This window comes from Peromyscus eremicus, unplaced genomic scaffold (genome assembly GCF_949786415.1).
Source record: "Peromyscus eremicus unplaced genomic scaffold, PerEre_H2_v1 PerEre#2#unplaced_72, whole genome shotgun sequence".
NCBI lineage: Eukaryota > Metazoa > Chordata > Mammalia > Rodentia > Cricetidae > Peromyscus > Peromyscus eremicus.
In genome coordinates, this window is record NW_026734313.1 from 840,773 (window position 1) to 912,861 (window position 72,089).

General features: G+C 40.2%; 3 protein-coding genes and 2 pseudogenes across 3 annotated transcripts; all 5 read left to right on the forward strand.

Annotated features, from left to right (window-relative positions):
- Window positions 1-5,666: 5,666 nt before the first annotated feature.
- On the forward strand, window positions 5,667-6,614 carry LOC131901362 (vomeronasal type-1 receptor 4-like). The gene has a single exon (XM_059252540.1). The coding sequence runs from the start codon at window positions 5,697-5,699 to the stop codon at window positions 6,612-6,614; it is 918 nt and encodes a 305-aa protein (XP_059108523.1). The 5' UTR covers window positions 5,667-5,696.
- A 21,463-nt stretch (window positions 6,615-28,077) lies between these two features.
- LOC131901342 (vomeronasal type-1 receptor 4-like) lies at window positions 28,078-29,485 on the forward strand (annotated as a pseudogene).
- Window positions 29,486-36,078: 6,593 nt separating this feature from the next.
- LOC131901376 (vomeronasal type-1 receptor 4-like) lies at window positions 36,079-36,996 on the forward strand. Its single transcript, XM_059252560.1, has one exon. The coding sequence runs from the start codon at window positions 36,079-36,081 to the stop codon at window positions 36,994-36,996; it is 918 nt and encodes a 305-aa protein (XP_059108543.1).
- A 9,234-nt stretch (window positions 36,997-46,230) lies between these two features.
- LOC131901354 (vomeronasal type-1 receptor 4-like) lies at window positions 46,231-47,220 on the forward strand. The gene has a single exon (XM_059252534.1). It carries the CDS (start codon window positions 46,261-46,263, stop codon window positions 47,218-47,220), a length of 960 nt encoding a protein of 319 aa, XP_059108517.1. The 5' UTR covers window positions 46,231-46,260.
- Window positions 47,221-64,027: 16,807 nt separating this feature from the next.
- Window positions 64,028-65,159, forward strand: LOC131901343 (vomeronasal type-1 receptor 4-like; annotated as a pseudogene).
- The last annotated feature ends 6,930 nt before the right edge of the window (window positions 65,160-72,089 follow it).

Genomic DNA, 72,089 nt, shown 5'->3' on the forward strand with positions numbered 1-72,089 from the left:
ATACCACATAATCCTACAGGTCAAGCAGTTATAGAAAGATCAAACAGAACTCTAAAGGATATGCTAAATAAACAGAAAGGGGCAACAAAAACCCCCAGAAATAGACTGCATAATGCTCTATTAACTTTGAATTTTCTTAATGCCAATGAGAAAGGAACAACAGCTGCAGAGAGACATTGGATAATAGAAAAAACTACAGAATTAAATCAGCCTATATATTTTAAGGATATGCTGACCTCAGAATGGAAACCAGGGTATGTGTTACATTGGGGACGAGGTTTTGCTTTTGTTTCTACAGGAGAAGATAAGTTGTGGGTACCATCAAAATTGATAAAGGTTCGATTTGAACAAGAGAAACCTCTTAATTAGAGGAGGTGATAGCTCATCAACCAACATGAACATCCAATTTAAACTAACTTATACCAGTAACACATCTTTTCATTTAATCAGATAATAACTTGCCAAAAAGGAACATCCCCAAAATTAGTCTTGGGGAAAGGTTTTTGTTTTTGTCTTTTAGGAGAATGAAGGTTAAGGAATCTGAAGAACACTGGACAAATAAGACAACTGAAGAAAAGGGACAAATCATCTATCCCAGGAAGCAGAGTGAAATGGCGTATGGGTATATATTATCTAAAAAATTTTATGTCTTCCTAAATGTTTGTTTCTGCTTTTCTCTAAAGATTTAACACTATTGGTCTTCTAATAGTCCCAGTCCAATTAAAATTTAAAGCTGACTTTGGAGTTGGAGAATGGCTCTCTCCTTCTTTAAACTCAAACATGTTGTTAAAAGGAAAATGCAAACTCCCTGTATCATGCCAGAATAAAAGAGCCATCTTCTGCTATGAGACAGGAGAAAAGCCAAATTAATTAAGGGACTATTCTATTACTAATCTCAACTCTTTGATTCTATTCTGATTCTTTAAACTTTTCTTAAAGTACAAATTTTATATCAAAACTTACAAGATTAATATATATATATATAGATAGATAGATAGATAGATAGATAGATAGATAGATATACATTTTAAACTTTGCTAAGATATGAATGGTCATATAGAGTACTGATTAATTCTAAAAAAAAGGCTTCAATTAGCTGCATATATATGTCTTTGTGTTCGAGTCTCTTATCAGTTTTCTGCAGGAATTCACGGCCAGGCCTAACATCAACTGAAGTCTCCAGGAAGAAGTTGGGGCCCCACAACAACAACAATTCCATGCGGACAATAAAAACATCACTAAGCTGACAAACATCATCTACAGATCAGCTTTGAACTACAAGGTGCTCAGAGCAATTTTGAGATGACTAGCTGAGATGATCCAGTCTCAAAGACTACTTGAATAAGGACTTGAGATAAACCCTGAACTTTGGCATTATACACAGAATGGATAATGAAGGATATAGTTACCTTTCCTAGAATTTGACAATTAACCTAAAATTTTTCTTTCAGGATAAAGATAACTTCGCCCATACCCAGCAGGAAGCAATTTTAAGAATACGACGCCCACATTCCCAAAGAGGTGGTATGGGGTGGGTGGTTTTTTGGTCTTTTTAATGGGTTTTGGGTCTGGGATAATTTTCATTGTTTAGGGGGGTTGGTTACAAGTTGTTGTCAAGGGTTAGGAAAAAGACTAAGCAGATTAGATTTAAGGTTCTTACTTAAAAAAAAAGAGAGAAAGAAGAAGAAAAAGACAATTACTAGTTTTAAATACTTTACATTGGATTGGATTGTTTTATATTGTACACAAATTATATATATTGAAATTGATATTGTTAGAAAATGCTATATGTATATTTCTAATTGTACTTATATCGTTCATTTAACAATGCAATTTTCTGATCCTTGAATGTTATTATTACCATTAGGATATAAAGAAATGATAGTTAGTAGTTAGACATTACAATAGAACTTGTAGTCATATTAGATATGTTTTAAAAATTGAGCAGATATATTTTAGATAGGTCATCTTCAAACCCTTCAGAGATCTACAGAATATGGCATTTAAAATGTTTTAATAACTTAGAAAATTTTTCTTTTTTGTTATGACTATGAGACATGTCCTGGCAGTACCAATCTACTTCAGAGAAAATATGGGCATTGAAGAAACTGCGTATGGAGTTAGCTTTCATTGTGGCAAAAGTTAGCCACTGGACAACAAAGTATCCTCGAATCAACTGATGACAAAATGGACATACAGGACATGAAACAAAGGACTACTGATTCTTGCCTAAACAAGCGTGGTTATGGCTTTATCAAAAGGCATCTTCTGAGGCCAGGACAATATGGCACCATCCCTGACGTGGCCTTCGCAACTTGGAAAAGGTACAGTGCCCTTTTCTTCAAAGGCAGCTGAACAGGCAGTGGGCCGATGGCTTCTGATGTGCTATGGAACAGCAGATGAAACAGTTATTCTTGAAGAGTAACTAAGCTCATGCCTCTCAATAGTAGACTGGCATTTGATAGAGAGATGTGGAGAAGAACGGGATGCTGAGATGAAGCCATATGTACACAGCCAAGAAGAATGGAGAGCTGAACTAAAAAACCATCAACATTTTCCAGAATTTAAAATCCTGAATCATGACATGACATTAGTGGAATTCAGGTGTTTCTGGTGCATGGACTGCTCTCACCCAATGTGAGGTTGAACTGTTGACCTTGTGTACATCCTACTTCACAAATGAGTCTGTCAGATATGCTAAGCCTATATAGGCTGAAGATGATGCCCCAGCATTGCGGAGAAACCTCAGGTGACTGTCCAGGCAGTTGGCTGTTTCTGTCAACTCACAAATTTTTTGGAAGTTGCTTGCATGCACTTTCTGTTTTTATTTTTGTTAGTTAATATTATTTCCTTCTTGGGTCTCTGAGGGAGTTGAAGATTAGTTAGTTATAGTTGAAGGTTAGTTAGTTGAAGATTAATTAGGATAGAAAGTGAATTGGATACATTTTGGACTTAACAAAATAGGATAATGAAATTATCATCTCTGAATTTGTCAAATACAAATGGACTAGACATTGTTCAGACATTTATTATTTGTATATATTGTATATAGTTATTGTACTTTTGTATATAGTTTTTCTTTTGTTAGTTATAACCTTTTTCTTTTTTTTTCCTTTTTATTAAAATAGAAAAGGGGAAATGTGGTGGTATTTTACTTGTACTGATATGTGATTTTAATTGTATGTTAATAAATAAAGTTGCCTGGGGGTCAGAATTATAGAGCCATAGCAAGTGCATGGCGGTGGTGGCGCACGCCTTTAAGGACCTGGAGGGCGGTACATACAGGCAATGACAAGGCAGTCACGTGTTTAGTTTACAACCAATGAGAAGGCAGAACATCTAGACTATTTAAAGACATACACACAGGAAGTAGGTCTCTTTTTCGGAGAGCTGTCTTGGCTGAAGCAGGATAGCTGAAGCAGGAAGGGTAAGGCTCTTAGTTCTGACCTCTTGGCTTTCTTCTCTGAATCGGCTCTGTGTTTCTTATTTAATAAGACGGTTGGTTACATCTACAAAGTGTCTGTTTCACAGCTTAACACTTAGTTGAAAGTGACATTGAACTTGACATCCGTATATGGGATGGTTAATTTTAACTGATGGATGGAGACTGATTGTTCCTCTGGAAAACAATATATGAAGTAAGCTGCAGATTAAATAAGAGCTTTCAAAGACATGATTCAAAGACAGGAGTTTCCAAAGAATTTGTCTGGGCAAATGGTTTAACTGTGATCGTGTATCACCACATTTTGAGTGTGGCTGAGGGAAGATGATGATGGCTTATTTTCTCTCCAGTTTCTGCTTCCTCATTAAAATAGGAAAGATACACAAAAGTATGAATAAATGAAATACTTTGGTACCTGGGGATTTTTCCAGATGTATGTGTAAATTGAGTTCTTTTTATATTTTGGAAATCAGCCCTCTATGAGATGTAGGGTTGGAGATGATCTTTCCCTTTCTGAAGGCTGATGTTTTGTTCTACTGACAGTATCCTTTGCCTCACAGAAGCTTTTCAGTTTCATGGGGTCCCATTTATTAGTTGTTGATCTTAGTGTCTGCATTATTGGTGTTCTATTCAGGAAATGGTCTCTTGTGCCAATTGTTCAAGGTTGTTCCCCACTTTCTCTTCTATCAAGTTCAGTGTAGCTGGATTTATGTTGAGTTCTTTGATCCATGTGGACTTGAGTTTTGTACATGGTGATGGATATGGATCTATGTGTAATCTTCTACATGCAGACATTCAGTTAGATCAGCCCCATTTGTTGAAGATACTTCCTAATTTCCAGTGTATAATTTTTGCTTCCTTGTCAAAAATCAGGTGTCCATACATGTATTGTTTTATGCATGGGTTTTTGATTCCATTGATCAACGTTTCTTTTTTTATGTCAATAACATGTGGGCTTTATTACTATTGTTCATTAGTACAGCTTGAAATCTGGGATGGTGATACCTCTAGAAGTTCTTTTGTACATGATTCTTTTAGCTATCTGGGTTTTTTTGTTTTTCATATGTAGTTGAGTATTGTTCTTTCAAGGTCTGTAAAGGATTGTGTTTGGATTTTCATGGAGATTGCATTGAATTTTTACCTTATTTTAGGTAAGATGGCCATTTTTACTATGTTAATTTTACAAATCTATGAGCATGTTAGGTAATTCCATCTTCTGATATCTTCTTCAATATTCTTCTTCAAACACTTTATGTTCTTGTCATATAGGTCTTTCACTTGCTTGGTTAGAGTTACACCAAGATATTTTATATTCTTTGTGGTTATTTTGAAGGGTATTTTTTTTATTTCTTTCTCAACCCAGTTATCATTTGTATATATGAGGGCTATTGATTTTTTTGAGTTAGTCCTGTATGCAGTCACTTCACATAAGATGTTTATCTGCCGAAGGAGTTACCTCATAGAACTTTTGTGGTTGCTTATGTACATAAGGATATATATGTATAAATTGAGGTTCATATTTGTGATCAGAAAACTGGTTACTTTTTTGAAATATTTTGTATTCTATCACTTTGATGATCTGTATAAAATTTTTACAAAAGCTGATGGGTTCTTTTTTGGCCACTTACTTTACTTACATGATTTTGTGAATTACAAGTTTGAATTCTTGTCATTTTAAAGATATAGTAATTTTACTTTATGACTCTAGTGTTATAACTGCCTGTATGTCTGGCACCACATTTGTGCAGTGCCACAAAAACCATGAGAGGGCATTCAACTTGGGCAACTGATGTTATAGGTGATATGAAGGACCATGTGAGTGCTGGATTAGAACAAGAGTCATATGAAGAGCCATCTCTCCAACCTTGAAATTGTATTTCTTAACGCATTTTATCATTGAGGGAAGATGTTGCATTTGAAAGACAAAATAATGGGTTCCCCGGTTTACTGTTCATATGTTTATATGCCACAATGTGTGACAATGGGTGACGTGTGGACCAAGAATGATTGATACAGTTGTATCACCAATACACTTGTATCATGAGGTGAGGGAAAGTACATGAAGTACAAAATAATAGTCTGGGTTGTCTATGCAGTGTTCTCCAGGACAAGTTCCTATACTGTGATACCATAGTGTCTCCCTTCACAGAAGAAGTAAGACACAAATCATTCTAATGCTCAGACATTGAGAAGTGTTTTGAAGGCAGCAGTGTTCCTCCTGGTCATCATTCCAGCCTGCACAGAGGTTGTCTCCATGTCCTCTCAGAATAAAAGTCTGAAAGCCACTGAGGAATTGGCTCTGCAGACACTCCTGCTTTTTGAGATTGGGTGTGGGACACTGGCCAACATTCTTCTGTTTGTCCATAATTTCTCTCCCATCTTTACTGGCTCTCGACTGAGGCCCACACAGGTCATTGTCACCAACTTGGCTGTGGCCAATGTGTTCATTCTCCTTGTCACTGCATTTCCAGACAACGTGATGGTTTTTGTTCCAAAGAGTCCTCAAACTAACCTGCAATGCAAACTTGGGTACTTCATTCGCCTGGTGGCTCGAAGCACAAACATGTGCTCCACCTGTGTCCTGAGCATCGATCAGTTTGTCACTCTTGTTCCTGGTCACTGGGGTAGGCTTATGCCTCGAGGAAGAGCCCCTGATGTCCTGAGTTATTCTTGTTACAGTTGTTGGTGGTTCAGTGTCTTAAATAATGTCTACATTCCAATGAAAATCAGGGGTCCACAGAGCACAGGCAATGACACTCACAATCAAGGCAAGTGGGTCTGCTCCACATCTGGATTCAGTGCAGGCATTGTCATCATGCTTTTTGCCCATGATGCCACATTCATCAGCATCATGGCCTGGACCAGTGTCTCCATGGTGCTTCTCCTCCATAGACATCACCAGCGAACACAGCACAGCCTCGCTGCCAATCAGAACCACCGCGGCCATGCTGAGTCTAGAGCAGCCCACACCATCCTCATGCTGGTGGTCACATTTGTTGGCTTGTACCTCCTAAATTTTATTTGTGTTATCTTACACACTTTTTTAATGGACTATCGCATCTGGTTGAGGCACATAGATGAAGCTTTGATGGCGTGCTTCCCCACTATTTCTCCTTTCCTGTTGATCTTTAGGGATGCTAAGGATCTCTGTTCTGTGCTCTTCAACTGCTGAGAACCACAGTCAACATGACAAACATAGAAGACAGCTTTACTAACAACCATACACACTCTATTAAGTAAAAGTTGTTTGAAAATTCTTCCTCATAAACCAGACATGTTGACTTACTGAACTTATCCCACCACTGGGGAGACTGAGCCAGGAGGATTGCAATGTAGTCAATGGCATGTCAGGCTACAGAGTGAGATCCAGGCCAAATTGTGACAAGGAGACCCAGTCTCACAACTCTGTATCTGCACCCTGTTTTTCTCTGCTGAGTAGTACTCCATTGTGTATATGTACCATATTTTCTTTATCCATTCTTCAGTTGAGGGGTATCTAGGTTGTTTTCAAGTTCTGGATATTACTAATTGTGGCGGTATTATGTTCCCCCAAATATTGTGTACCCTAATAAACTTATCTGGGGTCACAGAATATAGAGGCCAGAAAATGGTGGTGCACACACCTTTAGTCCCAGCATTCCAGAAGCAGAAATCCCTCTGGATCTCTGTGAGTTCAAGGCCACATTGGAAACAGCCAGGCATGGTGACACATGCCTGTAATCCCAGAAAGCAAGCCTGTAATCCCAGGGAGTGATGGCAGAAAGCAGAAAGGTATAAAGGCGTGAAGATCAGAAACTAGAAGCTTTTAACTTGTTAAGCTTTTAGTTTTTGAGCAGCACAGTTCAGCTGAGATTCATTCTGGATGAGGACACAGAGGTTTCCAGTCTGAGGAAATAGGGTCAGCAGAGAAACTGGCAAGGTGAGATCTGCTTCTCTGATCTTCCAGCATGCACCCCAATACCTGGCTCAGGTTTGATTTTATTAATAAGACTTTTTAAGATTTCTGCTACAATCCTCTATACCAGAGATTCTTCCATCTCTTGAATTCTGTTGGTTATGCTTGCATCTGTGTTTCCTGTTCCTTGACTCAGATTTTCTATTTCCAGCATTTCCTCTGTTTGTGTCTTCTTCATTGTTTCTATTTCAGTTTTCTGGTCTTGAACTGTTTCCCTCACATGTTTAATTGCTTTTTCCTGGTTTTCTTGGCTTTCTTTAAGCGATTTATTGATTTCTTCCAATTTTTTAATTTGTCTTTTCCTCAATTTCTTTATCGATTTCTTCCAATTTTTGTTTGCCTTTTTCTCAACATCTTTATTGATTTCTTCCATTTTTTGTTTGCTGTTTCCTCCATTTCTTTAATGAAATGTTTCATTTTTTCTTGAAAGGCCTCTAGCATCTTCATGAAGCTGTTTTTATGGTCACATTCTTCTGCTTCTTTTACGTTTTGATGTTCAGGTCTTGCTGTTGCAGGAGGGCTAGGTTCTGGTGATTCCATATTACTTTTTGTTGTTATATGTATTTTTGCCTTAACTTCTGCCCACCTCTTCCTCTACTAGGTGCAAGAGGTGTCTGTGTCTGAGTGAGCTGCTATTGGTCCAGTCTGTGCTTGCTGTGTCTGTGTCTCAGGGGGCCCCTCTGGGTCTAATCATGGCTCTTGGTCTAATTAGAGTTGGTAGATTCTGTATCTCAGGAAGCTGCTCTTGGACCAACCCCAGCTACTTAATTCTGTGACTCACCAAGCTGCTCTTTGTCTTATTGGAGTTCTTCGTCCAATCAGATCTAACAGGTTCTGTGTCTCAGGAAAATTTCTTGGTCCAATGAGAGGTGGCAGATTCTATGTCTTAGAAAGCCACTCTTGGTCCAATGAGGACTGGTAGATTCCCTGTCTCAGGAAGTTACTCTTGGTCCAATGAGAGCCCTTGGTCCAATGAAAGCTGGCTCTTGCTCCAATGAGTGCTGGCAGTTTGGTTTCTGTGCCTCAGGAAGTTACTCTTGGTCCAATGAGAGCTGGTGGTTTGATTTCCATGCCTCAAAGTTACTGGGGTCATAGTAAGATGGGTATGGGGGCAGGGTGTAGAACTTATGGATTGCAGGGTACAATGGGGGGGTTGTAGGAGGGCTTCCTGCAGGAATTTTCCCTGCTGGCCAGCAACTGAGGCAAGTGTTGGGTGGGGGTTGCTGGGGACTGGCTGTGTCCCAGGGCCTGGGTCCTAGGGTAGGACTCTCTATGTGTGAGAAGAGTCATTCACCTCTTGGTCCAATGAGAGATGGCCTAAAAAAATTCTTTAGTTATTTTGCACACAATTTTCCACTTGCATGTATGCCTGCATGCAAGAAGAGAACACCAGATCTCATTATAGATAATTGTGAGCCACTGTGTGGTTACTGGGAATTGAAATTAGGACCTCTGAAAGAGCAGTCAGTGCTCTTAACCTCTAAGCCATCTCACCAGCCTCTATATTCTTATTCTTGTTCATTTTTCCTTATCAGTCAAATGTCTAAACATCTTTATATTTGTTGTTTGAACTGTTTATGGAAATGTTATCTCACATAGATGAGGCTAATAACCCATATGTATTGGCATGTGATTTTTAATTGGCAGACATGAACTTTACAGTGAAAATGGAGATGTGTGCTTCTCCTAGAGTCTAGACCCACATAAGGCCCCCAAGCAGTATTAACATGCTCTGCTCCTCTTTGTGTCTTTTGTGCACACATGATTATCTTAAATGCTGGCATGTGAATAGGGAAAACATTGTGCAATGATAGATTGCTACTCACATGTCCAGGTCAACATTCTTTGTCTCTCTCTAAAGAAATTTTGCTGGATGGACAAATATTCCTAAAGTAGCAGAAGCTTCATTAGTGCAATTCACTGCGTCAGATTTTATTTATCATCATCGAAATCAAAACTAAGCTCTTAGTTTCCTAACAGACTCATTTGTTTTTTTCCTGTTTCTTTTGCCTTTCTCCTGATGGTATACTCTGTTGCCTGATATGGGTACAGTTTATAATTTTTAATATTTTGGTTTTTAATTAATGGTGAATATTTGTTTAGGAAATGAAGGTGAGCCATAAAATACTCATCTTCTGGTTAGAATAACTGTGGAACACTTCACAGAACTTACAAGAATAATATAATAAATCTATCTCACCTCCAATACGCTATACACTGCTGTAGGATTCTCTCAGCAGCAGCAACCATGGACAGACAAGGAAGAGTACATCTCCATACCAAAGTCCAAATATGAAGGTAATATTCACGGTATGGTATTGACTCATCTGTTGGCTACACAGTAATTATATATAGGTGTTTGTATGTGTTGTGTGTGTGTGTGTGTGTGTGTGTGTGTGTGTGTGTGTGTGTGTGTAAATTTACTTTTGATGATGCATGAGGAAATTAGGAGATTTTCAGATGCATAGGGTCCAGCCTGTCATCCCAGGGCACGAAACTTCTGTCCAGAATACACGTATCCAGCACACACCTGGTTCCTTCTATAATCACTGGTCATCTACAAAGAGTCATCATTTGCAGCCTTCCACTTTACAGAGGATCTAAAGACTTTTGTGAGTGCACTGCCAGGAGCTCTGTGAGCTCACTGAGAAGTAGGCTCAGGAGATGGGGTTTGGTCTACTCAGTTGAGGCACAAACACTTGGTTTCCACAATCCTCTAACAACCCTTCCCTGAGTCAGGATGGGCTCTGATTCTGGGACAAGCTCCAATGTAAACAGCAAACAGGCCAAGGGGAAAGACGTCATGCACTTCATTACAACTGAGGGGAACACTGTTTCAAGGAGAGGGGGCTATTGTCAATCTCTAGTTATAATGATGTCTACAATAGAAACAGTTAATGTGCTGCTCATCCACCTACAGGATAGAGGGGACATATGTCTAAAACCCCTCAGCCATTGTCTCAAGATAACATTTTATCAGGGGTTTTCCTTGTTTTTCTGTTGGATGTTGTCAACTTCAGTTGCTTGATATTTTGCTTTGACCCATCTACTATTTATCATCAATGGAGACCACAAGCCTGTGTATGTGAGAGCATTTCCTGGACTGTACAATGCAGACAATATTGTTGAGTGACCTGTTTTATATGGTGTCTGCAGAGGAATATACAGAGCTTCATAACTGAACACTATGTATACTGGAGATACTAATTTATTGCTATTATGCTACACATGTATTTTCGAGCCAACTTTCTTTTTAATTTAATTTACTATTTTGCTCTGTTTTATAATAAGGTGAAAGGAAAAAAGGAAACAGGAAACAGGAAAACATATTGCTAAAAAGGTGTGAGAATGAAATACTTGTAGCACAAAAAAAATGTGTATTAAGATTAATACGGCTGGATTATTTTCCAGCATCATAAGAAAGTGTGGAAGCCTGACTATTGGTGAAACTATTAAGGCCACTCCACGTAGTTAAAAGGAGATTTATTTAATGGTGTAACTTATAAATTAGGGGATAGGTAGATCGCGGGGTCTGGGGAAGGTGTATCACAGTCCAGCGGTGTTCTCTGGAGCTCTGCTTGGCCCACCTCCACCATCCAGGGTATTGGAACAGAGAGAGTGCTGGCCGATCCAGAGCTCAGGTCTCCAGGCACCTCCCTTGGCCCTGCCTTGTAGGCGTGACAGTTGCCAAAGTCTCAATGGGGGTTGGAACTTCCAGATCAAAGCTGGAATGGATACCCACTACACCTGACAAAGTTATGAAGGTCTGAGTAAGATATAAATGGAAGTGAAAGGTGAGTTGTTGATATGTCATCTGAGATCATATCTTTGTAAGACCAAATTTCAATACATCGAATTAAAATGGGATTCTCTCCAAGTATTGATCTTTCCTTGGTAAGTTTTGCAAGTAGTACCTTAAGAAAACAAAATATTTGTCCATTCAGTATGTATTTAAATGTATTAGAGTTTATTAGGCTTCATTTTCCATTTCTGTCTAAATTTTACTCAGTGGGTATTAATACCATCCTAGGAGAGGTGACTGAGCAGTTAAGAGTGCTTGTTTGTTTTTCAGAAGACCCAGGGTCAGTTCACAGCACCTACATATGGCTGACAGACATCTGTGGTTCAATTTTCAGGGGATTCAAATCTCTCTTCTCTTCAGACCACTCAGGGTACGAGACATGTGTAGTGCACATTCATTTTTATTACAAACATTCATACATACAAAATAAAACTTAATTGTTTTCATTTGTTTCCTTTGATTGAAAGTGGACTCTGTTCTCATACAATATATTTTGATGACAGTTTTCCCTCCTTCTATTTAACCCAGTTCCTTCCTCAGGATGAACTCTTTCTGTCTCTCATAGAAAACAATGGTATTCTTAGAGATAACAACCAAATGTGACAAAACATAATATACTAGGAGAAAACAAAAAGTCATCATATTGTGACTGGACAAGGCATCCACACAGAAAGAAATGATACTCAAAAGCAGGCACAGGAATCAGAGCCCCACTCATTCCCACATGTAGTGGGTAGCCATTCCAGCTTTGATCTGGAAGTTCCAACCCCCATTGAGACTTTGGCAACTGTCACGCCTACAAGGCAGGGCCAAGGGAGGTGCGTGGAGACCCGAGATCTGGATGGCCAGCACCCTCTCAGTTCCTGGATCCTGGGCGGTGGAAATGGGCCAAGCAGAGCTCCAGAGAACACCTCTGGACTGTGATACACTTTCCCCAGACCCCGCGACCTACCTATCCCTTAATTTGTAAGTTACACCATTAAATAAATCTCCTTTAACTACGTGGAGTGGCCTTAATAATTTCACCAATACCCACACTCAGGAGTCCCACAGAAATACTAAGCTATAGGCAGTAATGTATATTCAGAGGATATGGGGCAGAGACCTGCAGGTACTGTGCTTGTTTCTTCAGTCTCTATGAGCTTATATGCACCTTGCTCAGTTAATTCAGTGTGACTTGATCTCCTGGTTTCCTCCATCCCCTCTGACTCTTACACTCTTTCTGCCTCCTATTCTATAGTCTTCCCTGAGTTCCAAGAGGAGGAATTTGATGGAGACATCCCATGTAGAGCTTTGCATTCCAAATGTTGTGAGTCTTGTGAATCCTCAAATCCCAACAGAGTGACACACCTCTTCCAATGAGGCCACACCTTTTCTACCTTCTCAAAGTGTTCCACTACCTTGGGAACAAGAATTCAAACATAAGAGTCTACAGGGGCCAATCTCATTCAAACCTCCAATATCTAAATCTAATCTTTCTACAACATGAAGAAATCATGAAGAATTCTCAGATGATGAGTTCAGCCACTGGGGTGAAAGGAAAATGATTGAGGAGGGTAATGTGTGGTGGTATTGTGTTCCCCGAAATATTATGCACCCTAATAAACTTATCTGGGGTCAGAGACAGAACAGCCACAATATTAAACATAGAGGATAGCAGTGGTAGCACACACCTTTAATCCCAGCACTTGGGAGGCAGAGCTAGGCAGAAATCCATGTGTTCAAGGATACAGCCAAGCATGGTGACTCACACCTTTAATCCCAAGAAAGTGAGCCTTTAATTCCAGGGAGTGATGGTAGAAGGCAGAAAGATATATAAGGCGTGAGGACCAGGAATAAGAAGCATTTGGCCTGGTTAAGCATTGCCTGTTTAAGCTTTCAGGCTTTGGAGCAACACAGTTCAGCTGAGATTCATTCTGGATGAGGACTCTGAGGCTTGCAGTCTGAGGAATCAGGACCAGCTGAGGAATTGGCAAGGTGAGATAGCTGTTGCTTGTTCTGCATCTGATCTACCAGCATTCACCCCAATAACTGGCCTCAAGTTTGATTTTATTAATTAGACTCTCTAAGATTCATGCTACAGTAATGGATGGTCTTGTGATCCCATCACACATACAAAGGCTTTGATGAGGATGCTGAAAAACTCTGATGTTGACTCTTATAGTTTCCTGCCTAGGGTATTGTGTACCCTAATAAAATTTGCCTGAAGATCAGAGAACAGAACAAGCTACTAGATTAAACATAGAAGCCAGGCAGTATTGGTGAAACTATTTAGGCCACTCCACGTAGTTAAAAGGAGATTTATTTAATGGCGTAACTTACAAATTAAGGGATAGGTAGTTCGCGGGGTCTGGGGAAGGTGTATCACAGTCCAGCTCTGGAGCTCTGCTTTGTCCACCTCCACCATCCAGGGTCCTGGAACCAAGAGAGCATTCGCCGATCCAGATCTCGGGTCCCCAGGCGCCTCCCTTGGCCCCGCCTTGTAGGCGTGACAGTTGCCAAAGTCTCAATGGGGGTTGGAACTTCCAGAACAAAGCTGGAATGGCTACCCACTACAAGGCAGTGATGACATACACCTTTAATCCCAGCACTTGAGAGTCACAGGCCTTTAATCCCAGCACTAGGAAGGAAGTGATATGCTGGGAGGAGAAAGGTATATAAGGCATGAGGAGATAGGAACTGAAGTTTTTTCATCTGAAAAGTCCCTTTTGGCTGAGGACTCAGAGACAGTCAGAGGATTCATGAAGTTGGTGAGGTGAGATGTGGCAGTAGCTTGTTCCTTTGTCTCTCTGATCTATCAGCATTTATCCCAACATCTGGCTCTGAGTTTTTATTATAAGAGCATTTTAGAATGAGAGCGACATGTATGTGGGTTTGTCTGTCTGTGTGTGTGTGTGTGTGTGTGTGTGTGTGTGTGTGTGCGTGTGTGCGCGTGCGCGCACGCACGCAAGCATGAAGACATATGTGAGTGGGTACCCATGTAGTGGTCATTGGACAACTTGATGAAAAATACCTTGTAGGCACTGTCTTTAGTGGCTCTGGGGGATGAGCCACTAAAGGTTTTTCTGATGGCAGGGTCTACAAAGAGAGAGGTGGGGCCCAGCTAAATAAACACTTGAAGGAATCATTTCCCCCCTTAAACCATATGAGTCAAACTGTCCAACTGAAGTCCTCAGGTTTCAAACCTTCAGGTTGTTCTGAGATTTTCCTGAGACATTCAATGGCTCCTCAGAGTCTTAAATGATATTTCATTCCAGTGAAAGTCACCTGTCCACAGCCCAACTAAATGACACTGACTCTCAAAGCAAGTATCTGCTCCTATCTAGTTTGATTGGAGACGTGGTCTTACATGGTTTGCCCATGACTCCACTTTGTCAGCATCAGTCTAGACCAGTGTTGCCATGGTGCTTCTCCTGCACAGAAACGACCAGAGAGTGTGGCACTTCACACCTTGAGTGAGAACCAATTCACACCTTATGTGAGAACCAAATCACACCCACTAAAACCATCCTGATGTGCGGTCACATTTGTAAGCGTTATCTTGCAGACTGTATTTGTAATTCTCTTCACATTTCTTAAGTGAACTCTCATCTCTGACAGGGAGGTTTTGTCTGCAAGTTTCCACCCATTTATCCCTTACTTTTGATCTTTAGGGATCAACAGGATCTTTGTTCTGTGTTCTTCAGCTCCTGAGAACCACAGTCCACGGGACAAACACACAAGACAGCTTCACTGTGATTATAAAATATTAGGTAATCATGGGTTGAAAATGCTTTTTCACTATGAAGGTATTTTGGCTCACTATGTAATCTCAGCACTAGGGAGGCTGAGGCAAGAGGATTGTCATAAAATCTATCGTGTAGCTCCAGGTCAAGCTGTCATAAGGAAGACTCAGTCTCACAGCTATTCTCCACAGATATTGAACACATTTTATCTCCATACAGATGTGGCAAATGGTTTATAGGTATTGTGACATAGTTGTCAGTTGGTAGACCTAAAATTTACTGCAGGAAAGTGAGGTAAATACTTGTTATAGAAAGATATCATAGAAATGTCATCATGTTTACCCCTTGCTATCTGCTAGGGGCCTTCAGGGCAGCAGGCTCTGGATGGCAGGGGCATGTGAGGGAGGCCAGGGTTGGGGTCTGCTGTCCAGTCTCCCCAACCAACACTTCCACAGTGCTGCCTTTCACAGTCTCCCAGATACTACAATACTTACTACAAAGCCTTAAAGACCCATTAAAATTCCTTTTTTCTATTATTCTACTAACTCTTCTCTTTTATTTCAGAATCAATAGGATGCCCATCAGGGAAGGTTAAAAATTCATAGGGAAATATCCTTCTCAGGAGAAGGTTTCATTTGAAAGCCGAGTCATTAAAAGTTGGTCTATTTGTCTGTTAGTGCATTCTGATATGTTCATAAGTGTCATTGAAATATGTTATGGAGACAAAGGTGGGTTAAATGTTTTATTTCTGTCACCCTTATTGCCTTTCAAGCACCACGGGGCTAACTACTTTTGGCAGGACCTCAAAAAAATACCTCTGAGACCTCTGGCCACTAGATTCAGGTTCACAAAAGTTAATATATCCTTTTGATATAGATATCATTAAGGATATTTTTTGCTGCTGTTCTGTCTTACTAAAAGTGTTTCTAGAGTTGGGGTCTTGCTCTCTCCTTCCCTAGATTCAAGCATGGTTTAAAGTCTCTCTCTGTCTTGTGTCAGACTGAGACTCCTGACATAAAGACTAAAAATGGGGTCTGGAGAGATGGCTCAGCAGTTAGGAGCACTAGCTGTTCTTCCCGAGTGCATGAGTTCAATTCCCAACACCGACATGGTGGCTCACAACCATCTGTAATGAGATCTGGTGCCCTCTTCTGGCCTGCAGGCATACATGGAGAAAACCATATAAATTAAATAAAAGACCACTTTATACATAATAAATAAATAAAATATATCTTAAAAAAAAGACCAAAAAAATGGAACCGTCAAGAAATTAAACTTGGTTTATGTAAATATTCTACACCTCCAACTTTAAAACTTCATTTTGGCCCCGGACTTCCCTTCTGAAGCACAGGTGAGTCCCCTAACTTGCCCCCGACCCCATCCCTGGGCACCAGCCACTCCGGGGAAGACCTGTCCAACTTGGCCCCACTTTCTGGCCACTGGGCAGGTTCCCTTCTAGCGCCACCGGGAAGGATCCCCTTCTCCAAGACCCCTGGCAGACCCTGCAGTCTCCACGCCCTGCCCCCACGCCCATCCACCTGAGCCCCAAGCCTCTTCCTGAGACTTAGAGGCCGGCCCCCAGCTCCCATCTTGCCCCGGACTTCCCGTCTGGAGGAGAGAGAGAGAGAGAGAGAGAGAGAGAGAGAGAGAGAGAGAGAAGAGAGCTCCCATCCTCCCCCGGACTTCCCTTCTGGACAAGAGCTCCCATCCTGCCCCGGACTTCCCTTCTGGACAAGAGCTCCCATCCTGCCCCGGACTTCCAATTTGGACAAGAGAGCTCCCATCTGGACAAGAGAGAGAGACTCCCTGAATCTGTCAGCTCTGTCTGAACCAAGTGTGCGGATAAGGCCAAGAACAAACCACAAGGAGATGGGCAGACGTCAAGGCAGAAACACATACAACAAAATGAATAGCAATACAGCATCACCAGGCCCTAGCCCTCCTCCAACACCTAGACCTGAACATCAGAAATTGGAAGAAGCAGAAGAAAATAGCCTTATGAATGTCATCATGAAGAAGCTAGAGGCTCATGTAGAGGAAAAGACAAAAAAATGTGAAGAACGTTGTAAACAACTAGAGGAAAGGGCAAACAAATTAGAAGAAATCAATAAAGTCCTGGAAGAGAACAATAAAATACTGAAAGAAAATCAAGAAAAATCAATGAAACAAATGAAGGAAACAGTCCAAGACCTGAAAAGGGAAATAGAAACAATGAAGAAGACACAAACAGAGGGAATGCTGGAAATAGAAAATCTGAGAAAACAATTGGGAACTTCAGATGCAAGTATAATCAACAGAATGCAAGAGATGGAAGAGAGGCTCTCTAGCGTTGAAGATACAATAGAAGAAATAGATTGATCAGTCAAAGAAAACACTAAAGCCAACAAAGTCATGAACCAAAATGTCCAAGAAATTTGGGACACCATGGAAAGACCAAACCTACGAATAATAGGGGTAGAAGAAGGAGAAGAATACCAACTCAAGGGCACAGAAAATATATTCAACAAGATCATAGAAGAAAACTTTCCCAACTTAAAGAAGGAAATGCCTATGAAGATACAGGAAGCCTATAGAACACCAAATAGACTAGACCCCCCAAAAAAGTTCCCTCGCCACATAATAATTAAACAATTAAACGTACAGAATAAAGAAAGAATATTAAGAGCAGCAAAGGAAAAAGTGCAAACCTATCAGAATAACACCCGATTTCTCAATGGAGCCTTTGAAAGCCAGAAGGACCTGGACAGATGTAATGCAGACACTAAGAGACCATGGATGTCAGCCTAGACTAATATACCCAGCAAAACTTTCAATCAACATAGATGGAGTGAACAAGACATTCCATGACAAAGCCAGATTTAAACAATATTTATCCACAAACCCAGCCCTACAGAAAGCACTAGAAGGAAAATTCCAACCTAAGGAAGTCAGATACACCCTCGAAAACGCAGGCAATAGATAAAGCCACAGCAGTAAACCCCAACGAAGAAATGTACACACACATCACCACCAGAGAAATAAAGGACTTAACTGATGTCATGACTCAAATGGACTTAATCAACATCTACAGAACATTCCATCCTAACAAAAAAGAATATACCTTCTTCTCAGCACCCCATGGAACCTTCTCTAAAATCGACCACATACTTGGTCACAAAACAAATCTAAACAGATACAAAACAATTGGAATAACCTCCTGTGTTCTATCAGACCACCATGGTCTAAAGTTGGATTTCAACAACAACAAAAACTACAGAAAACCTACAATCTCATGGAAACTGAACAATACCCACCTGAATCACCAATGGGTTAAGGAAGAAATAAAGAAAGAAATTAAAGACTTCCTAGAGATCAACGAAAATGAAGACACCACATATCCAAACCTATGGGACACTATGAAAGCAGTACTAAGAGGGAAATTCATAGCACTAAACGCCCACATAAATAAGCTGGAGAAATCTCACACTAGTGACTTAACAGCACACCTGAAAGTTCTAGAATAGGAAGAAGCAAAGTCTCCCAGGAAAAATAGATGCCAGGAAATTATCAAAGTGAGAGCTGAAATCAATAAAATAGAAACAAAGAGAACAATACAAAAAATTAATGAAACAAAGAGTTGGTTCTTTGAGAAAATCAACAAGATAGACAAGCCCTTATCCAAACTAACCAAAAGACAGAGAGAGAGCATCCAAATCAACAAAATCAGAAATGAAAAGGGGGACATAACAACAGACATTGAGGAAATCCAGAGAATCATCAGGTCATACTTCAAAAACCTCTATTCCACAAACTGGAAAACCTAAAAGAAATGGATAATTTTCTGGATAGGTACCGCATACCTAAATTAAATCAAGACCAGATAAACTATTTAAATAGTCCAATAACCCCTAACGAAATAGAAACAGTCATTAAAAGTCTCCCAACCAAAAAAAGCCCAGGACCAGATGGTTTCAGTGCAGAATTCTACCAGATCTTCAAAGAAGAGTTAATACCAATACTCTCTAAATTGTTCCATACAATAGAAACAGAAGGAACATTACCAAACTCCTTCTATGAGGCTACAATTACCCTGATTCCCAAACCAAACAAGGATACAACAAAGAAAGAGAACTACAGACCGATCTCCCTCATGAACATTGATGCAAAAATACTCAATAAAATACTGGCAAACAGACTCAAAGAACACATCAAAACAATTATCCACCATGATCAAGTAGGATCCATTCCAGGGATGCAAGGATGGTTCAACATACGAAAGTCTGTCAATGTGATACACCATATAAACAAACTCAAAGAAAAAAAACACATGATCATCTCACTAGATGCTGAAAAGGCATTTGACAAAATCCAACACCCCTTCATGATAAAGGTCTTGGAGCAATCAGGAATACAGGGAACATACCTAAACATAATAAAGGCAATTTACAGCAAGCCAACAGCCAACATCAAATTAAATGGAGAGAAACTCAAAGCAATTCCACTAAAATCAGGAACGAGGCAAGGCTGTCCGCTCTCCCCATACTTATTCAATATAGTACTTGAAGTTCTAGCCAGAGCAATAAGACAACATAAGGAGATTAAGGGGATACAAATTGGAAAGGAAGAAGTCAAGCTTTCCCTATTTGCAGATGACATGATAGTATACTTGAGCAACCCCAAAGATTCCACCAAGGAACTAATACAGCTTATAAACACCTTCAGCAACATAGCAGGATACAAGATCAACTCAAAAAAATCAGTAGCCCTCCTATATACAATGGACAAAAAAGCGGAGAAGGAAATCAGAGATACATCACCCTTTACTATAGCCACAAATGACATAAAATACCTTGGGGTAATACTAACCAAGCAAGTGAAGGACCTATATGACAAGAACTTTAAGTCCCTGAAAAAAGAAATTGAAGAAGATGTCAGAAAATGGAAAGATCTCCCATGCTCATGGATAGGCAGAACTAACATAGTAAAAATGGCAATCTTACCAAAAGCAATCTACAGATTCAATGCAATCCCCATCAAAATACCAACACAATTCTTCACAGACCTGGAAAGAATCATACTCAACTTCATATGGAAAAACAAAAAACCCAGGATAGCCAAAAGAATCCTGTACAATAAAACAACCTCTGGAGGCATCACGATCCCTGACTTCAAGCTGTACTATAGAGCTACAGTAATAAAAACAGCTTGGTACTGGCATAAAAACCGACATGTGGACCAATGGAATCGAATTGAAGACCCTGACATTAATCCGCACACCTATGAACAAATAATTTTTGACAAAGAAGCCAAAAGTGCACAATGGAAAAAAGAAAGCATCTTCAACAAATGGTGCTGGCAAAACTGGATATCAACATGTAGAAGGCTGCAAATAGATCCATATCTATCACCGTGCACAAAACTTAAGTCCAAGTGGATCAAGGACCTCAACATAAATCCAGCTACTCTGAACCTGCTAGAAGAGAAAGTAGGAAGTAGTCTTGAACGCATTGGCATAGGAGACCACTTTCTAAATAGAACACCGGTAGCACAGACACTGAGAGAAACAATCAATCAATGGGACCTCTTGAAACTGAGAAGCTTTTGTAGGGCAAAGGATACGGTCAACAAAGCAAAGCAACAGCCTACAGAATGGGAAAAGATCTTCACCAATCCCACATCTGACAGAGGACTGATATCCAGAATATATAAGGAACTCAAGAAATTAGACATCAAAATGCCCAACAGTCCAATTAAGAAATGGGCTATAGAACTAAACAGAGAATTCTCAACAGAGGAAACTCAAATGCCTGAAAGACATTTAAGGAATTGCTCAACATCCCTAATCATCGGGGAAATGCAAATCAAAAGAACTCTGAGATACCACCTTACGCCTGTCAGAATGGCTAAGATCAAAAACACTGAAGACACCTTATGCTGGAGAGGATGTGGAGCTAGGGGAACTCTTCTCCACTGCTGGTGGGAATGCAAGCTTGTACAACCACTTTGGAAATCAATATGGCGATTTCTTAGAAAATTGGGAATCCATCTCCCCCAAGATCCAGCTATACCACTCTTGGGCATATACCCAAGGAATGCTCAACCACACCACAAGAGCACTTGTTCAGCTATGTTCATATCAGCGTTGTTTGTAATAGCCAGAACATGGAAACAACCTAGATGCCCTTCAACTGAAGAATGGATAAACAAAATGTGGTACATATACACAATGGAATACTACTCAGCAGAGAAAAACAATGACATCATGAGGTTTGCAGACAAATGGATGGATCTAGTAAAAATCATCCTGAGTGAGGTATCCCAGACTCAGAAAGACAAACATGGTATGTACTCACTCATAACAGGATACTAGATGTGGAACAAGGATGACTGGACTGCTACTCACATCACCAGGCAGGCTACCTGGAAAACAGGACCCCAAGAAAGACACGGGGATCGCCCAATGACAGAGAAATGGAATGAGATCTACATGAACAGCCTGGACATGAGTGGGGGTAGTGAAGGGCGAGGGTCGAGGGAAAGAGAACTTAGGTGAGTGGGAGATCCCAGCTGGATCAACAACAGAGAGGGAGAACAAGGAATAGGAGACCATGGTAAATGAAGACCACATGAGAATAGGAAGAAACAAAGTGCTAGAGAGGCCCACAGAAATCCACAAAGATACCCCACAACAGACTGCTGGCAATGGTCGAGAGACAGTCGGAACTGACCTACTCTGGTGATGGGAAGGCCAAACACCCTAATTGTCGTGCTAGAAACCTCATCCAACTACTGAGGGATCTGGATGCAGAGATCCATGACTAGGCCCCAGGTGGATCTCTGGGAGTCCAATTAATGAGAATGAGGAGGGTTTATATGAGCGAGAATTGTTGAGACCAAGGTCGGATAAAGCACAGAGACAAATAGCCAAACAAACGGAAACACATGAAATATGAACCAATGGCTGAGGGGTCACCAACTGGATCAGGCCCTCTGAGTGGGTGAGACAGTTGATTGGCCTGATCTGTTTGGGAGGCATCCAGGCAGTGGCACCGGGTCCTGTGCTCACTGCATGAGTCGGCTGTTTGAAACCTGGGGCCTATGCAGGGTCCCTTGGCTCGGCCTGGGAGGAGGGGACTGGACCTACCTGGACTGAGTCCACCAGGTTGATCTCAGTCTGTGGGGAAGGCTTTGCCCTGGAGGAGATTGGAATGGGGGGCGGGCTGGGGGGAAGGTGAGGGGGGGAGGGGGGAGAACAAGGGAATCTGTGGCTGATATGTAGAACTGAATTGTATTGCAAAATAAAAATTAAAAAAAAATAAAAAAATAAAAATAAAATATATCTTTAAAAAAGACCAAAAAATGGAACCGTCAAGAAATTAAACTTGGTTTATGTAAATATTCCACACCTCCAACTTTAAAACTTCATTTTATTAGATTTGGTTAAAAATCTGTAAAAAGGGTATAAAGTTTAAACCTTAATTTTTAAAGATCTAAGCAAATGTCTTAGAGTCTAAGAAGGTATATTAAGACATATGAATTCAAGCTATAAAAGTCTGAAGATGTGAAAACTAAAATTGTGATAAAAGGGCAACTTAAGTATTTAAATATTTAAATATATAAATACAAGTTGTTAATTGCAAGTTATTAAGTTATATGAATACAAACTACAGAGGCCTAAAGACATCAATCCTGGATTGTGAGAATCTAAAAAAAATGCTGTTTATAAGGTACTTAGATGGATACAATGTATAAAGACATAAAAACGGCCTAAGGTAATTAAAAATATTTCTGATTTCTCTTGCTGTGCTATTATTGTACTAAGACTCTAAAGTCCAGAGTTTTTACATTGGTCATCCAAGTTCTGATAAGTTGGTAGAGCACTGACTATTTATTGTTTAGTCAAAAGCTCAAGATTTTCAGTTTCCTTTAAGCGTTCTCTAGATATAGATTTAAAAGTATTTCTCATTGGACTCAAGACTTCTCTGTCCAATCTATATTGGATTCTCTGGACATAGGAAAAAATGTTCATGCTTTTTCACCCAAAGCCATAGGCCCTGCTATGACGCAAAATTGTAAATCTCTTCCAGCTATTTTACTTTGGCCCACTCACTGCCTTTTCTACAGTGTGGATTTCAATACAATGGCAATGCTGAGCCATCGAAAACGTTTACCTCTGTTGGCAAACTAAAATTCATATAACCTTCAAGAAATCAGAGTCAGAAGACTTGGACTCACCTGTCAACACATCAAACAAAAAGGTTCTAAATGTAAGATTTTATCTTAAGCTTCTGAATTTTAATTTCTTACCAGCCTGTATCTCCACAGATTTCCATGTGGCTGACAATCACCATTCAAATACCACCTACAAATAACAAGCTACTAAACTCTGGACTCTGACAAGCTGTGTTCAGTTCAGCTGAGAGCAGCTATGGAAGGCATCCTTCCTGTCCCTATAACAGCTGCTAGGTTGAGACAATAGAAAACTCCCTGACATAAGAGACAAAGTAGCTACCTGTAATGTCAATTGACATACAAAAACTTAATTTATCAATAGGTTGATTCATTAATTAAAATAGTTCTTAAATGAGAGTGCCTGCCCAGAAAACAGGAAACTTCCTGGATTCTGGGAATTGTAGTTCTTCAAAATTATCCCTGTCCATAGACCAGGTAATATCCTGGAATTCTGGGAACTGTAGTTCTTAAAAGATAGTGCCTTCCCAGAGATCAGGTAATTTCTTGGAATTCTACAAGTACTACATCTTAAAAGGTAACACCTGTCTTGGAGACTGTAACTGTTCCCTGAGACAGAGCCCGACAGCGCCATATTGGACTAAGAGACAGAGCCTGCCAGCACCTGATTGGACTAAGAGGTGAGTCTTTATCCTCATACCTGAACACCGTAGCCCCCAGACTTTGGGCCCAGAGGCACAACCCTGCACCCCAACACCACCACCCATTGCAGTCCCAGTTTCAGGCCAGTCTACAGACAGGTCAGACTACCACCATCCCCCCACCAGACCCTGTAACCCAAAAGCCCCACTCCCCCAAATCCCACCCACCCTCCAAGACTGCAACTGTTCCCTGAGACAGAGCCTGCCAGCACCAGATTGGACTAAGAGGTGAGTCTCTATCCTCATACCTGATCATCCCAGCCCCTAGGTTTTCGGCCCAAGGGGCACAACCTTGCGCCCCTAAACCACCACCTATTGCAGTCCCAGTTTCAGGCCAGTCAGCTGGCAGACCTACTGCAGACAGGTCGGACTACCACCATCCCCCACTGTGAAGGCCTAGACTTAACTTTACAGGCTCAGGAATATGCCATGATAACTGGAACGGATACAGAGCAGTATCCTCCTGCAGACATCCTGTCTGCTGTTTATACAGGAAAGCCTAACAGGATCTAGATACTCCTGCATACAACCTGTCTGCTATTTATACAGGAAAGGAAAGCTTAACAAGATCCTGTCTGTGGTTTATGGCCCTTGGAGATATCTAGATAATCCTGCTGAGCAGTCCAGATAATCCTGTTCAGGGGGTTGTGGTTTCGCACTCAAAGTCTAGACCAATAGTTTCAAAAAATCACCTTGCCCTTTCTACCCAATCCCAAGTTGCCGATTCTCGGCTTGAAAGAAATTAAAGACTTCTTAGAGATCAATGAAAATAAATGTGCTGAAGTATGACCTGATGATTCTCTGGATTTCCTCATTGTCTGTTGTTATGTCTCCATTTTCATTTCTGATTTTGTTAATTTGGATTCTCTCTCTCTCTCTCTCTCTCTCTCTCTCTCTCTCTCTCTCTCTCTCTCTCTCTCTCGGGTTAATTAGGATAAGGTCTTATCTGTCTTGTTGATTTTCTCAAAGAACCAACTCTGTTTCATTGATCCTTTGTATTGTTCTCTTTGTTTCTATTTTATTGATTGCAGCCCTCAATTTGATTTTTTTCCTGGCCTCTGTTTCTCCTCGGTGAGTTTGCTTCTTCTTTTTCTAGAGCTTTCAGTTGTGCTGTTAAATCACTAGTGTGAGATTTCTCCAACTTCTTTATGTGGGCATTTAGAGCTATGAATTTTCCTCTTAGCACTCCTTTCATGGTGTCCCATAAGTTTGGATATGTTGTACATTCGTTTTCATTGAATTCTAGGAAATCCTTAATTTCTTTATTTCTTCCTTGACAAGTTGGTGATTCAATTTGGCATTATTTAGTTTCCATGAGATTGTAGGCTTCCTGTAATTTTTGTTGTTGTTGGAATCTAACTTTAAGCCATGGTGGTCCGATAAGATACAGGCGGTTATTTCAGTTTTTTGGTTTTTTTTTTTTTTAATCTGTTGACATTTTCTTTGTGACCATGCATGTGGTTGATTTTGGAGAAGGTTCCATAGGGTGCTGAAAAGAAGTTATACTCTTTTGTGTTAGGGTGGAATATTCTGTAGATATCTAGTAAGTCCTTTGTAGTCATAATGTCTTTAGTTCCCTTATTTCTCTGTTAAGTTTCTGTCTGGCACACCTGTCCATTGGTGAGAGTGGGGTGTTGAAATCTCCCACTACTAGTGTATGGAGTTTGATTGCTATTTAAGCTTTAGTAATGTTTCTTTTACAAATGTAGGTGCCCTTTTATTTGGGGCATAAATATTCAGAATTGAGACTTCATCTTGTCAGATTTTCGCTGTGATAAATATGTAATGTCCTTCCTGATCTGTTTCAATTGATTTTAGTTAGAAGTCTATTTTATTAGATATTAGGATAGCTACACCAGCTTGCTTCTTAAATCCATTCGATTGGAAAGTCTATTCCCAGCCTTTTGTTCTGAGGTAGTGTCTGCTTTGAAGTTGAGCTGTGTTTCTTGTATGCAGCAGATACAGGATGAATCTTGTTTTTGTATCCATTCTGTTAGCCTGTGTCTTTTTATAGGTGATTTGAGACCATTGATAATAATGGATATTAATGACCAGTGTTTGTTAATTCCAATTTCTTTTGGTGGTAGTGTTATATGTTTCCCTTCTTTGTCATTTGTTGGTGTGGGACTATCTACTGCCTGTGTTTTCATGGATGTATCTAACTTCCTTAGGTTGGATTTTTCCTTCAAGTGATTTCTGTAGGGCTGGATTTGTGGAGAGATATTGTTTAAATCTGGTTTTATCATGGAATACTTTGTTTACTCCGTCTATGTTGATAGAGGGTTTTGCTAGGTATAATAGTCTAGGTTGCATCCATGGTCTCTTAGTATCTGTATGACATCTGTCCAGGACCTTCTGGCTCTTAGAATCTCCATTGAGAAGTCAGGTTTATTCTTATGGGTCTGCCTTTATATGTTACTTAGCTTTTTCCTTTGCAGCTCTTAATATTTTTTTCTTTATTCTGTATGTTTAGTGGTTTGATTACTATGTGACAAGGGTACTTTTTTGGATCCAGTCTATTTGGTGTTCTGTAACCTTCTTGTATTTTTATAGGCATTTCTTTTTTTTTTTCAGGACACAAGGGTTTATTTTGGCCCTTCAAGTGCAGTCCATCATGGTGGAGAAGTGAAGGCAGCAGGAGTTTGAAGAGGCTGGTCACAATAATTCTTCAGTCAGGAAGAAGAGAGCAATGGATGCTTGTACTCTTTCTGTAGGTCAGAATCCCCTCCTAGAGAATGGTGTCACTCACAGTGGTCTTCCCATAACATTTAATTTAACCAAGATATAGGCATTTCTTTCTTTAGGTTGTGTAGCTAGAGTTTTCCTGCCTGGCCCACAGTCAGGGCAAATCTCTCTTACCTGCCAGTCCCACAGCCGCTCAGACCCAACCAAGTAAACACAGAGACACATATTGGTTACAAACTATATGGCATTGGCAGGCTTCTTGTTAACTGTTCTTATATCTTAAATTAACCCATTTCTATAAATCTATACGTTGCCACGTGGCTCGTGGCTTACCGGCATCTTCACATGCTGTTTGTCATCGTGGCGGCTGTCAGTGTCTCTGAGTCAGCCTTCCTCTTCCCAGCTTTATTCTCCTCTTTGTCCCGCCTATACATCCTGCCTAGCCACTGGCCAATCAGTGATTTATTTATTGACCAATCAGCAACACACTTGACATACAGACCATCCCACAGCAAGATTGGAAAAGTTTTCTTCTATAATTTTTTTGAATATATTTTCTGTGCCTTTGAGTTGATATTCTGCTTCTTCTATCCCTATTATTCTTAGGTTTGGTCCTTCATGGTGTCCCCAATTTCCTGGACATTTTGGGTCATGACTTTGTTGGCTATAGTGTTTTCTTTAACTGATGAATCTATTTCCTCTACTGTATCTTCAACACCAGAGATCCGCAATTTAATCTCTTGCGTTCTGTTGCTTATACTTGCATCTTTAGTTTCTGTTCATTTACTCAGATTTTCCACTTCCAGCATTCCCTCAGTTTGTGTCTTCTTTATTGTCTCCATTTCAGTTTTGAAATCTTGAGCTGTTTCCCTAACTTGTTTAATTGCTTTCTCTTGGTTTTCAAGGGGTTTACTGATTGCTTCCCATTTTTTTGTTCTTTCAAGGTCTGTGATGGATTGTGTTGGGATTTTAATGGCGATTGCATTTAATCTGTACATTGTTTTTGGTAGGATGGCCATTTTTATTATGTTAATCCTACCAATTCATGAGCATGTGAGATATTTCCATCTTCTGATATCTTCTCCAATTTCTTTCTTCAAACACTTGAAATTCTCCTCATACGGGTCTTTCACTTGCTTGGTTAGAACTGCAATAAGATATTTTATATCACTTGTGGCTGTTGTGAAGGGTTTTGTTTCCTTGCTTTTCTCTCAACCCATTTGTCATTTACATGTAGGAGGGCTACTGACTTTTGGAGTTAGTCTTGTATCCAGATAAGGTGTTTATCTGCCAGAGGAGTTCCCTTGTAGAACTTTTGAGGTTGCTTATGTATATAAGGATATACAAGTATAAATTGAGGTTCATATTTGTAATCAGAAAACTGGGTCATTTTTAAAAATATTTTCTCTTCTATCACTTTGATGATCTGTGTAAAATTTTGTCTAAAGCTGATTGGTTCTTGTTTTGCTACTTACTTTTCTTACATGATTTTACGAATTATAAATTTGTATTCTTATCCATTTAAGATATAGTAATTTTACTTAATGCTTATAGTGTTTTAACTGTATGTCTGGCACCTCATTTGTGCAGTGCCAGAAATGCCGTGAGAGGGCATTCATTTTAGAGAACTGATGTTACAGGTGGATGATAAGGACCATGTGGGTGCTGGATTTGAACATGAGTCTTCTGAACATCCGTCTCTCCCACCTTCAATTTGTATTTCTTAACACTTTTTATCATTGAGGGAAAATGTTGTATTCAAAAGATAAAAAAAATGTGTTCCAATGTTCAATATTCATATGTTTTTATGCCATACTGTGTTACAATGGGTGTCATGTTGACCAAGAATGATACAGTATCACTAATACACTTCCATCATGAGGTGAGGGAAAGTACATGAAGTACAAAATAATAGTCTGAGTTGTCTATGCAGTGTTATCCAGGACAAGCTCCTATACTGTGATACAACAGTGTCTTCCTTCATAGAGCGGTAAGACTCAAATCTTTCATTATGCTCAGACCATTGAGAAGTGTCTTGAAGATTGCAGTGTTCCTCCTGGACATCACACCAGCCTGCACAGAAGTCCTCTCAATGACCTCTCAGAGTAAAGCTCAAAAACCACTGATGAATTGGCTCTCCAGATGCTCTTGCTTTCCCAGGTCGGAATTGGGACTCTTGGCAACATTTTTCTGTTTGTCCATAATTTCTCTCCCATCTTTACTGGCTCTCGACTGAGGACCACACAGGTCATTATTACCAACTTGGCTTTGGCCAATGTATTCATTCTCCTTGTCACTGCATTTCCAAGCAACATTATGGTTTTTGTTTCCCGGAGTCCTCCAAGTAACCTGCGATGCAAGATTGTGTTCTTCATTCACCTGGTGGCTCGAAGCACAAACATGTGCTCCACCTGTGTCCTGAACATCCATCAGCTTGTCACTCTTGTTCCTGGTCACTGGGGTAGGCTGATGCTCGGAGGAAGAACCCCTGATGTCCTGAGTTATTCTTGTTACAGTTGTTGGTTGTTCTGTGTCTTAAATAATGTCTACATTCCAATGAAAGTCACTGATCCACAGAGCACAGGCAATGACACTAACAGTATAAGCGAGTGGGTCTGCTCCACATCTGGATTCAGTGTAGGCCTTGTCATCTTGCATTTTTCCCATGATGCCACATTCATCAGCATCATGGTCTGGACCAGTGTCTCCATGGTGCTTCTCCTCCATAGACATCAGCGAACACAGCACATCCTCGCTGCCAAATAGAACCACTGAGGCCATGCTGAGACTAGAGCAGCCCACACCATCTTCATGCTGGTGGTCACATTTGTTGGCTTGTACCTCCTAAATTTTATTTGTGTAATCTTTCACACTTTTTTAATGGACTCTCGCATCTGGTTGAGGCATGTAGGTGAAGCTTTGACTTCAGGCTTCCCCACTATTTCTCCCTTCCTGTTGATCTTTAGGGATCCTAAGGATCTTTATTCTGTGCTCTTCAACTGCTGAAAACCACAGTCAACATGACAAACATAGAAGACAGCTTTACTAGCAGCTGTACACACTCTATTAAGTAAAAGTTGTTTGAAAATTCTTCCTCATAAACCAGACATGTTGACTCACTGAACTTATCCCACCTCTGGGAATCTGACCCAGGAGGATTGCAATGTAACTAATGGCATGTCAGCCTGCAGAGTGAGATCCAGGCCAAATTGTGACAAGGAGACCCAGTCTCACAACTCTGTATCTGCACCCTAAGAAAGAAAGAAGATAAATAAACAAATGAGAGAAAGGAGAATGAAAAAGAACACCAGTCATTCTATAAATATTCACCCCAGCCTTAGGAAATCAATGAGCTCATATATTGTATTAGAGCACATGCAATCCATATTGCATCCTATATATCCATATCCTTTTTCTTTTTTAAGATATTTCTTTTTTTATTAAGATATTTTTTCTATTCATTCTACTTGTCAATCACAGATTCCTCTGTCCTTCCTCCTTCCACTCCCTAGCACTCTCCCCCAAACCCACTCCCGTTCCCCACTCCTCCAAGGCAAGGTCTCCCATGGGGAGTAAGCAGAGCTTGTCACAATCAGCCAAGGCAGGTCCAAGCCCCTCCTCTCTGTACCAAGGCTGTGCAAAGCATCTCACCATAGGCACTAGGCTCTAAAAAGCCAGCTCATGCACGAGGAACAGATCACGGTCCCACTGCCTTGGGCTCCACAAACAATTCAAGCTAAACAACTGTCTTGCATTCCAGAGGACCTAGTCTAGTACCATGGGGGCTCCTCAGCTGTTGGCCCACAGTTCATGCGTCTCCACTAGCTTGGCTAGTTGTCTCTGTACTTTTTCCAACCGTGGTCTCAATATTCTTGCTCATAGAATCCCTCTCTCTCTCTCTCTCTCTCTCTCTCTCTCTCTCTCTCTCTCTCTCTCTCTCTCTCTCGTCAATTGGACTCCTGGAGCTTTGCTTGGGACCCAGCTGTGAATCTCTGCATGTGCCTCCAACAGTCGCTGGATGAGGGTTCTGTGATGTCAGTTAGGGTATTCAGCCATTTGATCACCAGAGTAGGTTAGATCCAGCACCCTCTTAACCATATCCAGTAGTCTATTGTAGAGTCATCTTTGTGGATTCCTGAGGACCTCCCTAGCACTCTGCTTCTTCCTATTTCCATGGTATCTTCATTTATCATGGTATCGCTTTCCTTGTTCTCCCACTCTGTTCCAGATCCTGCAGGAACCTCCCACTCCCCTAAGCTCTCATTCCCCCTTTCCTTGCTCTCCATTACCTTCCTTACCTCCAGTTTGTTCATGTAGATCTCATCCTTTTCTCCATCACTGGGTCATCCTTGTGTCTTTTCTAAGTTCCTCCTTACAAGATAGTCTCTCTGGAGCTGTGAGTTGCAGTCTGGTTATTCTTTGCTTTACTTCTAGTTTACACTGATGAGTGACTACATACCATGTTTGTCTTTCTGAATCTGGATTACCTCACTCAGGATGATTTTTTTCTAGTTCCATCCTTTTGCCTGCAGAACTGTGCCCCAAAGAGGAAGGACCACCTCTAGGAAGGTGGGATCACCTTAAGGCATGCTAAAGAGAGTGTTAGAGAAATTATCCCTGTGCTGAAATATTCTACTTTTCCTTCCCAGATTCCCTCCCTCTAGCAAGGCTCTTGCTGGGCATACTATGGTGCTCTGAATTATTCTTTCTGTCTCTGCTCTAAGCATGTTTACCCCGCTGCTTGGCATTCTTTAGCCTATCACTAAAGCTCCACACCCCACCATGAGGCTGTCTGCCACTGTGTGAACAATTCCATGATGGTTTAACTCAAGGTCATGGCTCTTTTCAATTGCTCTCCTTTCAGAAACTTTTGAGATTTATAGATTGCCTGTTCTGGTATGTTTTTCTCTTGAACTCTAATAAAGTAATCTTTCAGCTTTCATTTGATGGATTCTTAAAGGCTTTTATTAATGAAATTAAGAACCCCAGGAATGAAATCCCAATTTCCTTTTTCTACTGTGGTGTCAATAAAGAGACACCTAAAATTCTGGTGATAATGGTGTACATACAGTCTCATATCTTTCCCTACCCCAAGGGGAACAATACAGGAAGAACTGAGGATAGAAAAAATAAACAAAGAATGACAGACAGTCATCACATAAATTCACAATTAGCATATTTGTCCAAGCCCTTCTGGCTTTTAGAGTCTCCACTGAGAAAAAGGGGTAAATCTGATAAGTCTCCCTTATATATTACTTGGTCTTTTTTTAAAAACCCATCCCCAACTTGATCTTTTTACCTTGCAGTTTTTAACATTCTTTCTTTGTTCTGAGCATTCAGTGTTTTGATGATCATGTACCAAGGGGACTCCCTTTTTCCGTCTAGTCCATTTGGTGTTTTGTATGCTCCCTGTATGTTGATATGCATGTCCTTCTTTAGGTTTGGGACATTTTCTTGATATGATACAGAAAATATTTTCTGTGCCTTTGACCTGTGTTTCTTCCTGCTTCCTCTATTCCTATTATTTTTACATCTGGTCTTTTTGTAGTGTCCAAGATTTCCTGCAAACCTACTTCTATCTAAGACAATAAAACCTATGGCCTTAGATTGGAGACTAAACGGTCATGTTATATAGGCCAATAATCTGGCCAAGGTATTATGCACCAAAAGGGAAGGAACACCTCTAGAAAGATGGGCTGACCTTAAGCCATGCTGAAAAGGGGGTTTTGAAAAAATTTCACTTTGATGAAATATTGTACTTTTCCTTCCCATATTCCCACACCCTACGACAACTGTTACAGAGCAGAACCATGCTGCTCTGAATTATCCTTCTTTCTTTCTCTGATCTAAGCATGATTGCCCCAATGGTTTTTATTCTTTGTATTTCCTAAAGCCCCACTCCCCACAATGGGGCTTTCTGCCACTGTGTGACTCATCTCTGTTCTGGCTTACCTCAAGTTCATGGCTCTTTTCGAACACTTGTTGGGCCACAGGTGGGAAAATACCAGACTGTTGATGACATGTTGATGGTCTTCCTGAAGGATTCATGCCAGTATGATTTTGCAAGTGTTAAACAGTACTGTACAATGAACCCCACTGGAAATACATTCAACAAATCCCTTGATCTGCACAGGAGTGCACCTCTCCATACCTGATGACAACACTAATTCAAAACATGAGAAAAGAAAAACATGAGAAACTTTTTCTAACTTCTGACAGCTATTCCTTAGCACCCAGCAAAGTTATAAACATTATCATTATAATTAACAGCAGAAGGTAATAATTGTGATTTTTCTTGAGGACCAATGTTTTTTTTCCTTCATTGGAGGTATCCCAAAGTCTCCATGCAAACACTGTCACTGACACCACAGATAACAAAGTAATGTACTCTCTGAGGGTTGTTAGTCTAGATAAACAGTCCTTTTATGAGCACTGGTAATCTGCATTCATTCCATCATCTGCAGAATGCTCCACTGAGTTATTGGAGAGGTAAGCATTTCCTTGGATCTGTCTCAGGGAAGAGAAGATCTTCAAATGGAGAAGAAGTCAGAGCTGTGTTTCTTCAGTAAAGACTTAGGAGCTGTTTTTCATCCCTGCAACCATCTCCAAAATTGCTGAGGCTGGACAGGTGGGATTCTTGTAACTGTAGATGTCTGCTTAACATTCTCTTCTCCCTACTGCAACTCTTCTGAAGTCAACATTAATGGTTAGGAGAGTTGATTTTTGTCTCTTCTTTACCTAATGATGTCAATGATTTCTTCTTCCCAAGGAAATGTCTGTTTCACATCTCAGCACTTATTTGAAAATGACATTTAATGTGACAATTATATATAGGATGGCTGATTTTTAGCTGATGGATGAAGACTGACTGTTCCTCTGGAAAACAGTGTATGAAGTATGTTGCAGACTAAACAAGAGCTTTCAAGACATGTTTCAAATACATGAGTTTCAAAAGAATCTGTCCGTACAAATGGTTTAACTGTGATGGTGTATCAATATATTTTGAGTATGGCTAAGGGAAGGTGGTGTTGACTCACCAGCATCTCCAGCATCTCCAGCTTCTGCTTTCTCCTAAAAGTTAATATACAGAAAATTATGAATAAATGAAATGCTTTGGTCCCTGGAGATTTTTCCATATAAATGTGGAAATTTAGTTCTTTATATTTTATAAATCGGCCCTTTGTCAGATGTGGGGTTGGTAAAGATCTTTTTCTGTTCTGTAGAATGCTGTTTTGCTCTATTGACAGTGTCCTTTGCCTTACAGAAGCTTTTCAGTTTCGTGAGGTTCCATTTATTAATTGTAGATCTTGGTGTCTGATTTATTGATGCTATATCCAGGAATTAGTCTCCTGTCAATGCATTCAAGGCTATTTCATATTTTCTTTTCTATCAGATTCAGTGTAACTTGATTTTTGTTAAGATCTTTGATCCACTATCCCTGGTGCATGAGCTAGCTATCTGGAGCCCATTACCTATGGTGGGATGCCTTGCTCAGCCTTGATGCAGTGGGGGAGGGTCTTTGTCCTGTTTCAAGTGAATGTACCAGGCTTTTGGGAGAGTGGATGGAGGGTGGGTTGTGGGGTATCCCTGGAGGGAGCAGGAAGAGAGATAAGAGGGGAATCTGTGGATAGAATGTAAAATAAATAAAAAAATTTCTTAAATTAAAAAAACACATCTTTTACTTGAACTTGATTTTTGTATAGGATAATAGATATGAATCTATATGTAACCTTTTTCATACTCACATCCATTTACATGAGCACCATTTGTTGAAGATGCTTTCTTTTTTCCACTGCATAATTTTGGCTTCTTTATCAAAAAATCAGGTGTCCAAAGGTGCATGTATTTACATGATGAGTCTTTGATTTCATTTATTGAACTTTTTATTTTTATGTCAATATCATGTGATTTTTACTGCTATATTCCTGTAATAGAGCTTGAAATCAGGTATGATGATACCTCATGAAGTTCTTTTATTGTACACTATTTCTCTAGCATTCCTGGGTTTTTTGGTTTTTCATATGTAGTCCAGTATTGTTTGCTTGAGGGCTGTGAGGAATTATGTAGGAATTTTAATGGAGATTCCATTGACTCTGTAGAGAGCTTTTGGTATGATGGCCCTTTTAACAATGTTAATCTTACCAATCCATGAGCATGTGAGATCTTTCTATCTTCTGATATCTTCTCCAATTTCTTTCTTCAAAAACTTGAAGTTCTTGTCATATAGGTCTTTCACTCGCTTGGTTAGAGTTACACAAAGTTATTTTATTATTTGTGGCTATTGTGAAGTGTGTTGTTTCCTTGATTTCTCTCTTAGCATGTTCATCATTTTTATATAGGAGGGTTTCTGATTTATTTGAGTTTATCTTGTATCCAGTCATTTCACTAAAGGTGTTTATCTGCTGAAGGAGTTCTGTGATAGAAATTTTAGGGCTGCTTCTGTATATAAGGATATATATGTGTAAATGGAGGTTCATATTTGTTATTAAGAAAACTGGTTATTTTTTTTGAAATATTTTGTATTTTATCGCTTTGATGATCTGTTATAAAATTTTCTCAAAAGCTGATTGGTTCTTTATTTGCTACTTACTTTACTTACATGATTTTATGAATTATAAATTTATATTCTTATTCTTTTAAAGATATAGTAATTTTACTTTATATATCTAGTGTTTTAACTGCCTGTATGTCTGGCACCACATTTGTACAGTGCCACAAAAGCCATGAGAGGGCATTCAACTTGGGGAACTGAAGTTACAGATGGATGTTAAGGACCATGTGGGTGCTGGATTTGAACATGAGTCTTCTAAACAGCCATCTCTCCAACCTTCAATTTGTAATTACTAACACATTTGGTCCCCAGGGACCATAGCATTTGATTTATTCATTGATTTTTGTATATTAACTATTTTTATAAGGAAGCAGAAGTTGGAGATATTGGAGATGCTGGTGAGTCAGCTCCACCCTCCCTTAGCCACACTCAAAATATATTGATACACCATCACAGTTAAACCATTTGCACACACAGATTCTTTTGAAACTCATGTACTTGAAACATGTCTTTGAAAGCTGTGGTTTAGTCTGCAACTTACTTCATACACTGTTTTCCAGAGGAACAGTCAGTCTCTATCCATCAGCTAAAAATCAGCCATCCTATATAGAGATGTCAGATTAAATGTAATTTTAGATAAGTGCTAAGCTGTGAAGCAGACATTTCCTTGGGATGAAGAAATCATTGTGCTAGGAGGGAAGTTTCTGCATTGAAAGGATGGAAAACTGTGTTCCTATGTTCACTCTTCATATGTTCATAAGCCATATTGTGTTATCATGGGTGTCATGATGACCAAGAAAGATACAGCTGTATCACTAATAACTTTCCATCACGAGGTGAGGGAAAGTACATGAAGTACAAAATAATAGTCTGAGTTGTGTATGCATTGTTCTCCAGGACAAGCTCCTGTACTGTAATACCATAGTGACTTCCTTCATAGAAGAGTTAAACACTCAAATCATTCATTATGCTCAGACCATTGAGAAATGTTTTGAAGGCAGCTGTACTCCTCCTGGTCATCACTCAGGCCTGCACAGAAGTCCTCTCAATGTCCTCTCAGAGTAAAGCTCTAAAAACCACTGAGGAATTGACTCTCCAGATGTTTGTGCTTTTCCAAGTTGGGATTGGGACTCTGGCCAATATTTTTCTGTTTGTCCACAATTTCTCTCCCATTAGTACAGGCTCTCGACTGAGGCCCACACAGGTCATTGTCACCAACTTGGCTGTGACCAATGCCTTCCTTCTCCTTGTCACTGCATTTCCAAGCAACATCATGGTTTTTGTTTGCTGGAGTCTTCCAAGTAACCTGCGATGCAAAATTGTGTTCTTCATTCGCCTGATGGCTCGAAGCACGAACATGTGCTCCACCTGTGCCCTGAGCATCCATCAGTTTCTCACTCTTGTTCCTGGTCACTGGGGTAGGCTGATGCCTCGAGGAAGAACCCCAGATGTCCTGAGTTATTCTTGTTACAGTTGTTGGTGGTTCAGTGTCTTAAATAATGTCTACATTCCAATCAAAGTCATTGGTCCACAGAACACAGGCAATGACACTAACAATCAAAGCATGTTTCTATGTTCCACATCTGGATTCACTGTAGGCATTGTCTTCTTACATTTGGCCCATGATGCCACATTCATCAGCATCATGGTCTGGACCAGTGTCTCCATGGTGATTCTCCTCTATAGACATCACCAGAGAACACAGCACATCCTCACTCCCACTCAGAACCACAGAGGCCATGTTGAGACCAGAGCAGCCCAAACTGGCCTGATAGTGGTGGTCACATTTGTTGCCCTGTACCTCCTAAATTTTATTTGTATCATCTTTCACACTGTTTTAACAGACTGGGGTCTCTTGTTGAGGCACGTAGGTGAAGCTTTGACTGCATGCTTCCCCACTATTTCTCCCATCCTGTTGATCTTTAGGGATCCTAAGAATCCTTGCTCTGTGCTCTTCAACTGCTGAAAACCACAGTCAAAAGGCCAAACACAGAAAACAGCTTTACCAACAGTCATAAACACTCTATAGTAAATAATGGTTTGAAAAGTCTGTCTTTACAAAAGGGATATTGTGACTCACTACAGGCATCCCAGCACTGGGAAAGTTAATCCAGGAGAAATGCAATATAATTAATGGTATATCCCAGACCTATGGAGTAAGATACTGGACAACCTCTGATACAGAGCCGCAGTTCCACATATCTAGCTTGTCATGTGAAGAGTTTATACAAATGTTATCTCAGGTAAGCAAAGCTCATAACCTCATGTATTGGCATATTGTTGTCAATGGACAGATGTAAATTTTAAAGTTGAAAAACAGAGATTTGTGCTTATCCTGGACACATGTAAGGTACCTGAACAATAAATATGTGTCCTCTTAGTCTTTGAGTCTTTGTTTCCCATGTATTTATCTGAAATGCCGCCATGTTAGATAGGGAAAGTATTGTGCATTGAAAGGTTGCTTCTCACACATCCAGGTAAACCTTCTTTAATTTTCCCTAAGGAAATGTTCCTGTGGGGATAAATATAAGTTAAAGATGTGGAAGCTTCGTTTCTGGGATTTATCATGTGAGTTTTTATACTTCATCACTGAAAATCAAAATGAAGACCCTAGTTTACTATGAAGTTTATTAGGACTTCATCTTCCCTTGATTTTTCTCTCATCCTCCTGATAGTGCATTCTATGAAGAATGATGTAATACAGACTTGAGTCAGGAGGAGGGGCTTTGGCCTGCCCCTACTAAATGGACCTAGCTCTGCTGACTCCCCATGGAAGGCCTCACCTTTTTGTAAGAGGGAATGGTGGTGGGTGGGTAAAGGAAGGCTGGAGGGCTGGGAGGAGGGAAGAGTGGGATCTGTGATTGGTATAAAAATGAATAAAAATTTATTTAAAAAACAAGAAATTAAAGAAAAAAATACAGTGAGAATGTCAAACCTGAAATAAAATAAACTGCAAATAATTAAAAAACATAAAGAATGATGTGATAAATCTACCTCACCTCCAATATACTATGTGCTGCTATAGGGTTCTCTCAGCAGGGGCGACCATGAGCAGACAAGGAAGAACACATCTCCACCCTGAAATCTAAACCCTGAAGATCATATGCACTCTATGGTGTCGATTCACCTGTTGGCTACGTAAGGATTATGTATAGGTCTCCCCCCTCTCTCTCCCTTCCCCCTGTGTGTGTGTGTGTGTGTGTGTGTGTGTGTGTGTGTGTGTGTGTAAATCTTCTTTTTTGAAGCATAAGAAATCTTATTGATTCTCATGTGATTTGTGTCCAGCCTGTCATCCTGGACTCAACTCACGTCTTCTGTGCAGCATCCACCATGAGTTCCTATGCCTATGTGAGAATATTTCCTTGACTATACAAGGCAGAAAATATTGCTGTCTGACATTGTTGTCATACAGGTCTAATGGGAACATCGAAAGCTTTGCAATTTTATATTATTCATTCTAGTAATGTTAATTTATTTCATTATGCTATGCATGCTGTTTTGGATTAAACTTTCTTTTTTTATTTAACTTGATAATTTTATCGTATTTCATCATGTGAAGGAAGGATATTTAATGAAAAGGAAACTGGACATAAGAAAAAGGTAATGATGGAAAGGTGTTAAAAAGGAAATATTTTAGCAAAGAAGGATTTGTGTATAAAGATTAAGATGGCAGATTGTTTCCCCAGCATCAGTTAGAAAATTGGAAATGCTTACCAAGCCTAAGTATGGCGTGAATTGAATGTGAAAGATGAGATGTAGATATGGTAACTGTGATCCTGACTTTCTAAGCTCAAAATTCAACACTCTGAAGTCATTGGAGTTCTCTGAAAGTAATGATCAACCCTTGGTAAGTTTTTCAAGTTCTGCTTTAAAGGAACAAAAGGCCATCCAGTCAGTGTGTATTAAAAGTGTTAGCTTCTGCCTCAGCTCTATATAAATATTATGTAGGAGAGAACAATACCAGACTTGGCTGGAGATATGGCTGAGCAGATAAGAGATTGTTTTTCTTACAGAAGACCAAGGTTCAGTTCAGAGGACCTATGTGATGGCTCACAGCCACCTGTGCTTCTAGTTCCAGAGATTCAATGTCCTCTTTTGGCCATTCAGGGTACCAGGCATGCACGTGGTGCACAGTCATACACTCAAGCAAACATTCATAAATGTAAAATAACAATAATTTAACAAATACCAAACTGATATAAGTGCTCTCCTGGGTAATCAATAAGGATACTGGCAAGCCTATACTGCTGTGGACAGACGGGTTAAGAGGGGTGATCTTCCAAGGTCAAGCAACTCTTGGAGGAACATGGAGCATCTCATAAAATATTCTGTAGCTTTCCTTGTTAAGTCACCTACCCCCTTAAGCAGGGAGGCCATGGATACCCTCCTAGGTAGACTCTAACCAGTGTCTAGTCTACAGTGATGACATGCAAGATAGAGGAGACTTTCCCTCCTTGATCCCAAGCAAAGCCATGATCTAGCAAGGCCTTTGACATATTCTCACCTAGATGGGTCAGCTTGTAGAAGAAAGGCTAAAAGAACTAGAGGTTCCTGCAAGACCAATTGATTCCTGAGGAAAATATTTTCAAGTAGTCATGATCTTCAAGAAGTAAAGGGTTAACTTTAGCCCTGGTCTAACTTGAATGCCCAAAAAGAAATGGTAACAAAAGAATAAGCTATTTTTCTTTTAAACTCAAATGATTTTCTTCTTTTGCACAACCTTTTATGATATTGAATCACAGAGTGTGTCAAACTATGCCAATCCCTGAGACATGCTGTGGACATCCCATTCTGTTTTGGGACCTTCCTAATATGCTTTGCTACTGAAATGTTATACACACACACACACACACACACACACACACACACACACACACACACACACAATCTAGCACATATTCTGATATATGTTCACCAGTGGTCCCCAGTTTTTTCCCTGGAGCTTCTAGAAGACAGTGCATGCCTGACAACCACCATCTTGGATCTTCTGGTGATGGTTTCCTAGAGTCGAATTTTCCTCTTTTGTCATCAACCACTCTCTCTGCCTGCAGAGCATCTTTGTGGACTCTCACTGTCTCACTTTCATGCTGTTGTGGTTTAAATAATGTCCTCCATATAAGTCTCCTCCATTTTAATACTAGCTTTCCAAGTGGTTGCGGTTTGGAAAGGATTAAGATGTGTGTCCTTTTTAGTGGAGGTTTATCACTGGAGCCAAGGTTAAAGTATAAAGTTTCCTTAAACTTTAAATGCCTCTTACCATCCGAAGTTCACTTTCTTCCCACTTCTTGAGTATGAAGATGTAAACTCGCAGCTTTCCTTGCCATCATTCCTCTGTTCTACCATCATGGTCTCAAACACTCTGAATTCATTAGCCCAGTTAGCCACTTCCTTTAATTGGGATCCTTGGTCATGGTGTCTTGTCACAGCACTGAGACCCTTAGACACAGGGTTTTGAAATTTTATATGACATGGATTATTGTATGTACACATGTGCACATGTGCCATGGTATAGGTGTGAATGTCAGAGGACAACTTGAGTGGTCAATGTCTCCTTGTACAATGTAAATCTGAGAATATAACTTAGGCTGTCAGTTTTCAGACCACACAGTAGTTCTATTTTCACCTTTTAAAGAAATTTCCCCTATGGATCTCCACTGTTGTGAATTGTGATAGCTGAAGAAATTCCACTTGGCTAGGGAGTGCACATTCTTTAACCTCACAGTAAATGTCATAGATTGGTTGGTACTACAAACAGTAATTCACATGGCCTCTGATCTTGGTAAACTAGAAGTAAACACTAAAGTGGAAATTTATGTATCGTTCATATGACAACCTATAGATACCCTGACAGATTGCAGCAGGACTTTGGAGGGGAGTGATAACATAGAAAAATGGGTCACAGACCTATGACCTTCCACTGAATCAGTGAGAGTCACTGGGAGGGTCCAAGAAAATCGATGTATGAAGCAGATCATGTCCCAGATGCGTGACTTCACTCTGTTCCAGTTACTACCCCAAGATGTCTGAAGAACATCAGTTTGAAGAAGTCTTTATGGATTGTCTCACCAAGTGCCTGACCCTGCTTGCTATAATTTTGAACAGCCTGTCAAGACGTGACCACTGGGGCAATAAAGGCAACACTATCTATGGGGGTGTCTTACAGAAACGTCAACTCAAAGGTATTGTTGTTACCAGCAGAAAGCCCTCGAGTGACCAACCAGCTTAAAATTCCAGCATGGACAGGCAAGGGAGATGGGATGTCCCAACACAAGTTGAAGGTGGTGGGTAGTTGGATGGTGGGGATGTAGAGTCACTTTTCTTTGTGAGATAAGACCTGGCAGTGTCCCCATGCCGTAGTGCATGACCCAAAATCCATAAACCTGTGGGCAGCACTATTGGAGTTTGGGAGTAATTACAACAAAAGAAGACTTGAATAAAGAGATGAAATGTATTGGAAGGAACATAGAATTGCTGGCAAAGCTTTAGGGTGTGTATGATGTATTTTCAGTAAAACATCCTGAATAGACACCCCCTGACAGGGTTTTGTACCCCTCTTGTGGTTATTCCACAGGAATATCTATCTGAGGAGGAGGAAGGAACACATGTGTTAACGAAAAACGGAGAGATATTTCTTCCTGTACTGGTAGGAATAGGACTTATCATCTCCCTTGGATCTTCCGGGGCTACAACAACTGCCATCACCCAGACACATCCTCTGCCTGGAGACTTCAGACACAGACTTGATCAGACAATGATATCTACAGCTGAGAGCCTCCAGTCACTCCAAAGACAGATGAACTGTCCTACCGGGGTAATAATAGAAGAACACTAGACATAAAACTGCTGAACATGGGGAGACTTGCTTGGTATTCGGTGAAGAATGTGGCTTCTATGTTAAAAAAAATTCAATGTTGTTAAAACTACTGTCGGCACCCTCAAAATACTCCACTAAACCTGCTCTAAAAATTCCAGCCATTGATCAAATTATCTGGTTTGATTCCTGCTCATTTTCTTGGCTCCCACCCTCTATCAGTGCTCTGATTATATTGTTTTAATTGGATGCTTGCCCCCTGCTTTATTTATTGAGTCTGGTGACAGATCACCACCATTGTTAAAATCACCAACAATCAGGTCATGGTTCACTACCAGACCCTGGATTCTTCTGACACAGGAGACATGTTCCTCAAGGTTTACAGTGATGCCTCTTCATTAATAACTAAAACCAGGAAGATGTTGGAAGTCATGGCTGACTGGTCAAAGTCAGAGCCCGCCATGAGCCTAGCACGTTTATCTACAAGCTGAGCAAATTGGAACCACCAACCTCTAGCAGAACTTCCTGCTCTCTACCTAGCTTTATCTGGAGAATGTCCCCCAGGCCTGGAAAACTGACCTAATCCAAAAGCTGCCTCTGAAACCAAATGCCTGGTTCTTCTTTAACATAGTCCTTGGCACAGATCCCCACTAAGACGATGTGTACTAGAAGCTCTGCTATAGGACCCTACTGCCACATACTAAGCCTTGTAATAGGGGTGTGCCACTTAATGCAAACTAGTGTTTGTCCCTAAGCTCCCTGCTACATTCCTTATACTCTGGAATAAAATTGAACTTATTCAGTGAAATCTGTCTTCTAAAGAGCTATCTGCATTCCTGCTCATGGCTCACCAAAGATTTCTGTTTCCCCATCTGCCCCTTTCCCCTCTCAATATGTTGGCCAACAGGCCCAGAGGGAGAGGACCCCCACACAAGTCATTGTCTTTTACTTTTTATCTTTGGTATAGTTAGATATTTCATAATTCCTGGAATATTGACCAGGGATAATTGTTGTACAAAAAATTAGAGTGACATAGAAGTTAATTAAACAAAAATTCATTGAGTCCAACACAGCAGAATGTCTGGCCTAATGGATATTCAACTTTCACATCACATGGGCCAATCACCTGGCCAGGAGTTTATGCCCCAAGACGAAGAACCATTCTTAAAGATGGGATCACCTGAGGCTGTATTGAAGTAGAGATTTTTTTTAAAAATTCACTTTGATGAACTATTGTAATTTTTTGAACTATATTCCCACACCCTTGCAAGGCTCATACAGAACACAGCCATGCTGCTCTGAATTACCCTTCCTTTTTCTCTTCTCTAAGCATGATTGCCACGATGGTTTTTATTCTTTAGTATTTCTTAAAGCCCAACTCCCCACCATGGGCCTTTCTACCACTGTGTGACTCATCTCTGTTCTGGCTTACCTCAAGTTCATGGCTCTTTCCCAATACTTGGATCACAGATGGAAAATACCAGACTCCTGATGACATGTTGGTGGTTCTTCCTCAAGGATTTCATGCCAGTATGATTTTGAAAGTGTGAAACTACTGTACAATAAGCCCCCTTGGAAATACACTAAACAAATCCATTCATCTTCCCTGAAGTGCCCCTCTTCACCCCTGATGACAACACAATTTGAAAACTTAGATGCTCCCAAAGGATACATGGGAAACATTTTCCTAACTTTTGACAGCTATTCCTTAACATCCAACAAAGTCAAAAACATTATCATTATCAAGGTAAAATTGTGATTTGCCCTGAGGACCAATGTTTTTTTTTTCTTCATTAAAGGTATCCCAAAGTCTCCATGCAAACACTGTCATTGACACCACACATGACAAGATAATGCACTCTCTGCGGGATGTTAGTCTAATAAACAGTCCTTTTATGAGCACTGGTAATCTGTGTTCATTCAGGCACATGCACTATGTTCCATGGAAAATATTGGAGAGGTAAGCCTTTTCTTGTACCTGTCTCAGGGAAGAGAAGATCTTAAAATGGAGAATAAATAAGAGCTTTGTTTATTCAGTAAGTTTTTAGGAGGTGGTCTTCATCTCTGTGAGCACCTCTATCCTTGCTGTGGCTGGACAGGTAGGATTATTGCACCTGTAGATGTCTGCTTAACATTCTCTTCTCCCTACTGCAACTCTTCTGAAGGCAATATTAATGGATAGGATAGTTGTTTTTTGTCTCTTTTTTACCTAATGATGTCAATGATTTCTTCATCCCAAGGACATGTCTGTTTCACAGCTTAACACTTAGTTGAAAGTGACATTGAACTTGACATCCGTATATGGGATGGTAATTTTAACTGATGGATGGAGACTGATTGTTCCTCTGGAAAACAATATATGAAGTAAGCTGCAGATTAAATAAGAGCTTTCAAAGACATGATTCAAAGACAGGAGTTTCCAAAGAATTTGTCTGGGCAAATGGTTTAACTGTGATCGTGTATCACCACATTTTGAGTGTGGCTGAGGGAAGATGATGATGGCTTATTTTCTCTCCAGTTTCTGCTTCCTCATTAAAATAGGAAAGATACACAAAAGTATGAATAAATGAAATACTTTGGTACCTGGGGATTTTTCCAGATGTACATGTAAATTGAGTTCTTTTTATATTTTGAAAATCAGCCCTTTGTGAGATGTGGGGTTGGAGATGATCTTTTCCATTCTGAAGGCTGATGTTTTGTTCTACTGACAGTATCCTTTGCCTCACAGAAGCTTTTCAGTTTCATGGGGTCCCATTTATTAGTTGTTGATCTTAGTGTCTGCATTATTGGTGTTCTATTCAGAAAATGGTCTCTTGTGCCAATTGTTCAAGGTTGTTCCCCACTTTCTCTTCTATCAGGTTCAGTGTAGCTGGATTTATGTTGAGTTCTTTGATATACGTGGACTTGAGTTTTGTACATGGTGATGGATATGGATCTATGTGTAATCTTCTACATGCAGACATTCAGTTAGATCAGCACCATTTGTTGAAGATACTTCCTATTTTCCAGTGTATAATTTTTGCTTCCTTGTCAAAAATCAGGTGTCCATACATGTATTGTTTTATGCATGGGTCTTTGATTCCATTGATCAATGTTTCTTTTTTTATGTCAATAACATGTGGGCTTTATTACTATTGTTCATTAGTACAGCTTGAAATCTGGGATGGTGATACCTCTAGAAGTTGTTTTGTACATGATTCTTTTAGCTATCTGGGTTTTTTGGTTTTCCATACGTAGTTGAGTATTGTTCTTTCGAGGTCTGTAAAGGATTGTGTTTGGATTTTCATGGAGATTGCATTGAATCTTTACCTTGCTTTTGGTAGGATGGCCATTTTTACTATGTTAATTTTACAAATCTATGAGCATGTTAGATACTTCGATCTTCTGATATATTGTTCAATATTCTTCTTCAAACACTTTATGTTCTTGTCATATAGGTCTTTCACTTGCTTGGTTAGAGTTACACCAAGATATTTTATATTCTTTGTGGCTATTTTGAAGGGTATTTTTTTTTATTTCTTTCTCAACCCAGTTATCATTTGTATATATGAGGGCTATTGATTTTTTTGAGTTAGTCCTGTATGCAGTCACTTCACATAAGATGTTTATCTGCCGAAGGAGTTACCTCATAGAACTTTTGTGGTTGCTTATGTACATAAGGATATATATGTATAAATTGAGGTTCATATTTGTGATCAGAAAACTGGTTACTTTTTTGAAATATTTTGTATTCTTTCACTTTGATGATCTGTATAAAATTTTTACAAAAGCTGATAGGTTCTTTTTTGGCCACTTACTTTACTTACATGATTTTGTGAATTACAAGTTTGAATTCTTGTCATTTTAAAGATATAGTAATTTTGCTTTATGACTCTAGTGTTATAACTGCCTGTATGTCTGGCACCACATTTGTGCAGTGCCACAAAAACCATGAGAGGGCATTCAACTTGGGCAACTGATGTTATAGGTGATAGGAACGACCATGTGAGTGCTGGATTAGAACAAGAGTCATGTGAAGAGCCATCTCTCCAACCTCGAATTTGTATTTCTTAACGCATTTTATCATTGAGGGAAGATGTTGCATTCGAAAGATAAAATAATGTGTTCCCTGGTTTACTGTTCATATGTTTGTATGCCACAATGTGTGACAATAGGTGATGTGTGGACCAAGAATGATACAGTTGTATCACTAATAGCCTTGTACCATGAGGTGAGGGAAAGTACATGAAGTACAAAATAATAGACTGGGTTGTCTATGCAGTGTTCTACAGGACAAGTTCCTATACTGTGATACCATAGTGTCTCCCTTCATAGAAGAAGTAAGACATAAATCATTCTAATGCTCAGACATTGAGAAGTGTTTTGAAGGCAGCAGTGTTCTTCCTGGTCATCACTCCAGCCTGCACAGAGATTGTCTCCATGTCCTCTCAGAATAAAACTCTGAAAGCCACTGAGGAATTGGCTCTCCAGACACTCCTGCTTTTCGAGATTGGGTCTGGGACACTGGCCAACATTCTTCTGTTTGTCCATAATTTCTCTCCCATCTTTACTGGCTCTCGACTGAGGCCCACACAGGTCATTGTCACCAACTTGGCTGTGGCCAATGTGTTCATTCTCCTTGTCACTGCATTTCCAGACAACGTGATGGTTTTTGTTTCAAGGAGTCCTCAAACTAACCTGCAATGCAAAATTGGGTACTTCATTCGCCTGGTGGCTCGAAGCACAAACATGTGCTCCACCTGTGTCCTGAGCATCCATCAGTTTCTCACCCTTGTTCCTGGTCACGGGGGTAGGTTGATGCCTCGAGGAAGAGCCCCTGATGTCCTGAGTTATTCTTGTTACAGTTGTTGGTGGTTCAGTGTCTTAAATAATGTCCACATTCCAATCAAAATCAGTGGTCCACAGAGCACAGGCAATGACACTCACAATCAAGGCAAGTGGTTCTGCTCCACATCTGGATTCAGTGCAGGCATTGTCATCTTGCTTTTTGTCCATGATGCCATATTCATCAGCATCATGGCCTGGACCAGTGTCTCCATGGTGCTTCTCCTCCATAGACATCACCAGCGAACACAGCACATCCTCGCTGCCAATCAGAACCACCGAGGCCATGCTGAGTCTAGAGCAGCCCACACCATCCTCATGCTGGTGGTCACATTTGTTGGCTTGTACCTCCTAAATTTCATTTGTGTTATCTTACACACTTTTTTAATGGACTATCGCATCTGGTTGAGGCATGTAGGTGAAGCTTTGACGGCGTGCTTCCCCACTATTTCTCCTTTCCTGTTGATCTTTAGGGATCCTAAGGATCTCTGTTCTGTGCTCTTCAACTGCTGCAAACCACAGTCAACATGCAAACATAGAAGACAGCTTTACTAACAACCATACACACTCTATTAAGTAAAAGTTGTTTGAAAATCCTTCCTCATAAACCAGACATGTTGATTCACTGAACTTATCGCACCTCTGGGGAGACTGAGCCAGGAGGATTGCAATGTAACCAATGGCATGTCAGCCTGCAGAGTGAGATCCAGGCCAAATTGTGACAAGGAGACCCAGTCTCACAACTCTGTATCTCCACCCTGTTTTTCTCTGCTGAGTAGTACTCCATTGTGTATATGTACCATATTTTCTTTATCCATTCTTCAGTTGAGGGGTATCTAGATTGTTTTCAAGTTCTGGCTATTACAAATTGTGGTGGTATTATGTTCCCCAAATATTGTGTACCCTAATAAACTTATCTGGGGTCACAGAACAGAATAGTCACTAGATATAGAGGCCAGAAAATGGTGGCACACACACCTTTAGTCCCATCATTCCAGAAGCAGAAATCCCTCTGGATCTCTGTGAGTTCAAGGCCACATTGGAAACAGCCAGGCATGGTGCCATACTCCTTTAATCCCAGAAAGTGAGCCTTTAATCCCAGGGAGTGATGGCAGAAAGCAGAAAGGTATAAAGGCGTGAAGATCAGAAACTAGAAGCTTTTAGCTTGTTAAGCTTTTAGGTTTTGAGCAGCACAGTTCAGCTGAGATTCATTCTGGATGAGGACACAGAGGTTTCCAGTCTGAGGAAATAGGGTCAGCAGAGAAACTGGCAAGGTGAGATCTGCTTCTCTGATCTTCCAGCATTCACTCCAATACCTGGCTCAGGTTCGATTTTATTAATAAGACTTTTTAAGATTTCTGCTACAATCTTCTACACCAGAGATTCTTCCATCTCTTGAATTCTGTTGGTTATGCTTGCATCTGTGTTTCCTGTTCCTTTACTCAGATTTTCTATTTCCAGCATTTCCTCTGTTTGTGTCTTCTTCATTGTTTCTATTTCAGTTTTCTGGTCTTGAACTGTTTCCCTCACATGTTTAATTGCTTTTTCCTGGTTTTCTTGGCTTTCTTTAAGTGATTTATTGATTTCTTCCAATTTTTTAATTTGTCTTTTCCTCAATTTCTTTATCGATTTCTTCCAATTTTTGTTTGCCTTTTTCTCAACATCTTTATTGATTTCTTCAATTTTTTGTTTGCTGTTTCCTCCATTTCTTTAATGAAATGTTTCATTTTTTCTTGAAAGGCCTCTAGCATCTTCATGAAGCTGTTTTTATGGTCACATTCTTCTGCTTCTTTTACGTTTTGATGTTCAGGTCTTGCTGTTGCAGGAGGGCTAGGTTCTGGTGATTCCATATTACTTTTTGTTGTTATATGTATTTTTGCCTTAACTTCTGCCCACCTCTTCCTCTACTAGGTGCAAGAGGTGTCTGTGTCTGAGTGAGCTGCTATTGGTCCAGTCTGTGCTTGCTGTGTCTGCGTCTCTGGGGGCCCCTCTGGGTCTAATCATGGCTCTTGGTCTAATTAGAGTTGGTAGATTCTGTATCTGAGGAAGCTGCTCTTGGACCAACCCCAGCTAGTTAATTCTGTGACTCACCAAGCTGCTCTTTGTCTTATTGGGGCTCTTCGTCCAGTCAGATCTAACAGATTCTGTGTCTCAGGAAAACTTCTTGGTCCAATGAGAGGTGGCAGATTCTATGTCTTAGAAAGCCACTCTTGGTCCAATGAGGACTGGTAGATTCCCTGTCTCAGGAAGTTACTCTTGGTCCAATGAGAGCTCTTGGTCCAATGAGAGCCCTTGGTCCAATGAAAGCTTGCTCTTGCTCCAATGAGTGCTGGCAGTTTGGTTTCTGTGCCTCAGGAAGTTACTCTTGGTCCAATGAGAGCTGGTGGTTTGATTTCCATGCCTCAAAGTTACTGGGGTCATAGTAAGATGGGTATGGGGGCAGGGTGTAGAACTTATGGATTGCAGGGTACAATGGGGGGGTTGTAGGGGGGCTTCCTGCAGGAATTTTCCCTGCTGGCCAGCAACTGAGGCAAGTGTTGGGTGGGGATTGCTGGGGACTGGCTGTGTCCCAGGGCCTGGGTCCTAGGGTCAGGACTCTCTGTGTGTGAGAAGAGTCATTCACCTCTTGGTCCAATGAGAGATGGCCTAAAAAAATTCTTTAGTTATTTTGCACACAATTTTCCACTTGCATGTATGCCTGCATGCAAAAAGAGAACACCAGATCTCATTATAGATAATTGTGAGCTACTGTGTGGTTACTGGGAATTGAAATTAGGACCGCTGAAAGAGCAGTCAGTGCTCTTAACCTCTAAGCCATCTCACCAGCCTCTATATTCTTATTCTTGTTCATTTTCCCTTACCAGTCAAATGTCTAAACATCTTTATATTTGTTGTTTGAACTGTTTATGGAAATGTTATCTCACATAGATGAGGCTAATAACCCATATGTATTGGCATGTGATTTTTAATTGGCAGACATGAACTTTACAGTGAAAATGGAGATGTGTGCTTCTCCTAGAGTCTAGACCCACATAAGGCCCCCAAGCAGTATTAATATGCTCTGCTCCTCTTTGTGTCTTTTTTGCACACATGATTATCTTAAATGCTGGCATGTGGATAGGGAAAACATTGTGCAATGATAGATTGCTACTCACATGTCCAGGTCAACATTCTTTGTCTCTCTCTAAAGAAATTTTGCTGGATGGACAAATATTCCTAAAGTAGCAGAAGCTTCATTTCTGCCATTCACTGCGTGAGATTTTATTTATCATCATCGAAATCAAAACTAAGCTCCTAGTTTCCTAACAGACTCATTTGTTTTTTTCCTGTTTCTTTTGCCTTTCTCCTGATGGTATACTCTGTTGCCTGAAATGGGTACAGTTTATAATTTTTAATATTTTGGTTTTTAATTAATGGTGGATATTTGTTTAGGAATAGAGGGTGAGCCATAAAATACTCATCTTCTGGTTAGAATAACTGTGGAACACTTCACAGAACTTACAAGAATAATATAATAAATCTATCTCACCTCCAATACGCTATACACTGCTGTAGGATTCTCTCAGCAGCAGCAACCATGGACAGACAAGGAAGAGTACATCTCCATACCAAAGTCCAAATATGAAGGTAATATTCACGGTATGGTATTGACTCATCTGTTGGCTACACAGTAATTATATATAGGTATTTGTATGTGGTGTGTGTGTGTGTGTGTGTGTGTGTGTGTGTGTGTGTGTGTGTGTGTGTAAATTTACTTTTGATGATGCATGAGGAAATTAGGAGATTTTCAGATGCATAGCGTCCAGCCTGTCATCCCAGGGCACGAAACTTCTGTCCAGAATACACGTATCCAGCACACACCTTGTTCCTTCTATAATCACTGGTCATCTACAAAGAGTCCTCATTTGCAGCCTTCCACTTTACAGAGGATCTAAAGACTTTTGTGTGTGCACTGCCAGGAGCTCTTTGAACTCACTGAGAAGTAGGCTGTGGAGATGGGATTTGGTCTACTTAGTTGAGGCACAAACACTTGGTTTCCACAGTCCTCTAACAACCCTTCCCTGAGTCAGGATGGGCTCTGATTCTGTGACAAGCTCCAATGTAAACAGCAAAACAGGCCAAGGGGAAAGACGTCATGCACTTTATTACAACTGAGGGGAACACTGTTTCAAGGAGAGGGGGCTATTGTCAATCTCTAGTTATAATAATGTTTACAATAGAAACAGTTAATGTGCTGCTTATCCCCCTACAGGATAGAGGGGACATATGTCTAAAACCCCTCAGCCATTGTCTCAAGATAACATTTTATCAGGGCTTTTCCTTGTTTTTCTGTTGGATGTTGTCAACTTCAGTTGCTTCATATTTTGCTTTGACTCATCTACTATTTATCATCAATGGAGACCACAAGCCTGTGTATGTGAGAGCATTTCCTGGACTGTACAATGCAGACAATATTGTTGAGTGACCTGTTTTATATGGTGTCTGCAGAGGAATATACAGAGATTTATAACTGAACACTATGTATACTGGAGATACTAATTTATTGCTATTATGCTACACATGTATTTTCGAGCCAACTTTCTTTTTAATTTAATTTACTATTTTGCTCTGTTTTATCATAAGGTGAAAGGAAAAAAGGAAACAGGAAACAGGAAAACATATTGTTAAAAAGGTGTGAGAATGAAATACTTGTAGCACAAAAAAAATGTGTATTAAGATTAATACGGCTGGATGATTTTCCAGCATCAGAAGAAAGTGTGGAAGCCTGAGTATTGGTGAAACTATTAAGGCCACTCCACGTAGTGAAAAGGAGATTTATTTAATGGTGTAACTTATAAATTAGGGGATAGGTAGGTCACGGGGTCTGGGGAAGGTGTATCACAGTCCAGCGGTGTTCTCTGGAGCTCTGCTTGGCCCACCTCCACCATCCAGGGTCCCGGAACAGAGAGAGTGCTGGCTGATCCAGAGCTCAGGTCTCCAGGCACCTCCCTTGGCCCTGCCTTGTAGGCGTGACAGTTGCCAAAGTCTCAATGGGGGTTGGAACTTCCAGATCAAAGCTGGAATGGATACCCACTACACCTGACAAAGTTATGAAGGTCTGAGTAAGATATAAATGGAAGTGAAAGGTGAGTTGTTGATATGTCATCTGTGATCATATCTTTGTAAGACCAAATTTCAATACATCAAATTAAAATGGGATTCTCTCCAAGTATTGATCTTTCCTTGGTAAGTTTTGCAAGTAGTACCTTAAGAGAACAAAATATTTGTCCATTCAGTATGTATTTAAATGTATTAGAGTTTATTAGGCTTCATTTTCCATTTCTGTCTAAATTTTACTCAGTGGGTATTAATACCATACTAGGAGAGGTGACTGAGCAGTTAAGAGTGCTTGTTTGTTTTTCAGAAGACCCAGGGTCGGTTCACAGCACCTACATATGGCTGACAGACATCTGTGGTTCAATTTTCAGGGGATTCAAATCTCTCTTCTCTTCAGACCACTCAGGGTACAAGACATGTGTAGTGCACATTCATTTTTATTACAAACATTCATACATACAAAATAAAACTTAATTGTTTTCATTTGTTTCCTTTGATTGAAAGTGGACTCTGTTCTCATACAATATATTTTGATGACAGTTTTCCCTCCTTCTATTTAACCCAGTTCCTTCCTCAGGATGCACTCTTTCTGTCTCTCATAGAAAACAATGGTATTCTTAGAGATAACAACCAAATGTGACAAAACATAATATACTAGGAGAAAACAAAAAGTCATCATATTGTGACTGGACAAGGCATCCCCACAGAAAGAAATGATACTCAAAAGCAGGCACAGGAATCAGAGCCCCACTCATTCCCACATGTAGTGGGTAGCCATTCCAGCTGTGATATGAAAGTTCCAACCCCCATTGAGACTTTGGCAACTGTCACGCCTACAAGGCAGGGCCAAGGGAGGTGCGTGGAGACCCGAGATCTGGATCAGCCAGCGCTCTCTCAGTTTCTGGACCCTGGACGGTGGAAGTGGGCCAAGCAGAGCTCCAGAGAACACCTCTGGACTGTGATACACTTTCCCCAGACCCCACGACCTACCTATCCCTTAATTTGTAAGTTACACCATTAAATAAATCTCCTTTTAACTATGTGGAGTGGCCTTAATAATTTCACCAATACCCACACTCAGGAGTCCCACAGAAATACTAAGCTATAGGCAGTAATGTATATTCAGAGGATATGGGGCAGACTCCTGCAGGCCCTGTGCTTGTTTCTTCAGTCTCTATGAGCTTATATGCACCTTGCTCAGTTAATTCAGTGTGCCTTGATATCCTGGTTTCCTCCATCCCCTCTGACTCTTACACTCTTTCTGCCTCCTATTCTATAGTCTTCCCTGAGTTCCAAGAGGAGGAATTTGATGGAGACATCCCATGTAGAGCTTTGCATTCCAAATGTTGTAAGTCTTGTGAATCCTCAAATCCCAACAGAGTGACACACCTCTTCTAATGAGGCCACACCTCTTCTACCTTCTCAAAGTGTTCCACTAACGTGGGAACAAGAATTCAAACATATGAGTCTACAAGGGCCAATCTCATTCAAACCTCCAATATCTAAATCTAATCTTTCTACAACATGAAGAAATCATGAAGAATTCTCAGATGATGAGTTCTGCCACTGGGATGAAAGGAAAATGATTGAGGAGGGTAATGTGTGGTGGTATTGTGTCCCCCGAAATATTGTGCACCCTAATAAACTTATCTGAGGTCAGAGACAGAACAGCCACAATATTAAACATAGAGGATAGCAGTGGTAGCACACACCTTTAATCCCAGCACTTGGGAGGCAGAGCTAGGCAGAAATCCATGTGTTCAAGGATACAGCCAAGCATGGTGACTCACACCTTTAATCCCAGAATGTGAGCCTTTAATTCCAGGGAGTGATGGTAGAAGGCAGAAAGATATATAAGGCATGAGGACCAGGAACAAGAAGCATTTGGCCTGGTTAAGCATTGCCTGTTTAAGCTTTCAGGCTTTGGAGCAACACAGTTCAGCTGAGATTCATTCTGGATGAGGACTCTGAGGCTTGCAGTCTGAGGAATCAGGACCAGCTGAGGAATTGGCAAGGTGAGATAGCTGTTGCTTGTTCTGCATCTGATCTACCAGCATTCACCCCAATAACTGGCCTCAGGTTTGATTTTATTAATTAGACTCTCTAAGATTCATGCTACAGTAATGGATGGTCTTGTGATCCCATCACAAATACAAAGGCTTTGATGAGGATGCTGAAAAACTCTGATGTTGACTCTCATAGTTTCCTGCCTAGGATGCTCCACTCCAGTAACTCCTGCTTTTACTTCACTCTCATCTCCTCCTGGGCTCCAGGCAAGGATCTTTTCCCTCCCTCTCCCTGTAACACAAAAGGAACTTCAGTGTCCTGTGATTTATTAGACAGATCTCTCTGAGGGGTTCCCTTTCTCTCATAGCCAGTGTCCCACATCAGTTATAAGGAACAATAGGAGCCTTCTCCCCAAGAACATATGAAGTTGGGGAATTAAGTTCAGAGTAGGCATGGTCTTTCATGGTTTGCCCTAGACTCCTCTTTGTAGACGCCATTGTGTAGACCAGTGTCATGATGGTGCTTCTCCAGCATAGACACTGCCAGACAGTGTGGCAATTCACACTCAAATGAGAACCAATTCACACCTATTCAGAGGGGTAAGATAAGAACAGGGGGACACATATTGACTGTGCAGTTTAGACTAATGATATGGCAAAGGAAAATAACCAGTTTTTTTCTTGGCTAAAACCACGATTGTTTGTGGACCTCTGAGCACCATCACCCTCTCCAGATATCAGAGATGTCAGAAATGGCTGAGATCTCTGTTTCCTCAATGATTTTGGGTTTCCCCTTCAGAGGGGAAGATATTCTAGTAACAGTGAAGTCTATAAAGGGTAAACCTGGTCAAGGCTAGCAAATAGAATCTCTGGCCTAATTCAACATTAAGGTTACATGGGTCCATCACCTTCCTGAGATATTCTGACTCAAGAAGGAAGTGCCACCTTACGAAGTTGGCTCACCTTAAGCCATACAAAAGGGAAGTTGGAAAAATTATCCCCCTGATGAAATCCTCTACTTTTCCAGATGCCCTGCCTAGCACTGGCTTTTACAAGAGCACAGCCAAGCTCTTCTGAATCACTTTTCTCCCTATCTCTGCTCTAAGCAATCTTTCCCTGAGATTGTCTTTCCCCACCCACTCAACCCTCACTAGGCGGTTGTCTTCCATTGTGTGACTGAATTCCATGCTGGCTTACCTGGAGTTCATGGCTCCTCTCCATGACATGTCTATTCCCCTCCTGTGAGAAGCCTCTGAGATTTACAGCGTGACTTTACTTTTCAACTTGAATCAACACATCCTTCAGCCTCTATTTGAAGTATTTTTAAAACCTTTTTGTGAACAACACTAAGAACTCCAAAAGGAACCTCCAATTCCCTTTTATAATCTAGTGATGTTAAGGAAATCACCCAAATATACACATTAAATAAGTAAATATAATTTTAAGAATAAAATATTACTGAAAGCATCCTGCAGACTCCTTTGCTTCTCCCTCTTCATCTGTGGTTCCCATTCTCTGCTGCTGCATGTCCTCTCATGATTTGTGAGGGAGACATCACCAAACTGATTCAATCCCCCCAAGATTACTGTAGACAACACATCCTTCCTTGGAATTGCTATTGAAGTTATGGTTCAGATGTCCCAGCATCCTATTCTTGTTGTGAAACCTGTTTTCAAATAATCATTAGTATACTCCTTGGAGATTTTAGAAGACAAACATGCCTGATGGCCACCATCTTGGTCAACTTTGATGATTGTGTCCTACAGTCTAATTTTTCCTTCATTATCATCAACCAGTCTTACCACCTAAAGAAATATTCTTCAGACTCTCTACTGCTCATGCCTTTCAAATCTTTAGTACTTTATTTATTGACTGTGTGTGTATATATGTGTGGTGATATATTGTGTACCCTAATAAAATTTGCCTGAAGATCAGAGAACAGAACAAGCCACTAGATTAAACATAGAAGCCAGGCAGTGATGGCATACACCTTTAATCCCAGCACTTGAGAGTCACAGGCCTATAATCCCAGCACTAGGAAGGAAGTGATATGGCTGGGCGGAGAAAGGTATATAAGGCATGAGGAGATAGGAACTAAAGTTTTTTCATCTGAAAAGTCCCTTTTGGCTGAGGACTCAGAGACAGTCAGAGGATTCATGAAGTTGGTGAGGTGAGATGTGGCAGTAGCTTGTTCCTTTGTCTCTCTGATCTATCAGCATTTATCCCAATATCTGGCTCTGAGTTTTTATTATAAGAGCATTTTAGAATTTGAGCGACATGTATGTGGGTTTGTCTATGTGTGTGTGTGTGTGTGTGTGTGTGTGTGTGTGTGTGCGTGTGTGCGCGCGCGCGCGCAAGCGTGAAGACATATGTGAGAGGGTACCCATGTAGTGGTCACTGGACAACTTGATGAAAAATACCTTGTAGGCACTGTCTTTAGTGGCTCCGGGGGATGAGCCACTAAAGGGTTTTCTGATGGCAGGGTCTACAAAGAGAGAGGTGGGGCCCAGCTAAACACTTGAAGGAATCATTTCCCCCCTTAAACCATATGAGTCAAACTGTCCAACTGAAGTCCTCAGGTTTCAAAACTTCAGGTTGTTCTGAGATTTTCCTGAGACATTCAATGGCTCCTCAGTGTCTTAAATGATATTTCATTCCAGTGAAAGTCACCTGTCCACAGCCCAACTCAATGACACTGACTCTCAAAGCAAGTATCTGCTCCTATCTAGTTTTATTGGAGACGTGGTCTTCCATGGTTTGCCCATGACTCCACTTTGTCAGCATCAGTCTAGACCAGTGTCGCCATGGTGCTTCTCCTGCACAGAAACGACCAGAGAGTGTGGCACTTCACACCTTGAGTGAGAACCAATTCACACCTTATGTGAGAACCAAATCACACCCACTGAAACCATCCTGATGTGTGGTCACACTTGTAAGCGTTATCTTGCAGACTGTATTTGTAATTCTCTTCACATTTCTTAAGTGAACTCTCATCTCTGGTTGAGGCCTGACAGGGAGGTTTTGTCTGCAAGTTTCCACCCATTTCTCCCTTACTTTTGATCTTTAGGGATCAACAGGATCTTTGTTCTGTGTTCTTCAGCTCCTGAGAACCACAGTCCACGGGACAAACACACAAGACAGCTTCACTGTGATTATAAAATATTAGGTAATCATGGGTTGAAAATGCTTTTTCACTATGAAGGTATTTTGGCTCACTATGTAATCTCAGCACTAGGGAGGCTGAGGCAAGAGGATTGTCATAAAATCTATCGTGTAGCTCCAGGTCAAGCTGTCATAAGGAAGACTCAGTCTCACAGCTATTCTCCACAGATATTGAACACATTTTTATCTCCATACAGATGTGGCAAATGGTTTATAGGTATTGTGACATAGTTTTCAGTTGGTAGACCTAAAATTTACTGCAGGAAAGTGAGGTAAATACTTGTTATAGAAAGATATCATAGAAATGTCACCATGTTTACCACTTGCTATCTGCTAGGGGCCTTCAGGGCAGCAGGCTCTGGATGGCAGGGGCATGTGATGGAGGCCAGTGTAGGGTCCGCTGTCCAGCCTCCCCAACCAACACTTCCACAGTGCTGTCTTTCACAGTCTCCCAGATACTACAATCCTGACTACAAAGCCTTAAAGACCCATTGAAATTCCCTTTTCTATTATTCTACTAACTCTTCTCTTTTATTTCAGAATCAAAAGGATGCCCATCAGAGAAGGTTAAAAATTCATAGGGAAATATCCCTCTCAGGAGAAGGTTTCATTTGAAAGCCGAGTCATTAAAAGTTGGTCTATTTGTCTGTTAGTGCATTCTGATATGTTCATAAGTGTCATTGAAATATGTTATGGAGACAAAGGTGGGTTAAATATTTTATCTCTGTCACCCTTATTGCCTTTCAAGTCACCATGTGCTAACTACTTTTGGCAGGACCTCAAAAAAATACCTCTGAGACCTCTGGCCACTAGATTCAGGTTCACAAAAGTTTATATATCTTTTTGATATAGATATCATTAAAGATATTTTTTGCTGCTGTTCTGTCTTACTAAAAGTGTTTCTAGAGTTGGGGTCTTGCTCTCTCCTTCCCTAGATTCAAGCATGGTTTAAAGCCTCTCTCTGTCTTGTGTCAGACTGAGACTCCTGACGTAAAGACCAAAAATGGAGACTGGAGAGATGGTTCAGCAGTTAGGAGCACTAGCTGTTCTTCCCGAGAGCATGAGTTCAATTCCCAACACCGACATGGTGGCTAACAACCATCTGTAATGAGATCTGGTGCCCTCTTCTGGCCTGCAGGCATACATGGAGAAAACCGTATAAATTAAATAAAAGACCACTTTATACATAATAAATAAATAAAATATATCTTTAAAAAAGACCAAAAAAATGGAACCGTCAAGAAATTAAACTTGGTTTATGTAAATATTCTACACCTCCAACTTTAAAACTTCATTTTATTAGATTTGGTTAAAAATCTATAAAAAGGGTATAAAGTTTGAACCTTACGTTTTAAAGATCTAAGCAAATGTCTTAGAGTCTAAGAAGGTATATTAAGACATATGAATTCAAGCTATAAAAGTCTGAAGATGTGAAAACTAAAATTGTGATAAAAGGGCAACTTAAGTATTTAAATATTTAAATATATAAATACAAGTTGTTAATTGCAAGTTATTAAGTTATATGAATACAAACTACAGAGGCCTAAAGACATCAATCCTGGATTGTGAGAATCCAAAAAAAAAATGCTGTTTATAAGGTACTTAGATGGATACAATGTATAAAGACATAAAAACGGCCTAAGGTAATTAAAAATATTTCCGATTTCTCTTGCTATGCTATTATTGTACTAAGACTCTAAAGTCCAGAGTTTTTACATTGGTCAGCTGAGTTCTGATAAGTTGGTAGAGTACTGACTATTTATTGTTTAGTCAAAAGCTCAAGATTTTTAGTTTCCTTTAAGTGTTCTCTAGATATAGATTTAAAAGTACTTCCCATTGGACTCAAGACTTCTCTGTCCAATCTATATTGGATTCTCTGGACATAAGAAAAAATATTCATGCTTTTTCACCCAAAGCCATAGCCCCTGCTTTGACCCCAAGTTGTAAATCTCTTCCAGCTATTTTACTACGGCCCACTCACTGCCTTTTCTACAGTGTGGATTTCAATACAATGGCAATGCTGAGCCATTGAAAACGTTTACCTCTATTGACAAACTAAAATTCATATAACCTTCAAGAAATCAAAGTTGTAAGGCTTGGACCCACCTGTCAACACATCAAACAAAAAGGGTTCTAAATGTAAGATTTTATCGTAACCTTCTGAATTTTAATTTCTTACCAGCCTGTATCTCCACAGATTTCCATGTGGCTAACAATCACCATTCAAATACCACCTACAAATAACAAGCTACTAAGCTCTGGACTCTAACAAACTATGTTCAGTTCAGCTGAGAGCAGCTATGGAAGGCATCCTCCCTGTCCCTATAACAGCTGCTAGGTTGAGACAATAGAAAACTCCCTGACATAAGAGACAAAGTAGCTACTTGTAATGCCAATTGACATACAAAAACTTAATTTATCAATAGGTTGATTCATTAATTAAACTAGTTCTTAAATGAGAGTGCCTGCCCAGAAAACAAGAAACTTCCTGGAATTCTGGGAATTGTAGTTCTTCAAAATTATTCCTGTCCATAGACCAGGTAATATCCTGGAATTCTGGGAACTGTCATTCTTAAAAGATAGTGCCTTCCCAGAGATCAGGTAATTTCTTGGAATTCTACAAGTACTACATCTTAAAAGGTAACACCTGTCTTCGAGACTGTAACTGTTCCCTGAGACAGAGCTCGATAGTGCCATATTGGACTAAGAAACAGAGCCTGCCAGCACCTGATTGGACTAACAGGTGAGTCTTTATCCTCATACCTGAACACCTTAGCCCCCAGACTTTGGGCCCAGAGGCACAACCCTGCACCCCAACAAAACCATCCATTGCAGTCCCAGTTTCAGGCCAGTCTGCAGACAGGTCAGACTACCACCATCCCACACCAGACCCTGTAACCCAAAAGCCCCACCTCCCCGAAATCCCACCCACCCTCCAAGACTGCAACTGTTCCCTGAGACAGAGCCTGCCAGCACCAGATTGGACTAAGAGGTGAGTCTCTATCCTCATACCTGATCATCCCAGCCCCTAGGTTTTTGGCCCAAGGGGCACAACCTTGCGCCCCTAAACCACCACCCATTGCAGTCCCAGTTTCAGGCCAGTCAGCTGGCAGACCTACTGCAGACAGGTCGGACTACCACCATCCCCCACTGTGAAGGCCTAGACTTAACTTTACAGGCTCAGGAATATGCCATGATAACTGGAACGGATACAGAGCAGTATCCTCCTGCAGACATCCTGTCTGCTGTTTATACAGGAAAGCCTAACAGGATCTAGATACTCCTGCATACAACCTGTCTGCTATTTATACAGGAAAGGAAAGCTTAACAAGATCCTGTCTGTGGTTTATGGCCCTTGGAGATATCTAGATAATCCTGCTGAGCAGTCCAGATAATCCTGTTCAGGGGGTTGTGGTTTCGCACTCAAAGTCTAGACCAATAGTTTCAAAAAATCACCTTGCCCTTTCTACCCAATCCCAAGTTGCCGATTCTCAGCTTGAAAGAAATTAAAGACTTCTTAGAGATCAATGAAAATAAATGTGCTGAAGTATGACCTGATGATTCTCTGGATTTCCTCATTGTCTGTTGTTATGTCTCCATTTTCATTTCTGATTTTGTTAATTTGGATTCTCTCTCTCTCTCTCTCTCTCTCTCTCTCTCTCTCTCTCTCTCTCTCCTCTCATTTTGGTTAATTAGGATAAGGGCTTGTCTATCTTGTTGATTTTCTGAAAGAACCAACTCTTTGTTTCATTGATCCTTTGTATTGATCTGTTTGTTTCTATTTTATTGATTTCAGCCCTCAATTTGATTATTTCCTGGCCTCTGTTTCTCCTGGGTGAGTTTTCTTCTCCTTTTTCTAGAGCTTTCAGTTGTGCTGTTAAATCACTAGTGTGAGATTTCTCCAACTTCTTTATGTGGGCATTTAGAGCTATGAATTTTCCTCTTAGCTCTGCTTTCATGGTGTCCCATAAGTTTGGATATGTTGTACATTCGTTTTCATTGAATTCTAGGAAATCTTTAATTTCTTTATTTCTTCCTTGACCCGTTGGTGATTCAATTTGGCATTATTTAGTTTCCATGAGATTGTAGGCTTCCTGTAATTTTTGTTGTTGTTGAAATCTAACTTTAAGCCATGGTGGTCCGATAAGATACAGGAGGTTATTTCAGTTTTTTTTTTTTTAATCTGTTGACATTTGCTTTGTGACCATGCATGTGGTCGATTTTGGAGAAGGTTCCATAGGGTGCTGAAAAGAAGGTATACTCTTTTGTGTTAGGGTGGAATATTCTGTAGATATCTAGTAAGTCCTTTGTAGTCATAATGTCTGTTAGTTCCCTTATTTCTCTGTTAAGTTTCTGTCTGGCACACCTGTCCATTGGTGAGAGTGGGGTGTTGAAATCTCCCACTACTAGTGTATGGAGTTTGATGTGCTATTTAAGCTTTAGTAATGTTTCTTTTACAAATGTAGGTGCCCTTTTATTTGGGGCATAAATATTCAGAATTGAGACTTCATCTTGTCAGATTTTCGCTGTGATAAATATGTAATGTCCTTCCCGATCTGTTTCGATTGATTTTAGTTTGAAGTCATTTTTATTAGATTATTAGGATAGCTACACCAGCTTGCTTCTTAAATCCATTCGATTGGAAAGTCTACTCCCAGCTTTTTATTCTGAGGTAGTGTCTGCTTTGAAGTTGAGGTGTGTTTCTTGTATGCAGCAGATACAGGATGAATCTTGTTTTTGTATCCATTCTGTTAGCCTGTGTCTTTTTATAGGTGATTTGAGACCATTGATAATAATGGATATTAATGACCAGTGTTTGTTAATTTCAATTTTTTTTGGTGGTAGTGTTATATGTTTCCCTTCTTTGTTATTTGTTGGTGTGGGACTATCTACTGCCTGTGTTTTCATGGATGTATCTAACTTCCTTAGGTTGGATTTTTCCTTCAAGTGATTTCTGTAGGGCTGGATTTGTGGAAAGATATTGTTTAAACCTGGTTTTATCATGGAATACTTTGTTTACTCCGTCTATATTGATAGAGGGTTTTGCTAGGTATAATAGTCTAGGTTGGCATCCATGGTCTCTTAGTATCTGTATGACATCTGTCCAGGACCTTCTGGCTTTTAGAGTCTCCATTGAGAGGTCAGGTGTTATTCTTATGGGTCTGCCTTTATATGTTACTTAGCTTTTTCCTTTGCAGCTCTTAATATTTTTTTTTCTTTATTCTGTATGTTTAGTGGTTTGATTATTATGTGTCAAGGGTACTTTTTTGGATCCAGTCTATTTGGTGTTCTGTAACCTTCTTGTATTTTTATAGGCATTTCTTTTTTTAGGTTGTGTAGCTAGAGTTTTCCTGCCTGACCCACAGTCAGGACAAGTCTCTCTTACCTGCCAGTCCCACAGCCGCTCAGACCCAACCAAGTAAACACAGAGACTTATATTGGTTACAAACTGTATGGCAGTGGCAGGCTTCTTGTTAACTGTTCTTATATCTTAAATTAACCCATTTCTATAAATCTATACCTTGCCATGTTCCTCGTGGCTTACCGACATCTCCACATGCTGTTTGTCATCGTGGCTGCTGGCAGTGTCTCTGAGTCAGCCTTCCTCTTCCCAGCTTTATTCTCCTCCTTGTCCCGCCTATACTTCCTGCCTAGCCACTGGCCAATCAGTGATTTATTTATTGACCAATCAGCAACACACTTGACATACAGACCATCCCACAGCAAGATTGGAAATGTTTTCTTCTATAATTTTGTTGAATATATTTTCTGTGCCTTTGAGTTGGTATTCTTCTTCTTCTATCCCTATTATTCTTAGGTTTGGTCCTTCATGGTGTCCCCAGTTTCCTGGACATTTTGGGTCATGACTTTGTTGGCTATAGTGTTTTCTTTAACTAATGAATCTATTTCCTCTACTGTATCTTCAACACCAGAGATCCGCAATTTAATCTCTTGCATTCTGTTGGTTATACTTGCATCTTTAGTTTCTGTTCATTTACTCAGATTTTCCACTTCCAGCATTCCCTCAGTTTGTGTCTTCTTTATTGACTCCATTTCAGTTTTGAAATCTTGAGCTGTTTCCCTCACTTGTTTAATTGCTTTCTCTTGGCTTTCAAGGGGTTTACTGATTGCTTCCCATTTTTTTGTTCTTTCAAGGTCTATGATGGATTGTGTTGGGATTTTAATGGTGATTGCATTCAATCTGTAGATTGTTTTTGGTAGGATGGCCATTTTTGTTATGTTAATCCTACCAATTCATGAGCATGTGAGATATTTCCATCTTCTGATATCTTCTCCAATTTCTTTCTTCAAACACTTGAAGTTCTCCTCATACAGGTCTTTCACTTGCTTGGTTAGAACTGCAATAAGATATTTTATATTACTTGTGGCTGTTGTGAAGAGTGTTGTTTCCTTGCTTTTCTCTCAACCCATTTTTCATTTTCATGTAGGAGGGCTACTGATTTCTGGAGTTAGTCTTGTATCCAGATAAGGTGTTTATCTGCCAGAGGAGTTCCTTTGTAGAACTTTTGAGGTTGCTTATGTATATAAAGATATACAAGTCTAAACTGAGGTTCATATTTGTAATCAGAAAACTGGGTCATTTTTTAAAGTATTTTCTCTTCTATCACTTTGATGATCTGTATAAAATTTTGTCTAAAGCTGATTGGTTCTTGTTTTGCTACTTACTTTTCTTACATGATTTTATGAATTATAAATTTGTATTCTTATTCATTTAAGATATAGTAATTTTACTTAATGCTTATAGTGTTTTAACTGCCTGTATGTCTGGCACCACATTTGTGCAGTGCCACAAAAACCATGAGAGGGCATTCATTTTAGAGAACTGATGTTACAGATGGATGTTAAGGACCATGTGGATGCTGGATTTGAACATGAGTTTTGTGAAGAGCCATCTCTCCAACCTCCAATTTGTATTTCTTAACACTTTTTATCATTGAGGGAAAATGTTGCATTCAAAAGATAAAAAAAAATGTGTTCCAATGTTCAATGTTCATATGTTTTTATGCCATACTGTGTTACAATGGGTGTCATGTTGACCAAGAATGATACGGTTGTATCACTAATATACTTCCATCATGAGGTGAGGGAAAGTACATGAAGTACAAAATAATAGTCTGAGTTGTCTATGCAGTGTTCTCCAGGACAAGCTCCAGTACTGTGATACCATAGTGTCTCCCTTCATAGAGCGGTAAGACTCAAAACTTTCATTATGCTCAGACCATTGAGAAGTGTCTTGAAGACTGCAATATTCCTCCTGGACATCACTCCAGCCTGCACAGAAGTCCTCTCAATGACATCTCAGAGTAAAGCTCAAAAACCACTGATGAATTGGTTCTCCAGATGCTCCTGCTTTCCCAGGTCAGAATTGGGACTCTAGCCAACATTTTTCTGTTTGTCCATAATTTCTCTCCCATATTTACTAGCTCTCAACTGAGGCCCACACAGGTCATTATTGCCAACTTGGCTTTGGCCAATGAATTCATTCTCCTTGTCACTGAATTTCCAAGCAACATCATGGTTTTTGTTCCAAGGAATCCTTAAACTAACCTGTAATGCAAAATTGAGTTCTTCATTCGCCTGGTGGCTCGAAGCACAAACATGTGCTCCACCTGTGTCCTGAGCATCTATCAGTTTGTCACTCTTGTTCCTGGTCCCTGGGCTAGGCTGATGCTCCGAGGAAGAACCCCTGATGTCTTGAGTTATTCTTGTTACAGTTGTTGGTTGTTCAGTGTCTTAAATAATGTCTACATTCCAATCAAAATCAGTGGTCCACAGAGCACAGGCAATGACACTAACAGTATAAGCAAGTGGGTTTGCTCCACATCTGGATTCAGTGCAGGCATTGTCATCTTGTGTTTTTCCCATGATGTCACATTCATCAGCATCATGGTCTGGACCAGTGTCTCCATGGTGCTTCTCCTCCATAGACATCACCAGGAAACATAGCACATCCTCACTGCCAATCAGAACCACCGAGGCCATGCTGAGACTAGAGCAGCCCACACCATCCTCATGCTGGTGGTCACATTTGTTGCCCTGTACCTCCTAGTTATAATTTGTATAATCTTTCACACTTTTTTAATGGACTATCACATCTGGTTGAGGCATGTAGGTGAAGCTTTGACTGCAGGCTTCCCCACCATTTCCCCCTTCCTGTTGATCTTTAGGGATCCTAAGGATCCCTGGTCTGTGCTCTTCAACGGCTGAAAACCACAGTCAACATGACAAACATAGAAGACAGCTTTACTAACAGCCGTACACACTCTATTAAGTAAAAGTTGTTTGAAAATCCTTCCTCATAAACCAGACATGTTGACTCACTAAACTTATTCCAGCACTGGGGAGACTGAGCCAGGAGGATTGCAATGTAATCAATGACATGTCAGCCTGCAGAGTGAGATCCAGGCCAAATTGTGACAAGGAGACCCAGTCTCACAATACTGTATCTGCACCCTAAGAGAGAAAGAAGATATATTAACTAGTGAGAGAAAGCAGAATGTAAAAATACAGTAGTCATCTTATAAATATTCACAACAGTCCTAGGATATTAATGTGTTCATATATTGTATTAGAACTCGTATTGTATGCATACTGTGCATCCATATCTTTTTTCTTTTTAAAAAATTTTCTTTACTTATTATGTATACAGTATTCCGTTTGCATGTAAGTCTGCTCACCAGAGGAGGGCACCAGACCTCATTATAGATAATTGTGAGCCACCATGTGGTTGCTGGGAATTGAACTCAGGACCCCTGAATTCGCAGTTGGTGCTCTTAACCTCTAAGCTATCTCTCCAGCCCCTATATCCACATTCTTGTACATTTTCCCTTACCTGCTATATGTCCAAACACATTTATATTTGTTGTTTGAACAAATTATAGAAATGTTATCTACTCATATATATTGGCATTTAATTTTTAATAGGCAGACATGAATTTTACAATTGAAAATAGTGATGTGTGCTTGTCCTAGAGTCTAGGACCTCGACCCATATAAAGCACCCCGACAATATTAATATGCCCTGCTTCTTTTTTGTGTCTTTACTGAACATATGTTTATCTTAAATGCTGGCATGTTAGGTAGGAAAAATGTGCAATGATAGACTGTTACTCACATATCCAGGTAAACATTCGTTATCTCTCACTAAAGAAATTTTTCTAGATGGACAAATATCCATAAAACTTTAGAAGCTTCATTTCTGGGATTCATCGCATGATATTTTACTTTTCGTCATTGAAAATCAAAACAAAGCTCCTAGTTGCCTGATAGACTCATTTCATTTTTTTCCTCTTTATTTGCCTGTGTCCTATGTTATACTCTGTTGCCCGATACGGGTACAGTTATAATTTTTAATATTACTGTTTTTAGTTAATGGTGGGTATTCATTTAGGAATAAAGGGTGAACCACAAAATAATCATATTCTGGTTAGAACAACCATGGTATACGTCACAGAATATATAAGATGATAAAATAAATCTATCTCACCTTAACTATGCCATATACTGCAGCAGGATTCTCTCAGCAGCAGCAACAACCATGAACAGACAAGGAAGAGCACATCTCCTTACCAAAGACCAAATGTGAAGGTAATATGCCCTGCAAGTGTTGATTCATTTGTTGGCTACATAGTGATAATATATAGTTTGTGTGTGTGTGTGTGTGTGTGTGTGTGTGTGTGTGTGTGTGTGTGTGTGTGTGTGTAAACTTACTTTTGATGAAGCATGAGGAAATTAGATATTCTCAGGTGTATAGGGTCCATCCTGTCTTTCTCAGAATATAAATCTTCTGTCCAGAATAATACACATGTACAGCACACACAGCTGTTTCCTTGTATAATCACTAGTCATCTACAAAGAGTCATCATTTGCAGCCTTCCACTTCATGGAGGATCTAAAGTCTTTTGTGTGTGCACTGCCAGGTGCTCTGTGAGCTCACTGAGAATCAGGCTCAGGAGATGGGGTTTGGTCTACTCAGTTGAGGCACAAACACTTGGTTTCCACAATCCTCTAACATCCCTTCCCTGAGTCAGGATGGGCTCTGATTCTGTGACAAGCACCAATGTAAACAGTAAAACAGGCCAAGAAGAACGGCATCATGCCCTTCATAACAACCGAGGGGAACACTGTTTCAAGGAGAGGGGGCTATTGTCTATCTCTAGATATAATGATGTCTACAATAGAAACAGTAATGTGCTGCTCATCCACCTACAGGATAGAGGGGACATATGTCTAAAACTCCTCAGCCATTGCCTCAAGATGACATTTTATCAGGGCTTTTCCTTGTTTTTCTGTTGGATGTTGTCAACTTCAATTGGTTGATATTTTGCTTTGATCTATCTGCTATTATTCCTCAAAGGAGACCACAAGCATGCAGATGTGAGAGCATTTCCTGGACTGTACAATGCAGAAAATATTGTTGAGTGACCTGTTGTATATGGTGTTTGCAGGGGAATATACAACACTTCATATCTGAACACTGTGTACACTAGAGATATTAATATATTGCTATGATATTACACATCAAGTTTGGAGCCAACTTTCCTTTTAACTTAATTCATTATTTTGCTCTGTTTCATCATATGATGAAAGGAAAAAACAAAAAGGAATCAGGACCCAGGAAAAGATATTGTTGAAAAGGTGTGAAAACGAAAATATTTGCAGCAAAAAATGTGTATAAAGGATAATATGGCTGATGATTTCCCAGCATCGGCAAGACAGTGTGCAAGCCTGACCAAGTTGTGAAGCTCTGAGTAAGTTATGAATGGAAGTGAAAGGTGAGATGTTAATACATCATCTGGGATCATGTCTTTGTATGGTCAAAGTTCAATACATTGAATTAAGATGGGATTCTCTCCAAGTATTGGTCTTTCCTTGGTAAGTCTTTCAAATACTGCCTTAAAAGAACAAAATATTCATCCAATTGGTATGTATTTGAATGGATTGGCCTTTATTAGGTTTTATTTTCCATTTCTGTCTAAATATTACCCAGTGGTTATTAATACCAGCCTTGGAGAGATGACTGAGCGGGTAAGAGTTCTTGTTACTCTCACAAAAGACCTGGGTTCAGTTCACAGTACCTACATGTGGCTCACAGACATCTGTGGTTCAGGTTCCAGGGGATTCAATGCCCTCTTCTGACCACTCACGGTACCAGGCATGTGTGTGGTGCACATACACCTATTCAAGCAAACTTTCATACATTAAAAATAAAAAAAAATAATTTTTCACTTGTTTCCTTTTATTGAAAGTAGACTCTGTTCCCATACAATATATTATGATGACAGTTTCCCCTCCCTCTATTTAAGCCTTCCCTCCCTGACTCCTTCTCTTCTTTCTTTAATTCTTATCTTAAGGCCTGGGGAGGCATTTCAGTAGGTTGAGCATCCACTGTGCAAAACTCACAGGTTGAGTTGGATTCCCAGAGCTGTCATAAAGGTGGACAGAGAGAACCAAGTCCCAAGCTGTCCTCTGACTTCCACATATGTGACACGTCAGAAGCCGACATACACACACAATTGTAGATAAATAGTCATAGTTAGTAATGAATTAAAGTGTCTGATGGGTGCTGGGGGATTCTGAAGAGATGAAGGGTGGTTCACTTCTCGGGTCCTAACTGGAGGTGATCTCTGTGGCTACCTGCAATAGCTGAACTTCCTCCTGTGGGAAATGGATATTTTAATGAATATGATGGTGTTGATGAGGAGGATGGAGATGGAGAGGATGATGATGAAGATGACAGGAATGGAAAGGATGATGGTGGTTATGATAATGGGGGGAGTTAACATGTGTTTCTGTCTCCTAAATATGGAGATTTAACTTGACTGTACATCAGTATATACATAAATACATAAATAAATGTACATAAAGTATATACATAATATATGAATAAACATACATAATATTAGATTCAGTAAAAGACAAAATAAATTAAGGTCTATTTAAATAGAATATACTTAAAGTTATAAAACATAGAATAATTATATATAATTTATATATATAGAAAAACATTTATGAGCTTGACTGTATATGTATGATGTATATATAAATACAAATTATTTGCCTAATATGTGGATACTTAAATTTTTCTAAGAATTGGGTTTTTCTATATATTGTCTATGGTATCTAGAATGTAGAATTTTTTTAAAACGTAATGTGATACATTGGATTAATCTTATCCTTTATGATGATCTTTCCTACTCTGAAATTTAATTATTCTTCTCTATTTTCTTCCACAAATTAATATGGTTACTCATAATTAAATTTTGAACCTCCATTGTATGATATGCTAATTTGGTCTCATTGGTTGACTTACCAGTACCAGTTACATCAGTGTATATATTGCCCAGCTTCTCTGTCTCTAAACTGTCTTTTGGGGCTGGAGAAATGGCTCAGTGGTTAAGAGCACTTGCAGGTCTTGCACAATACCCTGGTTTGATTCCCAGCACCCTCATAGTGGCTCACAATCATCTGTAACTCCAGTCTCAGGGCATCTGATGCCCTCTTCTGGCCTCTCAGGACACTGCATGTAAACACATATGAACTAAAAACAATAAAAAAATCTTTATAAAAGGATGTTTAAGCTTTTCTTATTACATTTTATTTGCTGTGTGTGTGTGTGTGTGTGTCTGTGTATCTGTGTGTGTGTGTGTGTGTGTGTGTGTGTGTATGTGTGTGTGTGCATGTGCACACACAGCATGGCCCATGTGTGGAGGTCAGAGGACATCTTTCAGGAGTCAGTTTTCTCTGTCCACTATGTGGGTCCCAGGGATTGAACTCAGATCATCCACAGCAAGTGCCTCAACCCATGGAGCCCTCTCAGAAATCCCCTTATCAATTTTCTAGCACCTCCCACTTGGTACCAAACAGCCTCCCATGGACTGTGCCTCTTCTGTAACTCTCTTCTACACTGAATTTTCTATTCTCCTGCTCCTACAATGTACTGCTTTACAAACACTGTTTCTCCATCAGTATGTATCTGTTAATACACCTGTGTGTATTCTATACATCTGATCCAATGACTACTATTAATATATTTTATGTGTACATGTGAGTGTAGTGCCCACTGTGGCCAGAGGAGGGCGACAGTTCTTTCAGAGCCAGCTCCCTAACATAGGTACTGGGAGTCAAACCCAGGTCCACTGCAAGAGCAGCCTGTGCTCTGTGGTACTCTTCTCTATTCTTTTGCTAAGAGCCCTTCTGGTTGGAGTTAGATGGTTCTCATTCTGAAAACTGTGCATGATGAATAGTGATTCTGACAAGTTTGTTCAACTCTTGGCTTTTGAAGTTAGTGTACAAAGCAGCCACTTCCTTATGGCATTTTCAAACAGTCTTGGTTGACCCTCCCCACATCCATCATCTCCCTGCCCTTTGTCCCTGCTTCACTTTCCCCTCCCAGTGATTCCCCCTTTGCACTTTAATATCACACTGTCACACTTTTTATTATCCTTCCCACCATTTTCTCTTTACTCTCCCATTCTCCACCTTGGCTGGGCTCCTTTCTAGTTTCCTGGCAGTGAGGCATACTCACCACACAAAAATAAACTCACATAAAAATTAGAAATTAGGGTATGCATATGAAAGCAAGCAAGCCCCATATATCTTCCCGAATCTTGCTTACATAATATTCTCTATTTTCCTTCATTTCCCTGGAAGTTTCATGATTACATTTTGTCTTTTTGAGTGACTATGTTTCCTTTGTGTAAATGCACCACATTTCCATCATCCACTTGTCAGTTGATGGATATCTAGACTGTTCCACTCCCTAGCTATTGTCAACAGAGTGGGGATAAGCATGGGTGTTATGTCTCTGTAACAGAAAATAGAGTCCTTTGGGCCTATGCCCAAGAATGATGTAGCAGGGTCATGTGGTAGATCTATTTTCAGCTGCTTGCAAAACCCCCACAGACTGATTCCTGGATGTGGTATCTAAAGTGACCCCTGATTTGCTGCTAAGGGCACAGCTCCAGACTCACAAAAGTGTCAGCAGATTGCACAGTGCGAGAATCAACATTTAGTACTGCTTCTGACCTCAGGATATGAGATCCATGGATTCTATTCAGACCTGGGAGGCCAGTTGTGAAGTGGAGAGTCATGGATCTGTGACCTCACAGTGTCTGGCTGGTGCCCCCAAGGGTCCCAGCAGAACTGTGGAGGTGAGTGATGTAATATGGTTCTCTGACTTCACACTGAGTCAGGTGACAGTGCTGAGGTATATCCAGAATCTAGATATGGCCAAGGGGATCAGCAGCCATGTCCGGTATCACTGGAATTGAATTTGAAATTATAAAGGAAAGGTGAGCCTTAGGATGTGATTCCTCTTTCCCTTGCTTTCTACATGCTAGAAGTGCAGACACACACCCACCCATACCTAGTACTCTATCTTTGTTGTGATTGCCTAATGCATATCCTTTCCAGTTTTCCCAGGATTACTTACTTATACAGCAGATTCTCTGTACAGTGGCAATATATTAGGCCTCTGTAGTGTCAGAGGATACATGAGTATCTCAGAAAACAAGCCTGAGATCCACATACAGATAAGTGAACACTGAAATAACTCACAGAATCTGCTGGAGGAAACACATGCTTCTATGGGTCTGTAGTGACAGAGTAAACAGTCCCAGGCCACATGTAGAAGAATGTAGGACCTGCATAGCATATACTAGACCCAAGCTCACACAATGGTGGTCCGTATAAAAGGTCTTATCTTCAGCCTGGTTTTGGAGGATTGAAACAGTACTGTGTGTAGAGAAAAAGGGCTAGCTAAAGAACCCCACCCTGACCCTGGAGCCCAGAACTAGGGAAAGATGGCTCAGATCAGGGCAGAAAGAAACACAGTTTGGCTCAGTCAGATCAGAGCCATCTCTGCCCCTGGCCAACTGACTTGTGAAATCAACCAATCACAGAGCAGGACAGTAGAACCCTGGGCCCCAAGTCAAATCCTGGTTGACTCCACCCCAAGACTTCCTGTGTAAACTGCTCTGCCTGGTCAGTTAGAAAAAGGCTGTTCTCTCCACCCTGGTAGAGGTAGCTACTCTCTTGGAATCCTCCTCCTCAAATTAATTTCTTTCTCAAAAGAGTTTTGGGTGTGAAGATCTTCATTCACTGGCATAGAGAAGATCCTTGCTCAGAAGTCTCTCA

Excerpts from the sequence above, each read along its gene's own strand:
- LOC131901362 (XM_059252540.1), top strand. The coding sequence starts at position 5,697 with ATGTCCTCTCAGAATAAAAGTCTGAAAGCCACTGAGGAATTGGCTCTG.
- LOC131901376 (XM_059252560.1), top strand. The coding sequence starts at position 36,079 with ATGTCCTCTCAGAGTAAAGCTCTAAAAACCACTGAGGAATTGACTCTC.
- LOC131901354 (XM_059252534.1), top strand. The coding sequence starts at position 46,261 with ATGTCCTCTCAGAATAAAACTCTGAAAGCCACTGAGGAATTGGCTCTC.